The following is a 72,089-nucleotide window of genomic DNA, read 5'->3' as shown; positions in this document are numbered from 1 at the left end:
TTAGTTTCCGCCAGTGGAACAAATCATATAGCGCGTTTCCTCCAAGGTAGGAAAAAACAAATGCCACTTTGGCTGCATCATTAGGGAAAGCTGCGGGACAACATGGGAAAATGCAACCAATACTGATTCATTATTTCACTGTATTTACTACTGTCTCCAAAAAAGGCTTAGGTACTGCCAATGGCACCGGAACAGGAGTAATAACTGTGAGATTCATATTCTGAGGGGCTATAGCAGCTGGTGATGAAAGGACTGATTTGTTAAAAGCATTAGCAAATTTGGTGGGCTGAAACAACAGAGTTTTTACCTTCTTAATCACAGGTGTGGGTGCCTCTCCATTGTCCGAAGGGTTGGTTCTAGGTTTTAAACCATTGTAACTTAGAGTGTAACTCTCCATTCTCTTGCCTCAAAGTCCGCACCTCTTGTTGCATATGGGCCAGAGCCCTAGACAAATCTAGGACAGAGGTATTGTTGTCAGAGAGTGACTGTGCTGAGTGGTCTGAAGAATCTATGTCACCCAGGCGTATGTTAAATGTTATGTCTTAGTTTCTGTTAACAATGCCACTCACTTAAAAACTAGGGTGGAGTGAAGACGCCACACTGTCTGAAGTTTGAGATGTAGGTTTAATCTTAAAGTACATCCACCCATGAAAGGGCACTGTAGCAAATGACTACAAGCAGAATTCAGAGCTCCAGTGACTTCATAACATTCCAAACCTCAGGCTTGCACAATACCTCACATCTCTCTTTTTATAAAACAAAGAATTATGCAAAGTAAATAACAAAGATGCTGTCAAAGTACAACAAAGAAGATTTCTTTTAAAACTATTTCACCAAATATAACACACTGTACCCACATCCCCTCAGATAGGATAAAGAAAAGAAAAAAATACATCAATGCAGATAACGCAAAACAAAATCATGCCACTTCTTTGGCCGCACAGGAGTGCAAAAACTTCTTCTGATAGTTTGTGTCAACATATTATTCTTTGAACATTTCTTGGTTTTATTTAGCAAAGCAAGGTTCTGATGAAAACATTTCTTGGTATAACCAGACATGGCAAAACTATGAGGGACCAAAGCCACACGAGAAATGCCCCACCAATTCCTGTCAGAAAGTTTCACAGAATGTTTCCCTACTTCACATACCTGAACAGGATCTTTGAATTTAGATAAACCTTTTTTAACAAGTACAGGATTTTTCACACATATCCAGTCACCTATTTTTAGTCTACACTCTTTCCTTAAACCTGGGTTAACTTTAACAGCTCTTTTTAAATTCGCAAGGTTTGAATTCATTTCCGCAGATTTCCACCAACCATCATCACTCCCAAACTTCGGTGAAATTTTTGTAATCCAAAAAGACAGAGTTCCGTGACAGGTGTCCTACCCCTCATCAATTCAAATGGGGACTTTCTGGTTACTGAATGCGCTGTAGTGTGGTGGGACCAAACAAAGTCTTGAATGGACTTTGCAACACATACATTGCTATTAATAGAAGATTGAACGCATTCTACTAGTACTTTGTTAAAGCGTTCAACTTTCCCGTTACTTTGAGGATGATAAAGGGGTGTCCTCAAATGTTTTATGACACACTTTTCCAAAAATTAAGACATTTCAGTTGAAGTAAACTGAACTCCATTGTCAGTGAGAATCTCTCCAGGGAGACCTTCTCTCGAAAATACTCTCTGGAGACATTCAATTACTTTTTTGATGGTGGGTTCAGAGACTGGTTCAACTTCAACCCACCTAGAGAGGTGATCTACCATGACAATGAAATATCTCATGCAATTAGGTAAGATTTGATAAGGACCTAAAAAGTCTACACCAATGTGCTGCCAAGCTCTCTTGGGACAAAGACTGACCAACTCTACTTGGGGTTCCGTAATGAATACTTTATCACTAAATTTGCATTTGGCACAGTTGGCCACAAACTCCTCAACCTCACTGTCCATGCAAGACCATCAGAATCTTTCTCTGATCTTCCTCTTTGTCAAAGTTGAGCCTAGATGACCACCATGTGCTAAACCAATCAACCGTTCTCAAAAACAGGAAGATGCAACAAATTTGTCTCCACATACTACAATATATTACCCTCTAAAGACAACTCATCTAATACTCTCCAAAACACCCGTAGTTCATGTTGCAATTGAGTCTCTGTAGGCCAACTATATTTCACACAGGCAACAACCTTACTAAGGACACAGTCAGATTCAATGGCAGAGATCCAATCTTTCTCGCAAATGGTGGCAACCCTTTTATAAGCAATGAAATACTCCTCAATTTCTGTTTCCCATAAAAGATTCTCAGTTTCTTCAATGGGGAACCTGGACAAGCAGTCCGCACAAGAGTTTTTCCCACGAGTAATATACTCAATAGAGAAAGGGAATTCCAAGAGTTTTGCTGCTTAGCTTGAAATTCTGCAGTGGTGTATTTGATCTTTTTGCCAGAGAGTATGTTCACCAAGGGAGAGTGATCAGTTTTAAGTATAAAGGGACTGCCCCACACATATGCTTTCAATTTTTCTACACTCCAATCACAAGGTAAGAGCTACTTTTCGATTACAGAATACTTCATTCAGCAGGTATGTGTCCTAGTTGCAAAGCCTACGGTAAACTCACACCCATTATCAACTTGAGTGAGAACAGCCCTAAGACCATATTCACAAGCATCAACAGTTACTACAGTGGTTCTGCCCTCAAGAAATGGCTGTAGAGCAGAACCATTCACAATTTTCTCTTTTATGGTTCACAGGAATTTGACCAGACAAACTCTGCATTTTTTTTTTTAAATAGGCCTGAAGCATTTTATCAGGTTGGCAAAATTCTTTAAAAACTCACACATGCCTAAAAAAATTAAGTAATTGTTCATTATTTTGGGAGCAGGAAAATCTAAGATGCTTTTCACGAGGCATGGCTTGAATTTTACTCCTTGAGCAGAAAAGACATGACCTAAATACTCAATCTTCTTGGTTTTGAATATACACTTGTCTTTACTCAAAGCATCACCTTTAGATTCAAGTATGTTCAAGACTTTCGTTATTAAGACATCTTGTTCAAAAACAGTAAGGTATCGTCTTGAAAAAGAGCCACTTGTGAAATGTCATGAAACATCTCAATCATCAGTCTGTCATGAGTTCACATACAATCATCACTTAAACAAGTTTTCCTGCACCTTTTCCTTATTATCACTTACTTGCACTGTATTGTATTACATATTATTTTTTTCCTTGTATGTACTATCATTCAAGTGCATTGTTTATCATTGGTATGGATCTTGAGTTTAGCAATGCTTGTTTGCAATATGGTCTTGCTAGCAATGTTTGTTTACCTTCGTGTTCTTGGTAACCCATGTTGCACGTTGAATTCAATCATGTTCTAATTTAAGAATAACGTTCAGTTTTGGACACGTGCAACGACAGCCAACGCCCTGTCAGGAAAGGTATTTAAGCCCCGTGAACCCAGATAGAGGAGCTTAGCTTCCAGTCATTTGGCGTCTCTGCGAGCGCTCCTTAGCAGCCGAACCAGCCCCTTCCGGACCTCCTTCTCCCTCCTTCGTCTCCCGTACCCTCTTGTTTCTTGCCCCGGATTCCGAATTAGAAGAAGCCCAGCTTACCTGATTCTGCCTCCGATTGCGATCTGCATCTTCCCGAGGCATCCTGAGTTCTTGGACGGAAGCACAGGACTTCAACTCCATCTGCCTGGCTTCCGGTGCCCATCCATAGCCGGACATCAGCTTCCTGAATAAACAGTAAGGAGAGATTTCTTGTTAGCGCTAACAAACAACAAACCTTGGTAAAAACAACTTCGTTTTTTTAAATAATTCAGCAAAACTTGTAAATAACAATTCTGCATTTGAAACAAGCATTGATACCTACAATTCCATTTTGAGAACAACTTTTTGACCAATTTAAAAGTGGTGATAATCAGAACAAAAGGCAGTGACAGAAAACTGCTATCTATGAACTTTAATGGCTTAAATACCGAATCGGTATGATTCGGTATTTAAGAAATGGTAAAATGAAATTACCTACATCGGGCCCAATATGTATTGCCATATGTATTTCTAACATAGGAGTACATTATCATATGTACTAAGTTGTATAGCTCACACATTGTCACTGTATTGGATATAACATTCTGGAAAAGTGCAGTGTGTGTTTTGGAACTCCTTGAGTTAGGAGTTGGTATGTTCTTTTCTTTTTCTCTTTTATTTTACCAGACCCCATTTTAAAGATCTCATCTTGCATTGACAAGGTAAGATAAGTATCAAGTTTCTAACTAATCACTAATAATTACCAAAGTTCTTGCAATCTTTATATTTCTCCAGGCTGATGATATCTTGTGTTTGTTTCAAAGGTTAAAAGCACTTAAAACCTCCTGTTAATTGTAGGAAGTGTCTGAAAGGGCTTATTCTTGCATGGTATGTACAAGAAATCACTGATATTTGATGCATCTTTTGTTGGAAATGAGGTATGTAATGTTAATGTGACTATGTGTGATTCAGTGATATATAAGAAGTCAGAAGGAAGAAACCCTGAACACTTCAAGAGAGAACGTTGCTGAAATCTCTAGAAGAGATTCAGTCTGTGCATTGTTTTCTCTGTCCACTTCCCCTTTCCCTTGGGGATCAGTCAGTTGGTTAAGAGTTTCATTCTTGCTAAATGATTAGTCCACGAGGGAGTTGGGAGTTTGCGTCGCCAAGAAGGAAACAACAGGAACCTTGTGAGCATCGCCTTGACACAGTCTTTGAAAAACTGCTGCTGCTGAAGTTATGCCAAACGGCATCCTGCAGAATTGGAAGGTGCCTTCTGGTCTGACAAAAGCAGTAAGATGATGGGAGGCTTTGTCTAATTCAAACTGTTGGTAAGCTGATCTAAGATCCAGTTTGTTTAACCAGCTAGACTGACCAATGTTAGTAATAAGATCCTCTTTCCTAGGTAAGGGAAAGTTGCTTACCCAAATGGCCTCGTTGACACTTCTTAAGTCCACACACATCCTAAGTTCACCTGTTTTCTTCTTGGCTAAAGCTTTGGCAGATAGCCACAAGATGCCCTTCAACTTTCTCAATGATACATTGTACACAAATGTCAGACAGCACATCAGATAATTCTTTCCTGACACTTAAGGGAATGTTATGTAACTTGTGTTTGACAGGTACTACATTACGCTTGACTTTTACAGAATGTACAAAATGAGTGATTCTCCCTAACTTATGTTGAAAAACTTTTGGAAACGTCCTTTCCCAGTCGTTGTCTACATTAGTAACACACTTAATGTTATGCACACTACAGATAGTGAATGTAAATGTAAATGTAAATGTAAATGTATAGGCATTTATATAGCGCACTACTTACCCGTAGGGTCCCAAGGCGCCGCTGCGAAACCCTTCCTGGCTTCCCTGAGAGATGGTCCCTTAATGGGTATCTCCAGGGTGCGACCAGGCATCCCCGGCGGTCTGGTGGGGCCGTTAGTGAAGATGAGGCAAGCTAATGCCCAGAGTTGCTGAGTGTGATCGCTGATCAGAGTGGGCACCGAGGCTAGAGAATTATCGAGTCCGCTGACCCTGGTCCAGAAACCTGCCGCGCCGGGAATCGAACCCTGGTCCCGGGCCGTCCTCTGCTCTCGGGTCTGCCGCCTCTAACCAGTGAGCCACACTACTTCACTCAGATAGTGGTGTCGGCACACATCAAGTCATGCTTTTCAATGGTAATGGGGTTACTAGAACCAGGTCTAATGGTTAAATTGAGCTTGGTGAACAACACCTAAAACATGAATGCCTTTGCGTGCAATATATACTTTCCTATTGATAGAAGAATGTAGATGTTTGATGGAGGACCAAAAATACCCAATGAGATCCACTTTACTTCCTTCAAAAGCCATTGTCTGAGGATCTGGAGGTAGTAAAGGTTGTGCACTCCAAAACTGTGTGTACTTAGTATGATCTATAATGGTGATGCGAGCTCTAGTGTCTACTAAAAGTCTAATTGGAGCTCCATTTCTGGATCAGCAACCGAAGAAGATTTGTCTTGTTTCACACATCTCACACCTAACAATAACTGTTTGAGTGAGTCATAATAGTTGTTGTCATCAACTTCATGATCTTCGCTGACTACACAGCGAACAGGGTTGTTATACCTACCCCACTACATACTTTTTAAAAATGTCCCATTTTCCCAAATTTTTTGCATTGTTGTCCATGTGCAGGACAATGTTTGAAAGTAGAAATGTGATTGGGTGACCCACATCTAAAGTAACTAACTTTCCGTGTTTGGCAGGTTTAGGGGTTGGGTTTAAAAGAGTTTTTGTTCTTTTTGTTATCTACATTGGAAATGGGTTTGTTAATGATTGTACCTGAAATGGCTGTTTTGTTGAGTGATTCCTCTAAAAATTTCATTTCTTGGCATGAGCACTCAATCTTCTTAACTATATCAATAGCTTTATCTAAGGATGGATTTTTACAGGTAAGGAGGCGTTCTTGAATTTTTTTTAACTACATCTAACGACAAGTTGATCTCCGATTAACTGTGAGGTGAACTCTTTCAATTCACAAGATGCTGATACTACCTTCAGAGCAGTGACATATGTGTCAATACTCTCTGAAGGTTTTTGTAATCTTGTAAAAAATGTAAACCTACGAACAACGAGATTTTTTTACTTAGTAAAATATTTATCAAGTTGAGCAATAGCAATGTAAAATTCATCAAGTTCAGACTCATCTGAGTCTTCATAATCAGGTAAATGGTCAAATATATATTTTGCCCTTCAACTCCTAGATGGTAATACATTAAACCTTTTTTCCTATCTGCTTTAAATTTTGTGGTGTCAATTGCTACCACACATGCCTTGAAGTAACAAATTCACAGCTTCCATTCTAAAGGAGGTTTGCCAGGTTCTTGCTGGAACGGTGCAGGTGGTTAAATGCTTTACATGGCTTTTGATACTGACCGCTGAGTGTTGATGAAATGGTGTAAAGTATGCAAATCACTGAAGAATGGATCTGCTCAAAGCGTGCAGATCGCTGACAAAGTCATACTCTGTGAAAAGTGTGCAGATCACTGAAAAGTAGATCTGCAAGTTGCACTTTTTGTGAAGTGTGTAAACCCTGCAGTGTGAATCTGCTCAAAGCGTGCAGATCACTGAGAAAAGTGAATATTTGTGGATCTGCAGTGAGCATGCACAATGCTGAAATAATTGCACAAAGTAGACCACAGGAGGCCGTATAGTTTAATTCAACTCTATGATTGAAACCGGAAAAGCAGGAAAAACAGAGCTGGGTAAAAAGTGACACTCTGTGGATCGTGGGGTAGAAACAGCTGGCCAGAAGGAGAAGATAAGCTCCAGTTATTTTTGATAAAAGGTAAAAGGTAGAAGCACTCTTGCTCAGAGTAGCTTGGCTATCGCTGGTTTACCGGTTGCCTCTCAAGCTTAGAGACCATCATGCTGGGAGGCGCTTGTGATAGAAAGCTGAGTTGCCCTCTGTTAAACAACTTCAGCGCATGCAGGACCTTGAAACAAGAGGTCGCTAGGCTACAACGCGGCGCTCAAGCTCAATAGCAAAAGTCAATTAATGAAGAAAATCTTCATTTTATTTTTTAATCCTCGACGCGTGGCAGAGAAAAAAAAACAAAAAGTCTCACCTTCGGTATCCACTTACGAGTGAATACACTTTTGAAGAAGTCAAAACGGTGGAATCAGTGGATTGCTCCCTGGCCCCTTCTTCCAAATGGTTAACAGCACAAGGATAGGTCCAAGCAAATCCCGAATGGTTGCCAGTTTTGTAGTGAAGATGCCATGCAGTCTGAAGTTTGAGATGTAGGTTTAATCTTAAAGTACATCCATCCATGAAGGGGCACTGGAGCAACTGGCTACAAGCAGAATGCAGAGCTCCTGTGACTTCATGACATTCCAAGCCTCATGACATTCTAAGCCTCAAACTTGCACAATACCACACAGGGCTTCCACAGGGACTACAAAAGTCCGCCCTCACCCCATTGAAACTGCTCTCGCAAGTGTTGATGTATGCACTAATGCTGACAGAAGTCTCAAAGGGAAAGGGGGGTTTGAATGGAGAGGAACAGAGAGATAAGAAACTGCCTTCTGCTCTTGACTGGCCTCGTCTCTTGTTTCAGAGGATGCATGAAGGGCGTTACCAATTCCACTCTAGTCTTGTCAGCAGACGTGGTGGAAGGTACAGGATTATTCCTCTGTCACAAAAAAATGAAGACTTCTTAATTATTTCAGCACTAAACAGAAGTCATCTTGCTCTATTCGTATAAATCAATGTGTCCTTATTTTAAAACCACCACAAGTTTAAATTATGCATCACCTACAGTTTCTGGTAGATGCTATGGGTACTGTTGTTAGCACAATCACTGCTACTCCCAACTTGTGTTGATCTTAAGGCTTTCTTGTAGTTCGCTTTCCATAAAGTTTAAGAATTCGTTATTTTGTTAATGGTATCCCAATTGAACTATCCGCTATTCTATATGGTGAACTAGTCTGGGTCTCAAAATAAGTTGCATGCAGAGGAAGACACAGGGTGCAAGTTTGAAATTGATTTACACTGCGGGAGTGTTGAGCACAATACGTTACCCTTTGGACGTGGTGAGTGCAATTATAAAAATAAAGTTACACTTTGGGCATGGCCACGCCTGGAATTTTAAGAAAGTATCTCACCTCTTTGTTCTTGGTTGTTCAAGAAAGCTGTTGAGGCTTACCAGTGAAGACCAGTGTTGTTGAGGGATTAGCTGAAGCCACAGGAAAACTCTGTGCTAGAAAGGTAGTTCCAATGCCCCGATGCTGCTCCTTGTGCGATAACAAAGGAAAGCCTAACAGCTTCCATCAGTTTGGTCATGGTTTTTATACTTGCCAAGTCTCAAAATGTGTTGTAAGCAGGGGAAACCCAATTGACCCTTGTAGGCTTGGGCACTATATGGTTAAGGTCAAGGTGTGCTACAAGGGACTTAATTCAAACAACAATTAAACTTAGTTGTGAGTTGTACTAATGTAACACAATCAAAGGAATCCACAGGATATCTAGCTTAATATATACTTGAAATGAATCAATGGAAGGGTAAAAATAGAACACACAGAGATGGAAAATTCGAAGAGATTTGTGTTTACTCAAAAAACATATGGTTGGGGAGACAAATACAAAAAGTGAATTAAAGCAATAGTTATGAACAGAGGTAAACAATAATCACTTTACAGTTCACAACTAAACACATCAACTCCTGGTGGATTAAACAAACAACCAAAATTAATTAATAGAAGAGTGGTCGAATGTTAGTGCCAAAGCAACGTGACTGGAGATGATGGAAGTGTCGACGTTTCGGTCTAGAGGGCAGTCGTCATGTAGACCATCATCAGGACAGAATATTTCACTGCGGAAAATACTCGCTTGAATTGTGAAGAAAAGGCCACATCAGTTGGCTTTATGCTGTGTTTTAAACTTGAAGCACGAAATCAGAACGTAATCTTAAGTTCGAGGGAAAAAGACCACATCAGTTGGCCAAATCTTGAAAATCACTTGATTGAAACAGCGTATTCGTTTTGGAAACAATCTCGTGGGTAGCATTCTATGTTGGCATGCAGGTTCGTCAAAAACCTGAATTAAGTCTCAAAATGGCCACAGAGTCACATGGTTCTTTTAGTCTCATGAGAACTAAATAAGACAGTACATGGTTTAAAATGGGCCTGCTTCCTAAGACCAACTGTTGTTGTTTATTACCGCAGCTTTGGGGCACACTCAGGGCAAGCACTGATGAAGGATGTGAAGGAGGTCTCAAGCATAACTAGAAAGAGTGGTACCAGTGGGGTTACATGGCTAACAACAAGCCCTTGGGGAAGTTGACAAGGGGTGCAACATACGATCTGGGCATGAGTCCTGACAGTTGCATAGCGTCGCCTAGCGTGACGCAAGGGCAACGCAAACCCTTAATAAATGTGGTACTTGGTCTTTCAGAGAGATGTCCTATTATATGAATCAGCTGGAACTGAAAGTTACACGATAGGCTCCTTGGGCCATTCCACCTTGGCTTTGACACAAACTCCTTTCTTATTTAGATGGACATTATGAGAACTATGATTTTAAGTCCAGTTGGTCGCACACTGCTTGTCCTATCAGCGTGTTGCCCCAAAGCATCGTGGTCTATGTAGTTAGCATCAGCGGGTACGCCTCTGCCTGGGTCTTGAGCAAAAAATCCAAATCGCGTTGGCCATCCCTGGACACGTGTTTCGAGGTTGTTGCCTCTCGTCAGCAGGGAGTAGGACTGTGTGAAGGGGTGCTGCATAGGCTGCCAAAAAATATCTTCAGGTTCGGTACCACTCATGGCACGCAGGTGCGTAACCCGGCTCGTCAGCCCCACCAGCTCCAAGGAGCTTGAATATAAGTTTAAGTCCAGTTGGTCGCACACTGCTTGTCCTATCAGCGTGTTGCCCCAAAGCATCGTGGTCTATGTAGTTAGCATCAGCGGGTACGCCTCTGCCTGGGTCTTGAGCAAAAAATCCAAATCGCGTTGGCCATCCCTGGACACGTGTTTCGAGGTTGTTGCCTCTCGTCAGCAGGGAGTAGGACTGTGTGAAGGGGTGCTGCATAGGCTGCCAAAAAATATCTTCAGGTTCGGTACCACTCATGGCACGCAGGTGCGTAACCCGGCTCGTCAGCCCCACCAGCTCCAAGGAGCTTGAATATAAGTTTAAGTCCAGTTGGTCGCACACTGCTTGTCCTATCAGCGTGTTGCCCCAAAGCATCGTGGTCTATGTAGTTAGCATCAGCGGGTACGCCTCTGCCTGGGTCTTGAGCAAAAAATCCAAATCGCGTTGGCCATCCCTGGACACGTGTTTCGAGGTTGTTGCCTCTCGTCAGCAGGGAGTAGGACTGTGTGAAGGGGTGCTGCATAGGCTGCCAAAAAATATCTTCAGGTTCGGTACCACTCATGGCACGCAGGTGCGTAACCCGGCTCGTCAGCCCCACCAGCTCCAAGGAGCTTGAATATAAGTTTAAGTCCAGTTGGTCGCACACTGCTTGTCCTATCAGCGTGTTGCCCCAAAGCATCGTGGTCTATGTAGTTAGCATCAGCGGGTACGCCTCTGCCTGGGTCTTGAGCAAAAAATCCAAATCGCGTTGGCCATCCCTGGACACGTGTTTCGAGGTTGTTGCCTCTCGTCAGCAGGGAGTAGGACTGTGTGAAGGGGTGCTGCATAGGCTGCCAAAAAATATCTTCAGGTTCGGTACCACTCATGGCACGCAGGTGCGTAACCCGGCTCGTCAGCCCCACCAGCTCCAAGGAGCTTGAATATAAGTTTAAGTCCAGTTGGTCGCACACTGCTTGTCCTATCAGCGTGTTGCCCCAAAGCATCGTGGTCTATGTAGTTAGCATCAGCGGGTACGCCTCTGCCTGGGTCTTGAGCAAAAAATCCAAATCGCGTTGGCCATCCCTGGACACGTGTTTCGAGGTTGTTGCCTCTCGTCAGCAGGGAGTAGGACTGTGTGAAGGGGTGCTGCATAGGCTGCCAAAAAATATCTTCAGGTTCGGTACCACTCATGGCACGCAGGTGCGTAACCCGGCTCGTCAGCCCCACCAGCTCCAAGGAGCTTGAATATAAGTTTAAGTCCAGTTGGTCGCACACTGCTTGTCCTATCAGCGTGTTGCCCCAAAGCATCGTGGTCTATGTAGTTAGCATCAGCGGGTACGCCTCTGCCTGGGTCTTGAGCAAAAAATCCAAATCGCGTTGGCCATCCCTGGACACGTGTTTCGAGGTTGTTGCCTCTCGTCAGCAGGGAGTAGGACTGTGTGAAGGGGTGCTGCATAGGCTGCCAAAAAATATCTTCAGGTTCGGTACCACTCATGGCACGCAGGTGCGTAACCCGGCTCGTCAGCCCCACCAGCTCCAAGGAGCTTGAATATAAGTTTAAGTCCAGTTGGTCGCACACTGCTTGTCCTATCAGCGTGTTGCCCCAAAGCATCGTGGTCTATGTAGTTAGCATCAGCGGGTACGCCTCTGCCTGGGTCTTGAGCAAAAAATCCAAATCGCGTTGGCCATCCCTGGACACGTGTTTCGAGGTTGTTGCCTCTCGTCAGCAGGGAGTAGGACTGTGTGAAGGGGTGCTGCATAGGCTGCCAAAAAATATCTTCAGGTTCGGTACCACTCATGGCACGCAGGTGCGTAACCCGGCTCGTCAGCCCCACCAGCTCCAAGGAGCTTGAATATAAGTTTAAGTCCAGTTGGTCGCACACTGCTTGTCCTATCAGCGTGTTGCCCCAAAGCATCGTGGTCTATGTAGTTAGCATCAGCGGGTACGCCTCTGCCTGGGTCTTGAGCAAAAAATCCAAATCGCGTTGGCCATCCCTGGACACGTGTTTCGAGGTTGTTGCCTCTCGTCAGCAGGGAGTAGGACTGTGTGAAGGGGTGCTGCATAGGCTGCCAAAAAATATCTTCAGGTTCGGTACCACTCATGGCACGCAGGTGCGTAACCCGGCTCGTCAGCCCCACCAGCTCCAAGGAGCTTGAATATAAGTTTAAGTCCAGTTGGTCGCACACTGCTTGTCCTATCAGCGTGTTGCCCCAAAGCATCGTGGTCTATGTAGTTAGCATCAGCGGGTACGCCTCTGCCTGGGTCTTGAGCAAAAAATCCAAATCGCGTTGGCCATCCCTGGACACGTGTTTCGAGGTTGTTGCCTCTCGTCAGCAGGGAGTAGGACTGTGTGAAGGGGTGCTGCATAGGCTGCCAAAAAATATCTTCAGGTTCGGTACCACTCATGGCACGCAGGTGCGTAACCCGGCTCGTCAGCCCCACCAGCTCCAAGGAGCTTGAATATAAGTTTAAGTCCAGTTGGTCGCACACTGCTTGTCCTATCAGCGTGTTGCCCCAAAGCATCGTGGTCTATGTAGTTAGCATCAGCGGGTACGCCTCTGCCTGGGTCTTGAGCAAAAAATCCAAATCGCGTTGGCCATCCCTGGACACGTGTTTCGAGGTTGTTGCCTCTCGTCAGCAGGGAGTAGGACTGTGTGAAGGGGTGCTGCATAGGCTGCCAAAAAATATCTTCAGGTTCGGTACCACTCATGGCACGCAGGTGCGTAACCCGGCTCGTCAGCCCCACCAGCTCCAAGGAGCTTGAATATAAGTTTAAGTCCAGTTGGTCGCACACTGCTTGTCCTATCAGCGTGTTGCCCCAAAGCATCGTGGTCTATGTAGTTAGCATCAGCGGGTACGCCTCTGCCTGGGTCTTGAGCAAAAAATCCAAATCGCGTTGGCCATCCCTGGACACGTGTTTCGAGGTTGTTGCCTCTCGTCAGCAGGGAGTAGGACTGTGTGAAGGGGTGCTGCATAGGCTGCCAAAAAATATCTTCAGGTTCGGTACCACTCATGGCACGCAGGTGCGTAACCCGGCTCGTCAGCCCCACCAGCTCCAAGGAGCTTGAATATAAGTTTAAGTCCAGTTGGTCGCACACTGCTTGTCCTATCAGCGTGTTGCCCCAAAGCATCGTGGTCTATGTAGTTAGCATCAGCGGGTACGCCTCTGCCTGGGTCTTGAGCAAAAAATCCAAATCGCGTTGGCCATCCCTGGACACGTGTTTCGAGGTTGTTGCCTCTCGTCAGCAGGGAGTAGGACTGTGTGAAGGGGTGCTGCATAGGCTGCCAAAAAATATCTTCAGGTTCGGTACCACTCATGGCACGCAGGTGCGTAACCCGGCTCGTCAGCCCCACCAGCTCCAAGGAGCTTGAATATAAGTTTAAGTCCAGTTGGTCGCACACTGCTTGTCCTATCAGCGTGTTGCCCCAAAGCATCGTGGTCTATGTAGTTAGCATCAGCGGGTACGCCTCTGCCTGGGTCTTGAGCAAAAAATCCAAATCGCGTTGGCCATCCCTGGACACGTGTTTCGAGGTTGTTGCCTCTCGTCAGCAGGGAGTAGGACTGTGTGAAGGGGTGCTGCATAGGCTGCCAAAAAATATCTTCAGGTTCGGTACCACTCATGGCACGCAGGTGCGTAACCCGGCTCGTCAGCCCCACCAGCTCCAAGGAGCTTGAATATAAGTTTAAGTCCAGTTGGTCGCACACTGCTTGTCCTATCAGCGTGTTGCCCCAAAGCATCGTGGTCTATGTAGTTAGCATCAGCGGGTACGCCTCTGCCTGGGTCTTGAGCAAAAAATCCAAATCGCGTTGGCCATCCCTGGACACGTGTTTCGAGGTTGTTGCCTCTCGTCAGCAGGGAGTAGGACTGTGTGAAGGGGTGCTGCATAGGCTGCCAAAAAATATCTTCAGGTTCGGTACCACTCATGGCACGCAGGTGCGTAACCCGGCTCGTCAGCCCCACCAGCTCCAAGGAGCTTGAATATAAGTTTAAGTCCAGTTGGTCGCACACTGCTTGTCCTATCAGCGTGTTGCCCCAAAGCATCGTGGTCTATGTAGTTAGCATCAGCGGGTACGCCTCTGCCTGGGTCTTGAGCAAAAAATCCAAATCGCGTTGGCCATCCCTGGACACGTGTTTCGAGGTTGTTGCCTCTCGTCAGCAGGGAGTAGGACTGTGTGAAGGGGTGCTGCATAGGCTGCCAAAAAATATCTTCAGGTTCGGTACCACTCATGGCACGCAGGTGCGTAACCCGGCTCGTCAGCCCCACCAGCTCCAAGGAGCTTGAATATAAGTTTAAGTCCAGTTGGTCGCACACTGCTTGTCCTATCAGCGTGTTGCCCCAAAGCATCGTGGTCTATGTAGTTAGCATCAGCGGGTACGCCTCTGCCTGGGTCTTGAGCAAAAAATCCAAATCGCGTTGGCCATCCCTGGACACGTGTTTCGAGGTTGTTGCCTCTCGTCAGCAGGGAGTAGGACTGTGTGAAGGGGTGCTGCATAGGCTGCCAAAAAATATCTTCAGGTTCGGTACCACTCATGGCACGCAGGTGCGTAACCCGGCTCGTCAGCCCCACCAGCTCCAAGGAGCTTGAATATAAGTTTAAGTCCAGTTGGTCGCACACTGCTTGTCCTATCAGCGTGTTGCCCCAAAGCATCGTGGTCTATGTAGTTAGCATCAGCGGGTACGCCTCTGCCTGGGTCTTGAGCAAAAAATCCAAATCGCGTTGGCCATCCCTGGACACGTGTTTCGAGGTTGTTGCCTCTCGTCAGCAGGGAGTAGGACTGTGTGAAGGGGTGCTGCATAGGATGCCAAAAAATATCTTCAGGTTCGGTACCACTCATGGCACGCAGGTGCGTAACCCGGCTCGTCAGCCCCACCAGCTCCAAGGAGCTTGAATATAAGTTTAAGTCCAGTTGGTCGCACACTGCTTGTCCTATCAGCGTGTTGCCCCAAAGCATCGTGGTCTATGTAGTTAGCATCAGCGGGTACGCCTCTGCCTGGGTCTTGAGCAAAAAATCCAAATCGCGTTGGCCATCCCTGGACACGTGTTTCGAGGTTGTTGCCTCTCGTCAGCAGGGAGTAGGACTGTGTGAAGGGGTGCTGCATAGGCTGCCAAAAAATATCTTCAGGTTCGGTACCACTCATGGCACGCAGGTGCGTAACCCGGCTCGTCAGCCCCACCAGCTCCAAGGAGCTTGAATATAAGTTTAAGTCCAGTTGGTCGCACACTGCTTGTCCTATCAGCGTGTTGCCCCAAAGCATCGTGGTCTATGTAGTTAGCATCAGCGGGTACGCCTCTGCCTGGGTCTTGAGCAAAAAATCCAAATCGCGTTGGCCATCCCTGGACACGTGTTTCGAGGTTGTTGCCTCTCGTCAGCAGGGAGTAGGACTGTGTGAAGGGGTGCTGCATAGGCTGCCAAAAAATATCTTCAGGTTCGGTACCACTCATGGCACGCAGGTGCGTAACCCGGCTCGTCAGCCCCACCAGCTCCAAGGAGCTTGAATATAAGTTTAAGTCCAGTTGGTCGCACACTGCTTGTCCTATCAGCGTGTTGCCCCAAAGCATCGTGGTCTATGTAGTTAGCATCTACAAATTGGCTCCCTTGAGCTTTGAGCCGACGGGCTCGTTGGACTACGCACCTGCGTGCCGGTTCTGGCATCGAGGCCTTTGACGTTTGTTTGGCGGCCTTCTCTTCCACCCCTACACCATTTCTCTACTGATGAGGGAAGTCATCCCGAAACCCGAGCCATGTCTCGGGCGACATCCAAAAACCCGGGACATGGATCGGGTCTAGAGATCATCAGTCCTACAAGTACTTACTTGCACCCAACTGGGTGAACCACTCTTGAACACCAAGTACCAGAATCCCAAGGGGCGACCCGGAGGAGGGGCTAGCGGAGTGCGGTCCATTGCTGTTTCTACAAATTGGCTCCCTTGAGCTTTGAGCCGACGGGCTCGTTGGACTACGCACCTGCGTGCCGGTTCTGGCATCGAGGCCTTTGACGTTTGTTTGGCGGCCTTCTCTTCCACCCCTACACCATTTCTCTACTGATGAGGGAAGTCATCCCGAAACCCGAGCCATGTCTCGGGCGACATCCAAAAACCCGGGACATGGATCGGGTCTAGAGATCATCAGTCCTACAAGTACTTACTTGCACCCAACTGGGTGAACCACTCTTGAACACCAAGTACCAGAATCCCAAGGGGCGACCCGGAGGAGGGGCTAGCGGAGTGCGGTCCATTGCTGTTTCTACAAATTGGCTCCCTTGAGCTTTGAGCCGACGGGCTCGTTGGACTACGCACCTGCGTGCCGGTTCTGGCATCGAGGCCTTTGACGTTTGTTTGGCGGCCTTCTCTTCCACCCCTACACCATTTCTCTACTGATGAGGGAAGTCATCCCGAAACCCGAGCCATGTCTCGGGCGACATCCAAAAACCCGGGACATGGATCGGGTCTAGAGATCATCAGTCCTACAAGTACTTACTTGCACCCAACTGGGTGAACCACTCTTGAACACCAAGTACCAGAATCCCAAGGGGCGACCCGGAGGAGGGGCTAGCGGAGTGCGGTCCATTGCTGTTTCTACAAATTGGCTCCCTTGAGCTTTGAGCCGACGGGCTCGTTGGACTACGCACCTGCGTGCCGGTTCTGGCATCGAGGCCTTTGACGTTTGTTTGGCGGCCTTCTCTTCCACCCCTACACCATTTCTCTACTGATGAGGGAAGTCATCCCGAAACCCGAGCCATGTCTCGGGCGACATCCAAAAACCCGGGACATGGATCGGGTCTAGAGATCATCAGTCCTACAAGTACTTACTTGCACCCAACTGGGTGAACCACTCTTGAACACCAAGTACCAGAATCCCAAGGGGCGACCCGGAGGAGGGGCTAGCGGAGTGCGGTCCATTGCTGTTTCTACAAATTGGCTCCCTTGAGCTTTGAGCCGACGGGCTCGTTGGACTACGCACCTGCGTGCCGGTTCTGGCATCGAGGCCTTTGACGTTTGTTTGGCGGCCTTCTCTTCCACCCCTACACCATTTCTCTACTGATGAGGGAAGTCATCCCGAAACCCGAGCCATGTCTCGGGCGACATCCAAAAACCCGGGACATGGATCGGGTCTAGAGATCATCAGTCCTACAAGTACTTACTTGCACCCAACTGGGTGAACCACTCTTGAACACCAAGTACCAGAATCCCAAGGGGCGACCCGGAGGAGGGGCTAGCGGAGTGCGGTCCATTGCTGTTTCTACAAATTGGCTCCCTTGAGCTTTGAGCCGACGGGCTCGTTGGACTACGCACCTGCGTGCCGGTTCTGGCATCGAGGCCTTTGACGTTTGTTTGGCGGCCTTCTCTTCCACCCCTACACCATTTCTCTACTGATGAGGGAAGTCATCCCGAAACCCGAGCCATGTCTCGGGCGACATCCAAAAACCCGGGACATGGATCGGGTCTAGAGATCATCAGTCCTACAAGTACTTACTTGCACCCAACTGGGTGAACCACTCTTGAACACCAAGTACCAGAATCCCAAGGGGCGACCCGGAGGAGGGGCTAGCGGAGTGCGGTCCATTGCTGTTTCTACAAATTGGCTCCCTTGAGCTTTGAGCCGACGGGCTCGTTGGACTACGCACCTGCGTGCCGGTTCTGGCATCGAGGCCTTTGACGTTTGTTTGGCGGCCTTCTCTTCCACCCCTACACCATTTCTCTACTGATGAGGGAAGTCATCCCGAAACCCGAGCCATGTCTCGGGCGACATCCAAAAACCCGGGACATGGATCGGGTCTAGAGATCATCAGTCCTACAAGTACTTACTTGCACCCAACTGGGTGAACCACTCTTGAACACCAAGTACCAGAATCCCAAGGGGCGACCCGGAGGAGGGGCTAGCGGAGTGCGGTCCATTGCTGTTTCTACAAATTGGCTCCCTTGAGCTTTGAGCCGACGGGCTCGTTGGACTACGCACCTGCGTGCCGGTTCTGGCATCGAGGCCTTTGACGTTTGTTTGGCGGCCTTCTCTTCCACCCCTACACCATTTCTCTACTGATGAGGGAAGTCATCCCGAAACCCGAGCCATGTCTCGGGCGACATCCAAAAACCCGGGACATGGATCGGGTCTAGAGATCATCAGTCCTACAAGTACTTACTTGCACCCAACTGGGTGAACCACTCTTGAACACCAAGTACCAGAATCCCAAGGGGCGACCCGGAGGAGGGGCTAGCGGAGTGCGGTCCATTGCTGTTTCTACAAATTGGCTCCCTTGAGCTTTGAGCCGACGGGCTCGTTGGACTACGCACCTGCGTGCCGGTTCTGGCATCGAGGCCTTTGACGTTTGTTTGGCGGCCTTCTCTTCCACCCCTACACCATTTCTCTACTGATGAGGGAAGTCATCCCGAAACCCGAGCCATGTCTCGGGCGACATCCAAAAACCCGGGACATGGATCGGGTCTAGAGATCATCAGTCCTACAAGTACTTACTTGCACCCAACTGGGTGAACCACTCTTGAACACCAAGTACCAGAATCCCAAGGGGCGACCCGGAGGAGGGGCTAGCGGAGTGCGGTCCATTGCTGTTTCTATTATGAGAACTATGCACCATCTGAAGAAGCAATGGGAGAACAATCAAAAGTACTATTGAAGGAAGTACAGTCGATCTGATAGTGGTTCATAGGCAGGCACCAGCATATAGCTAAGTTTCATCTCCCAGTTTCAGAAGCATGCTCAAACAGCAGGATCTTCCAAGGAAATCACAAGTGGGTTCTACCACTGCTTATCTCCTCAACATCTGTGTGACTGGGGCTGTTTCCAGTTAGACCTCTTCACAGATGCACACAGCACAACATACCTACTTCACTTCCGAATAGGATACGTTACAAGTGTCATTACAATACATTTTTTACAACGCGAGGTCTATTACAACGCATATTGTTACAACGCATGTCGTTACTACGCATAATCCATTACAACGGAATTACAATTCTAACTCCTCTGAGGCATTACTTTGGGGAATGCGTTGTAATGGATTATGCAATGTAATGACATGCGTTGTACTGGATTTCACATTGTAAATAATGTGTTTTAATGACACACGTTGTAAAACGTACATTGTAAACAATGTTTCCCTTCACTTCCAGGTGCTACCAACTAAGGAGAAAGGGGAATGGGCCATGGATCAAGTAGTCAGAGGGGTTACGCTAATCTTTTCCTCTGATCCTCCCAATACCATCATCATCATCAACAAACTGTCCTACTTAATTGCCAGGATGATCCTGATAGCAACTGAATGTCCTGGCAATAGTGGGAATGGTGACTCACTGCCCTTCATCACTCAAGAGGCTGGCATTCAGACAGGATCTCCTTCACAAAGTTAGGGGCTAGATCCTACACCATCTAACCCACCATTGTTGAATTTGGAAGCTTAGCTCCTGAACACATTCAATATGGCCACTTAAACTGGCCTTAAAACTGTGTGGAAATTCTAAGAGCAGCCAAACATCTGTTCTGATGCATTTGGTGTGTTCATTTCCCAGTAGCTCACAAGAAGAATCTGTACTACCTTACATTCTTTAGTTGGTCAGGTCATCGCTGCAACCATCCATAAAGTTATTACTTCTTATAGAAAATTTCCTTCACCAACCTCTTTATTTATTTGAAAAGTTTTATAAAGCGCAAACATGACCATAGCGGGTATCAGAGCACTGTACACAGAGGAAGAAGCATGCATGATCTCAGAACAGTTGAGGTCAACATTGTAAAACAACAAGGAGTAAACAACCAAAGTCAGATACAGGGTTTCTCATATAGTGCAAAATATTTCCCGTAACATTCAGTAAAACAATCATATAGTGGCTTGTCTCGGTATAGTAGAGTAAATGACAAATCTGTAATCAGCCCAAGAAGTATTTTTCTATTATATGGTCATTGAGGACTTTTTAGAAGATATTAAAAATGTCTTTCCACCAATTAGGAGCCCGTCCCCTCCTTGGGAAATGAGAACTGTCCTGACAAGGCACAAGAGCTCTCTGAATGAGCCAATTCACAAAGCTACCCCACATCGTCTACCATGGAAAGTGTAGATAATACATTTATTTAATAGTTAATTAAAGCCATTTAAACATTAACATACACTCCTCACTACTTATAGTACCATTTAAACAATAAAATCTTTCTCAAAATAGACTTTCTCTCTGGTGACAATTAAGACTTTGGGGATAAAATCAGTTTGTTTCCTCTGCCTTGCAGGGGTACATAGTTCAGTTTACCAAAGCTTGCCAGGCTGAACCAATGTTTAAAAGACATGAGCTGAAATAACTAATACATGTTTTGTCGACTAAAATAGTAACATCTATTTAGAAAAGAAAATCACTATGCAAAAATAACTCAATTTACACAATAGGAGCTCATCTCCAAAGGTACTGAGCTACCGAGGACAAAATATAAAGTACATAGCATGCAATTGTAAAGTGTATGAACCATGTTTTATCAACTAAAATAGAAAACAGACAGCTGCAATCATCACTATATAAAAAGAGACATACTAAAATGAATCAATTCATATTACAACTCTTCATCTCTAAAGATGTTGAGCTAGAGTGGACAGAATGTAAAGTGCACAGTGGCAGTCCTGGATGATTTTATAATAGCCCAGATATTTTGGTCCTACTACATACCACAGAAGATGTAGATGTGGATACGGTCCCGCCTGTTGTGGCTAGACAACAACAACTGCCAGCACTCAACCCCGAACAACACTCACGGCACTCCATCTTGTCTGCACTACCACCACACATTCACCCATCTCCTTACCCGAGCAGCATCTCTCAAGCTACCGGACATCACCGCTCACAAACCACTCAACTGCCTCCTCCTCAACATACGTTCCCTACACAAGCATGCAATAGAAATCTGGGGCCTCCTCAACACCTATTTCTACACCTTTGTCACTGAAACCTGGACCAACGCCAACTCTGCAACCAACATCAGCACCGCCATTCAAGATGGATACAAGATCTTGCACAAGGTCTGCACCATCCATCCAGAAGGGGGCACCCTTTGCATGACCACCCTCCCAGACTACACAACCACCCTCATGAAGCACCTCCTCTTCCAAACTCAGACCAGCCCAAAAACAACTCTCTGTGGAACCCTTATTTACAGGCCGCCTGGCCCCTGTACTCCCTTTACCAACACCATCACTGACCTCATCATACTCCACACCCTCGCATCCACAGACTAAAATGCCGCCTCCTTCCTAGAGAACCTCGCCAACATAGGACTGAATCAACTAGTCACTGCCCCCACACACACAGCAGGACACACACTCGACCCCGTCTTCCCTAGGAGAAACAGCGTATCCTACAGCCACACCACGGAACTCCTCTGGACAGATCACCACTACATCCACTTCTTCCAAAAAGAAAAGATAGCAAGCTGGTTCACCCCTGCACTCAAAGAATCCAGACGCTCCTTTAGGCGACTTGAAAAGACATGGAGGAACAACAAAACCCTGGAAACACGCACTGCCTACAAAGCAGCCACCACCACACACCACCAAATCGTCAAATCCACAAGGAAGAAATCCCTCCAAGACAGAATCCTCACCAACGCACATAACACCAAAGAACTCTTCTCCATCATCAAGGAATATGCCAAACCCTGCAGTGAAACAACAGACATCTCACCCCCCCAAGACCTATGCAACAGACTCAGCACCTTCTATCACCGCAAGATAAAGATGATCTACGACAACTTCAACAACAAAGACCACCTTGCTGTTTCAGCTCCCCCCTCATGCAATGCCACCCAACAGACCCTTCTCAAATAGATCCCACTCACAAAACAAAATACCTTAAAGACCATGAAAAGCATTCAAGCTGGATCACCCTCATACCCCTACCCACACCACATCTTCCACAGGTTTGCCTCAACAATCGCACCCGAACTACGTCAGACAATCAACTGCTCCTTCGAGACAACCACCTTCCCTTACAACTGGAAACCCACCAAAGTCAACCCCTCCTGAAGAAACCCTCTCAGGACCTGACAGACATCAAGAACTTCAGGCCCATCTCTGTGCTTCCCTTCACAGCCACGTTCATCAAAAAGGCTGTCAATATCCAGCGAGCAAACTTCATTGAAGCAAACAACATCCTGGACATCTCCCAATCTATATTCTGAAGCAATCACAGCATCAAAACTGTCCTAATCACTGCCATCAATGACATCCGCTCCCTACTCGACCAGGGCGAAATGGCAGCCCTCATCCTCTTGGGCCTCTCGGCTTCATTCAACACCATCTCCCACCTCACTCTAACCATCAGACTCTATGACGCTGGCATTCGCGGTAAGGCCCTTGACTGGATCCGCTCCTTACTCACCAGCAGAACTCAGTGGGTCAGACTTACTCCCTACCTCTCGGAACAACAGAGATTGTGGAGTGCCCCAGGGTTCCTCTCTCAGCCACACCCTCTTCAACATCTACATGGCCCCCCCTTGCAACCATCATCAGGAACCATGGGCTCAAAACGTCTCATATGACTATGACACCGAGCTGATCCTCTCCCTCAACAATGAACCCAACATCACCAGACACAACTTCCAAGAAGGGATGCAGCCGTCACCACCTGAATGAAGAACAGTTGCATGAAACACAACTCAGAAAAGACAGAAGTCCTCAACCTTGGCTCCACCCCTGCTGCATGGATTGACTACTGGTGGCCCTCCACCCTCTGAAATCCCCCCACACCAACGGACCGCGTACAAAACCTCGGCATCATACCAGACTCATTGCTCACAGTGAACTGCCAGATCAACCCAGCCTCCTCGACCTTCTTCAATGCTCTCTGCATGCTTCAAAAGACCTTCAGATGGATCCCAACCGAATACAGAAAAACTGTCACACAAGCACTCATCAGCCGCAGACTGGACTATGGTAACACTCTCTATGCCGGAATACACAAGAAACTCCTTTGCAGACTCCAGACTGTCCAGAACGCTGCAACCAGACTGATCCTTGACATCCCACATCAGCCAACACCTCCGCAATCACCACTAGCTTCCAGGCAAAAGAAGAATAACCTTCAAGCTCTCACCTATGCATACAAGGCCCTTCTGAACAATGGACCCGCATACCTAAACAACTGCATCTCCTTCCACACACCCAAAAGACACCTCAGATCAGCAAAGCACCCACTGGCTTCTGACCCATGTATCAGCAAGACTAAAAAGGTAGGAAGGTCATTTTACTACCTCGCAGCCAAAGCCTGGAAAACCCTCCCCCTCCATCTCCGGCAATCTCCCACATTGCCTCAGCTCAGGAAGGTCCTCAAGATCTGGCTTTTCGGGTGACACCAGCACTCAACAGACAATGCCTTGAGACTCTCACGGGTGAGTGGTTGCGCTTTACCAGTCGTGATTGATCTGGGGTGGCCATATCACAATCGTACAGGGGTTTATAGCACCTGGATAGGATGATCACCTGGGCATGATGTTGCCACAGAAAGTCCCGAAGCAGGAAGTCTAGTTTCCTAAAAACCTAGGCGGGAGTGGGAAGGGTAATTCTGCAACAGAGGTGAGGCAGAACAACCATGCTGTAAATAGCCACCTGCCCAATGACAGCGCTAGAGTCAACCAAACACCTACTTTGCAGGTCACCCATTCATCATGGCACATAACATTGTGTTCCCATGCCCAAGCGGGGTCATCAGTTACACAAAAATACTCCCAGGTACAAAAATCCCTCCTGGAAGACCCAAATAAATTGGTGGCCCATCCAATTGCCTACAAGGGTTGTGCTAGGGGATATATTGAGTATTTGGATTTATTAATACGAAGCCCAGAGAAGGCTGCAAAAATCTTTACGATTCTGTGAATTTGAGGCCTTGAATTAGGTGGATCATCTGGGAAGATCAGGACGTCATCAGCATATTGCAAGATCCTGTGCGAGATACCTGGTGCCCACTCCAGACCCCTCACCAGAGTGTCCACCTTGAGCCATCCCGCCAGGGGATCAACTGCGAGAGCAAAAAGCAGAGGCGATACAGGGCAACCCTGCCTCTTCCTTCTATGCTATGGGAATGGCTTGAAAATGCACCTCCTACCCGCACTCTTGCCTGAAGGTTTATGTCACGTTCAGGAAAGGATTTTGGTCCAAAATTAAGTTTCTGCAGCCGGCAAAATAGATAGTACCATCGGACGGAATTGAATGTCTTATGAAAATCCACCAGCAGTAGTGTGTGCGCTGCTAGAAGTCTATATTTCAGGGCCAGTGTATTGATACTGACCAAATGTTATGGCGCATGACCCTCTTAGGCTTTAAGTCAAATTGATCAACATGAACCAAAGTTGTAATCACGGAGCACAACCAGTTGGCTAGAGCCTTGGCCCAGATCTTAACCTACACGTTAAGGAGGGAGATAGGACAGTATGATCAAAAGTCACCAGGTGGGTGTCCCTGTTTGGGTATAACAACTATTTCTGCTAGTCGGAGATCAGAGAGGAGAATGACAGTTTCTTGGTCCCTTTGGACATATTCCCTAGGGGTCCTTAAGCAGACTAAGGCTTTAAAGAATTCCACCGGGAGGCCATTTGGCCCTGAGGTTTTACACGGGTGGGGCTGAGACAGAGCATTTACCACCTCTTTGCACGTAACGTCTATCTTCAGTGACTCCTGTTCCGAATCCATCAAGGGGTGCGCGGACACATTTTTCACAAATGCAAAAAAAACTATTGATGGACAGAATGCTGCATATTGTCAAACATTCACCCCAGTATATAGATCTGGGCCTAAATCCATCATGCCCTGAAACCGGTCCAGGATGCTTGTTTCCAGCCCATGGAGGACCTGGCTTGGCAGTTCAGGCTGGGCAGTTCCCATGAGGAACAGGGTCAAGACTGATTTACAGATAGATGATATATGAATATCCTGAGCCCCCACCTCATACGACTCTTCCTTGACTCCCACAATCTCTTGATTGGGGTTGAATGTTTGATTTGCTCTACATTCCGGTCATCATATGTGTGTCTTTTGCTTGCTTGCCCTAAGTGCGCTGGGTATGCCTAGACATGGGTTTTGGGTTCTCTGTGTCACTGGATTCAAGCTAGCCTGTCTGATGAGGGGCGATGCTCTGAACCCGGCCCCAGGATGCTTGTTAAGGTCTAGGGAGAACCTGGCTTGGCAGTTTGGGCTAGACTGTTCCCATGAGGAACAGGGTCAAGACTGATTTGCATATAGACGATATACGAATATCCTGAGCCCCAACCTCCTCTGACTGTTTCTTGACTCCCACGAGGAGGGCTCTCTCCCACTGGATCTGCGGATGGCCACCATTGTGGTCATTCCCAAGGATTGCAAGCCCAGAGACCAATGTGGGTCTTACAGACCCATTTCCCTGCTAAATTGTGAAGTTAAAATCCTGGCCACCATATTGGCAACACGTCTCTTGAGGATGATCAAGGGCCTGGTCCACGAGGCTCAATCAGGGTTTATGCAGGACAGATACACTCGCTTAAACCTTAGAAGCACCCACAATTGGCTCATGAAGGTATAAACCGGATCAGCCCACAGGTGTTCTTGTTATTAGACTCCGAGAGAGCGTTTGACGCGGTGGACTGGCTGTTCCTTGACGCCACCCTAGCCAAATTTGGGTTTGTGCCGAAGTTTCGTAGCTAGGTCACGCTTCTCTATACCAGGCCGATGGCTACGGTGTGAGTCAATGGACGGTGCTCGTCCCCCTTTCCTATTGAGAGCAGAATGTATCAGGGATGCCCCCTTTCTACCGTTCTGTTCATGCTTACCCTCAAAACCCTGGCATGCGCCATACGGGTACAATCCTCCATCCATGGTTTTCATATTGCGCCCACAGACACTGTAGAAGAAAATATTTCTCTCTACGCCGATGACATCCTGATGTATATCTCACGCCCGGCAATGACCATCCCGGCACTATTTGAATTGATTATTAGCTACGCCAGCTACTCGGGTTATAGAATAAATTAGAACAAATCCACACTCTTCTGCCTGACCACCTCTCAAATAGACTGTCCTCTGCCGGAAGATCTTCGAGTGTTGCAGAGCGGCTTTAAGTATCTCGGTATCTTTACTACTCTCAATCCCGAGACCTGCAGAAAGGAAATTCTAGGATCAGTCCTTACCAATTTTAAATCAGATGCGGAATGGTGGAGAGACCTTCCCCTTACCATACTTGGTCATGTGGCCATCTTTAAAATGATCACCCTGCCCCAACTTCTCTACGCCTTACAAAATTCGTATCACCCCCTTCCTCATGCCCTCTTTGCAGAGATCAACAGTGTACTCCGAACTTTATTATGGCAAGGGGGCCACCTGAGAATTTCGCTGAAAAAGCTGCAACCTAATCCCTACAACGGAGGTATCGCCCTCCTGGATGTTGAGGCCTATTATTGGGCTTCTCATTTTATACCCATAAACAAATGGATCCATAAACATAGCCAACACCCCACATATCAGCTTGAGAGGGAGGTTATACTGCCCCATACATGCCTGCACTACCTGTATGGAGGAAAAGGTGGTTCGTGTCTGCTACCCATGACCCTGGTGACTCTAGCAGCATGGACAAGCGCGACTGGGATCATGGGATGGACAGGATGGGTAACAAAAGCCACCCCTCTTTCAATAAGCTCACTGGATTTGGGCCTGGGATCTCCTGGGGATCTCCACGGTAGGCGACATAGTTGTGAAGGGAGATTTTATAACTTGGGCCAAACTTCTACAAGACTACGAACAGGAGCCCCACACAATGCTCTAAATACGCACAGCTGCATCATGCATGGCTGGCAGAATATGTCCCGAGTGACAAAATCCCGGAATATGCGCCCTTGGAGGGTAGACTCCTGCAAGAGAAGCTTGCCCACAAGGCGGTCTCATTCACATATAAAACCATTAACAACAATATTCCTGATGGGCTGATGCAACTTCGATCACAATAGGAGAACGAGGTGGGGGTCATAGAAGATATCGACTGGGAGGCGGCGTTGATGCACCCCAGGGAGGTGGGCAGAAAGGCAAGACTCTGACTTATTGAGTTGAAGATACTTCATCGGTCTTACTAAGATAGGGACAGCCTACATAGAATGGGGAGTGCGGAGTCTCCGCTTTGCCTTACCTGCGCAGCGACCAATGGCAGTCTCTTTCACACGCTCTGGACATGTCCTGAAATTCAACCATTCCACGCATTCTGCTGGGGCTACTAGGTACGGTCCTGGGGGTGGCGTTACCAGTAGAACCCAGGTTCGCGCTACTAGGGATACCGAGTGAGGTGGATATTAACAGGACGCAACTGACCTTTGTTTCCCTGGGATTGGTGGTTGCGAAGAGGGACATTGCTAGGCAATGGGGGGTGGCAGATAAGCCGACTATTCAGGAATGGACACGGGCATGTATATTTATATGATAGCCAAGCAAACCACATATCGCAGCAGAGGGTGCCCTAAAATATTTCACAGAATCTGGGACCCCTGGAGACGACACTTTGGATTTGATATGGGGAGGGATACGCAACAGTCCGCGGCACATACTACACAAGAGTCCCTGACCCGGGGCCTGATGACGTGGTACCCTCAAGATCACTGGAAAGACCCAGATACTATTATCTCCGTCCTCAACGTATAGAAATAAGACCGCTGTGTGCTGGCAGATACAGGAAGTATTGGTATATATGACCCCTGGGGAAGGGGAAAAGGCAACCTGGTGTGGGTAAGAAAATGTATGCATTGATTTGTGACCTTGTTTTATGGAGATTTTATGCACTGACTTGTGGAGATCTTATGTAAATTTGTACTGCGCTGTTTGTTTCAGTTTTAAAAATTTTAAATATATATATTTTTTAAAAGTCTGCATATTGCTGGGTCTGAACTGGAGTGGCATGGTGAGCAAAAGAACAATGGATTTAACCCAGATCTCTTGACTGGGGGTGAATGTTTGATTTGATTTGCTTTGCATTCTGTCCATCATCTGTGTGTCTTTTAACTTCTTCACAAAGTCTTGGAGTGCCTCAAGGTCCCCCCTTGTGGTTGAGCAAACAGCGTTATGTAGTAGGTGGCAAAGTACTATACAATAGCTGCTTCCCCTACATGCCTGACTCCCTTTTTGTGCATTATGTAAGCAATAGGTGTATGATATGAAGTGTTAGGGCAGAGCCAATGCAGGGTCTTACTAGTCTTGTTACCCCATGATGTGATTCTGTGTAGTGAACATTATATCACTTCATATGCAGACGACACCTAACTCATCCTCTCACTCTCCAACAAACCCAACATCGCCAGATGCAACTTTCAAGACGGAATGGAATTTGTCGCCAGATGAATGAAGAACAGCTGCCAACAACTCAACACGAACTCTGCTCCCTAAGTTCCTAAGGGACCTCAAGACCTGGCTCTTCGCTGGAACTTAGTGACCCTCTAGTTTACACTGGCCCCCCCACCCCCTTTCCGTCAGCACCTTGAGATCCGTCTCCAGATGAGTAGTCTGCCCTTTACAAGTCCATGATTGATCGATGGATTGGTGAGCCGGGCCGTTCTGGCCTCATCCATCAACAGTTGTCGTAATACCTCTTGTTGATGCAGGGAGTCTCTCAGTAGAATAAAGGAACCGGATACAGTGTGAAGTGCCTCCAGCTCTACGACACAAGTCTCTAAATCAGTCATTTCCTGCCTGTTTTTCTTACACTTTCCTAAGACATAGCCAATAATGTCACATCAAACAGCTGACTTTAAAGCCTCACAGATTTTTGCTGGGGGTTCAACCATGCCTGAATTCAGGCGCCAGCCCAGCCGCGAATATCATGGGCCGATTTGCCAGCATAGTTCCAGGGGAGAGTTGTCTGAGAGACCTCAGGCATGTATGTGACTGTCTTACATCCTATGTGATTCCAAGACAGGTATAAGGAAATAGTCCAGCCAAGGGAAGACCCCAGGAGCTCCAGAGTAGCACCACTCCCCTGTATGCATGAGGCTCCACATGTCTACTAAACCCATGGCTTCAATAAAACCAGTGATGAAAGATTACTGCTAGCTGGCACTCCTCAATCTGGTGGTTTGGTCTATTTTCCAGACCACCACCCCACTGAAGCCTCCCCTATGGACCCAACACCCAGTCAGAAATTGTGTCACCAAAGCCCCCAGGGTTTGCACAATTCCTGTGTAAGTTGTGGTGGGGTGTAGATGCGGGCCAGTGCCATGGGATGCTCATGGAGAAGACTGAATATTGCTATGTACTGACCAAGTTTGTCATACCAAAAACTGTCTGCTACCACAGGACAGCAGTTACGTATCAAAATGACTGTGCCCCATGATCCCCTTGCTTATCTGACGTGAAACACCTGTGAGTATCCCAGGCTGGCGCGAAGGGACATCAAGAGCCAACCAAGTGAATCTCCTGCAGATGGAGCATGTCAGCAGAGTAACGCTTGGCTTGCTGGAGCACTACAGCTCTGTTAACAGGGTCTAGGCACCCATTATGATTCCAGGACAGGAGATGAACAATGTCGCACCAGTAGGCGTCAATCTGTTTGATCATTGGGTGCATCATAATGGCAAGCAAGTGGGAGTGGTGTAATGGGCTCAAAGTCAGTTATGCCTATGTGTGACCCTGTCTGGTGTAGATGTGTAGACAACAAGAAAACAGAACAATACCCAAAACCTACCACCCTCCTCCCTATACCTCGTAAACATGAAGAACCTGTCATGGAATAAACTAGGAACTGCCGCCAATTGGACAACCAAACCTCACCTTGTTCCCATGTACGATTTCCGCAGTAACTCCATAAACCACACACAAGAAAAACAAGAAACAAAGGAGAAAAAGAGGGTCCACGTGGTCAGCCGCTCAGCACTCTGCTTCAGTAATGAAGTAGTAGTTCATTGGTAGGTCCAAGAATGGAGAGTATCGGGGCTGGGGTTCAAAGCGCAGGGAGGCCCTGTCATGTGTAATATCTGGGCTCAGTGGCAAAGAACAACAAGGTCCCAGAGTGTCCTCCACACCAGTCACAGAATGGTGCATTGTCCTCTTGCGCCGGGACCAGCGAGGCAGCTGCCCCCATTCCTGTTTCAGCCCCACTGAATCTGAATGCGTAGCTGAGGAAGGCCCAGCACATCAGATGGGGAGTTTCTCCTCCAGCCATGTACAAGCTGTTTCAGGCGTGTTGGAGAGAAGAGACTTATTTTGGTATATTACTTTGAGCCATACAGGAGAAGCACCATGAATTTAATCTGCTGGGCTTGTAACTTCTTTCTGACAGACAGAAAGGTGCGCCTCTCTTGTTGAACTTTGAGCGTGTGGTCAGGAAAGACCATCACATGGGCCAAATCCCAAAGCAAATTCTTTTGCAGTGTGGAGGCCCTATGATCTTGTCATGGTTGGCAAAGTGAAAGATGTAAGCAATTATAGGACTTGTACAACACTACCCCAGCACACAAAAGTTCAAAAAAGATCTTTTCAGAAATTATTAGCACACAAAACAAACATGTCAATTGGTCGATTTTTCTTCTTTTTAATCAGTCTTCATGTTGCCAGTAGCTCAAATGTTCCCAAGCCAACACGTGTTTTGTCGCCTCTGTAAGTTAGTACATGGACTTGTTCCCGGCCGAACGTTTTCGCAGTATTATAGTTTTTGATGTGGCGATAATTCCAGGCCACATGTGCTCCAGTGGCGTGAGGCAAAATTCAAAAGTCAATAACCAAGTTATCGGGTAAGTGTACACGTGGTTCCTCCGCTTACCAGTCTCCCGAGTTTGTGATAATGTAAACCGCTGCCGTTCTGTGTCCTCGTGCCCCACGCCGGTCGCACTCGAGTGGACTTGTTGGTTTTACCATAGAAACTTAGGGAGCCAGGTGGTTCTCCTTAACCCTACAGCACCGTCACCAATACCAAACTCACTCTAAAAATACCAAGTGGAATTACCCTAAGGCGCCTATACCCTATCACTTACAACACCAATCGCGCTTCAACCTACAATTATAGGACTTGGCCGGGCCCCCGGCAGCGGTGTCCGTGCCAGAGACCTGTGTGGTCTCTCCAGCACGAAGCATGGAGACAGCGCCCCTCTCTGCACCAATGAGGTCAGCCAAGTATTTACTAATTGAGTGAGGGATGCTCCTTCAGCACCCTCCGGAACCCTACAATGCGTACATTTTGCACCTTGAGGGGTCCCCTGCGTCCTCTACTCATAACTCAAGTTAGTGCACTGTTTTTTGAAGGCTGAAAATGTTAGTTTGTAATGTGTGGACCATATTTTCTGTTGTCGAGATATGACTCTCGGCCTCTGCCACTCTCGCAGTCATATTGCGACGGTCCTGCCTGAACAGAGAAACATCTACTTTTAGTTTCAGTTCACCCTTTTCCTCCACTAGAGAGGATCTCAGAATAGGGGCTGAATGATCAATAAAAGCAGGCGCAATCACCACCGGGGACTCTTTGTGAGCGGTCTCACCGATGCCTTGTGTGCCTATTGATGTGGCCCTGGGAAGTCCAGGCCTGCGGTTGCTTGTCTTTTCCTATGTTGCTTCCAGTGTGCACCTAAGGGCCCGAGATAGGCAGCGAAGGTCGTGGGCCACAACAGGTCTCTCCAACAGTGCCAGCGAGAGGAGGAGGAGAAGGAAGAAATCGGCAGGGAATCCACTGCTGTAGCCTTGTACTGCATCTTGGGGGGGGGGGGAACTGTGGTTTAGCACATGAACTCCCTCATTGCCTTGGGGACACTGGAGCCAGATCACTACCCAGCCCAATCTATTTGCAGTCTCCCGATCAGAATAAGAGCTAGCATCCGCTACAACCTCAGGAACACTCCTCAGTCTCTACAGCAGTCTGGGGTGGACCCCAAGCCTTACTCAGCAGCAAACCTCTTATCTGGGGCCACATGAGCACCCATGCACAGCCACCTGACTGGTATCAATGACCAACATCTGCTGTGCCTCACGTCAATGGGCCACTTAGGCATCATAGTGCCCAGCGTGCAGCCCATGGCAGGATCAGTTGGCTGTAGGGGAGAGGACAATGCTCTCTTCCTTCCCTGCCTTCTGGCTTGGAGAAGACTGACATAGATGATCCAGGTACCACAACAACAGGGGCTGAGGTCCACCCCGCAGCCTTCACCTCATCCATGTGGGGGCTGCTGGTCAGTCAGACTGCGCCATTGAGGGTATGGAGTCTCCCAAGCGATGCCTCCTGATCCGAGCCCTGAGGCCAATGCTCACTAGATCTGCTTAACAGTGGGAGGTCCCTCTCCCCAACTCCAATCACTGTGAAGGTCTCCAGGCTGCAACAGGGCTGACCCAGACCTCAGGCCCCAACCAGCTCCTCAGTTCGGCCAAGGCAGTCCACCAGAGTCTCCCGGTCGCCCGAGGAGGAACCAACACAGGCTCCCGCTCTGGCCCTCACTGCCCTCAATTGGGTTATGACAAATCTCTTTCCTCATGCCACGAAATCCCCAGTGGTGTGGCCATGGACCTTCTCTTCTTGCCTTTCCCCCCTGCGCCGGTGGTTGAGAAGTCGCTGGGGCCTACCAACTCATTGGAAATGACGGATGGTTGCGGAGCGGTGTGCAGCTCAAGGAAAGCATGTTTGGCATGCTGACTATGACCCCAACTGACCCGAATATGAAGGTCATTGAATACTGGTTTTAACCAGTAGCACCTTTTCCATTCAGAACTAGGGCAGGTACATAGAACGTGAGCCAAAGATTGCTTTTAGAAAGGGTAAAACAAACATCAAGTATTCACCCAAGGATACTTTCAGCTCCAGGCCACTCCTGCATCGAAGAAGACCATCCATAGTCGTAAAAACTTTATTTTATAGTTCTATGATATTGGAAGTGACATCTACTGTGATTTTTTAAATACTTATAAATTGCCAGCATGTGTTGATTGTGTGGGGCATTCAATAGAAGGATTCTAAGATCTTTATTTGCTGATTGTTTTTTAACGCTTTACCTAAAAAAAGCTTGAAGGCCCTATATGATAAGTTTGAATCCAGAGTAAGGATCAGTTCAAGCTCTTCAGTGATCTTCCGGACCATCCTCTGCCAGGGGATGCCATGTGTTTAAACAGCTCTTTGCCCAAGTGGAATTTAAGTCTATCTATTTCAGCCTTCTATGATTGAATCCAATAGTGCAGCCCTCTGTGACAATATCATTTCTGTGAGGCCAAATTCTAATCTTACCTGAGGGCCTCTCATAGAATTTGGGAGTCTAAAAAGTTGGCAAACGAGTCTTAACTGGCTTTCATTTAGCGAGTCTCCAAATGTATATGGAAATACTATCAGTGGAAGTAGAGAAGGGCCTGTGATGTTATTTGCTATTTTGCAAAGTCCAACTGCTATCCCTGCGGCAGAACTGTCATATGGTTGTTTGGTGTACTGGAAGTTTGAAATTCAGCTCCCAAGTATTTATTGGAGTTGGTTGTACTAAATCTATGCTGTCCTAATTTCCATAGCCATTGCTGCCACATACAGGACCCAGTGAAAGTAACAATTTAGTTTTTTCCGGTATACTTCCAATTTGTTTTCCTTACAGTAAGTACATAGGTTATTAACACCTTCGCTGCTAGGTGTTTTCCCCTCCTGTGCTGGAAAGAGTGATTTTGCACCTTTCATGACGAGCTCAGCTCGTCATCAGCACAGCTCAACCGTGCATCATGACGAGCTGAGCTCGTCATCAGCATCGAAAGGGTTAAGCATGAACTGGAGACCAATTGCAGAGACATCCAAAAGAACGGTATCAGCCACATATTGCATCATGAACAGGGTTTGGCTGTTGAGTCTCTGCGGACAAGACTTTGCATTGTTTAGAGCAGATTTAATATCAGAAGTGTATAATTTAGAGAGAGTTGAGACTAGAATGCATCTATTGTAGCCCTTTATCAATGCAAATTATCTTAGACAATGTTCCTTCATTACTGGGTTTGGCTTGGACCCAGTTGATGAAGTATAGATCAATTATGGGGTTTAATATTTTTGCAGGAGGCCCCCAGCTACTCAGTTTTTGCCATAGTGCAGTGTAACAAACCTGGGACAGAGGACAAGGTGATTTATCTCTCTGGAGCCGACTGCGCCTTTCTTCTGTTACAGGACCGAGACGGTGAGACTGGAAGTCAGGCAACCCTGAGGAAACCGGAAGTCCCTTGGGACTACTGCGTAACTGGAAGAGGAGGTGGAGCGGACTCTAAAAAAGAGGAGATCGGAGGCTGGAGAAGAAATCTGAGCCAGAGGAGTGGGAATAGGAAGAACAGGAGGCCTGTGCGAATATGGAGAAGACCTCCAGTGCAGTCGGTGAACTGAAGACGAGTTCAGGTGGCCGGTCGAGTGTGAATACTAGCCTTGTTCCAGGAGGGATGTGGCTCAGTCAGGTGTGTGGAAAGATCCTGAATAGAGGTGGCAAATGGGAGGGAAAGTCGTAAACAGGAGGGGATGGGAATGAAAAGAGATAGTTATTTTTGTTTGAGAAGACAGGCAGGGCCGGCCTTAGGCATGTGCAAGCTGTGCACCTGCACAGAGCCGCAAATCCCCAGGGGTCGCCACGCCAATATATATCCTTAATATAATAATCCTCTGAGGATGGATACATATTTGCGTGGCGGCCCCTGGCAGGGATTTGGCGGCCTCCGGCTCTGTTCCACTTCCAAACACCCTGACCCCCCCTCTTCTGGGGCCCCCTACCTACGCTCCCTGCCCAGGGCCGTCTTGAGTCTAGACCCGCCACTGAGACAGGACGGTACTATCCTGTCATTCCGAACATTTCTGGGAATAGAGCTTGAAGCACCTTTCCTATTAACTACACTTCCTGAGAAAAATGATATAAAGGATCACTGAACTAACCTTCGCAATAAAAATATAAAAAAACATTATAACAGTGACTTACCTGACTCTCCTTTCTGTCGAGGGTACCAGCGGACAGGAACTTCCTGAGGACCTAAAGAAAGGAAGAGAAAAAGACGTTTAGTAATTTAGGATTCCAGACTGTTTTTTTTCTAAAGACTTCAGAATAAAAGACATTGGGCCTTATTTATGAAGGCCTTGCGTCAGTTTTGCGCCGCCGGTGCGTCACTTTTTGTGACGCACCAGCGGTGTAAAAAATGCGCCCTGTTGCGCCATATTTAAAAAGTGACGCATCTAGGTAGATCCATCACTTTTTAAACCCCTGCGCCACATTATACCTGCGTCAGGTATAATGTATGCAGAGGGGGCGTTCCCCCGCAAATAGCCTCATAATAGTGATGCAGTGAAATCTATGAGATTTCACTGCATCACTTTTAGGACGCTGTTGCGTCAAAATCTTGCGCCTGCCTCACAGCAGGCGTAAGACTGAAGCAAGCCCTTTCACATGGGGCTTTCCTCATGTGAAAGGACGCATTGCTGGAGTTGCGTCACTTTTGTGACACACTCCAGCAATGCGTCACTTTTGCGCTTACAGATACGCCAGAAATACTGACGTATCTGTAACTCCTTGCGACATGATGTGTCATACATTAAATATGACGCATCAGGAATGTCGCAAGGAGTGCGCAGTGAAAAGTGACGCATCGCTGTTTTCACGCAGCGATGCGTCACTTTTCATAAATGAGGCCCATTGAATTAAACCCCCTCAGTGATTGGTTTTTGTATTAAACTCACTAAGAAGTTGGCACACAGCCCTGTTGATACTGTCAAATGCCTTTTTTTAATCAATAAAACATGAGTGTAAAGAGCGTTTACTACTTATATTCCAATGGATTAGGAAAGCAAGCGCTATTATGTTGCCTATAGTTCCGGTGTTTTTGCGGAAACCTGTCTGAAACCAGGGAATTATATTAATTTTGCAGTCCATTCCTCTAGATCTTTTAAAACCAATTTGGCGAAAAATGTAGCATCCACTTCCATCAAGGTTATCAGCTTGCAATTCTCTGGGTCATCCCTGCTCCCTTTTTCTGTGAATGAGAACTATATACACCCCCGGCCATGATGGTGGAATCATACTAGTTAACAGTACATTATTAAAAACATTTCTCATTGCACTGCTCCAAAAATACAGATCAGTTTTAAAGATTGCAGTGGGCAGGCCATTGGGTCCCGGCGCAACATTGGTTCTCCCTTTGAAAATGGCTTTCTCAACTATTAAGGATGTAATCTGGCTGCTGATGGAGGACTAAGCGCTCATTGCAAGTGCCATTACAGAATTTCTGGGGGAAGTCAGTATTCAATATGGTCGTTTTATATAGACTGGCTACATAATTCCCCCAAACACCTCTGTCCAGTTAGTTATGCCTTGGAGGATTGAACGAGGCAGTGAGGGAATTCACCCATCTCCAAAATATTTTGTGTTTTATTCAGCCTAGCGGCTGCTGCCAGGAAAACCCATGTCCGCGTGATCTTTAATGTCTAAGTTTAACACACTGTGATTGGTCCACCAAGAATGAGGATAACCGCTGGACACTGGAGGACTGTCCCATTTCAATTAATTTCCTTCAGATGTTTTAGGAAGATGACATGGTCTGCCATTAAAGAGGTGACATAGAGGTCCAAAACACTATTCCTACTCTGTACACCTCGCCATCAATGCAAGTAAACTCCTCTGTCACCAGAATCAAAACTGTTTTACTCTATCTTTTGGGAATTAATCCAAGTTTAATTGATCAAGAGGTGGTCGGTGGTTTAGCTATAATCTTCTCTAAGGCTTTGCATAAGGCAGGGAGCAGTATAATGGGTGAATAGGTGCTGATACCCTTGGGGTCAGTACTATTTTCGAAATTGCTGGGCTAGCAGCTTCCTGATGGACGTACAGCAAAATACTTCTTGGGATCCTGGTTTCCAATATTTTGCTTAAAATGCTTGCCACCTGCATATGGGGCCTGATTCACAAAGGTAAACTTAGACATTTGATTCATACTTAGACTTAACGTCTATGTTTATGACTTTGTCAATTTACAAGGGGCATTTACAAGTACTATCTTTATGTCTGCACATTGGGTGGATCTCCGCCCCGGTGTGGACATAAACAAACATCTAAGTTTACCTTTGGCAAGCGGGTCCAGTACTCGTAAATACCCTTTGTGAATTCCCAAAGCCGTGAGTCTAGATGTTTGGTCTAAGTTTAGATCAAACATCTAAGTTTACCTGTGTGAATCGGGCCCATAGTTTCTTGGTACATCAAATTTCTGCCTCATAAAGTGGGATTCCACCAATCTTTGACTTGATAGCCAAGTCAAATAAAATATGGAGGAATATATCATGAAGCCTGGAAATGTTGCCACTCTTTTAGTTGCCCTTTAGTATTACTCTAACATTTGATCAGCAATGGACTTTTACAATTACGTTGTGATTCTAAATGTGCAAAAAATATCCAAGCACTCTAATTCTTTGCTACTCGGCATGAACTTCTAGTGCTTGTTTGCCCATAGGTAGAGGGCCACACTCTTCGATTTTTTAAAACCTAACCGTAGCGTAATGCCCAGCGATCAGATGGGCAGAAATTTGTTTTCCTGAAAAAAAGCATATTGATAGTATACTGAATTATAAACACAATGCATTGCAGAGAAGTCTTTTCTCAAACTGCCTCTCATTTCACTGTCTTCTACAAATTTATGAATTGCATTTATTATGTATTCGAACAATTATTTAAGATTGATAACCAACAAACCTATTGATCAGTGCAATTTTAGATTATTTTTGTAGCCCACTTTTTAGATGGGCACAAACATTGTTACATTTCCATGAACTGTGAGACTGCTGCTTACTACTGAATACTTTGATGATGGGGCTCAACACAGGAGGCTCAATTTTTTCTAGCTTTTTAAACTACCATGGGTGTTGCATTTATCTGAAAGACAAAAAAGTTCTCTCTGAGGGAAAGATTGCTGAACAGACTTAGTGAATGTCTGTCTGCTTACTCCCTGCAAGATTTATGTTCTAAGTCCCATCACAAATGTTAATGATGCTAAAGGGAAAATATAATGATGTAGTACATATAAATGTGAGTACACATCAATATTTGCTGTGATAAATTGGGTTGTTGGTTGAATGGGGAGTGAGCCCTGGTCAAGCAACAGTTACAATCCCTTGCAGGGAAAGCCACAAAAAGTCACAAAAATTGACCTGTGCTTCACCCTGGGTAGCTTGCCACAAAATCAGCTAGGGTTAACTTAGATACAATGTTTAAAATATTATGCAGCACACAAACAGTAATAAAGTGAAAACGCAACACAAGAAAAATCCCACACCAATTTAGAAAAATAGAGTACATTTTAATAAATCAATTGACCCTAAAAATGACGAAAATCAAATCAGTAGAACTGGAGTTATGTATATTTAAAGTTTCTAGTAAAAAATAGTGCCTAAAAGTTCAAAGCGCCAACCTCGGACATCTAGCTGTGCAAGAGTGGGTCAAAGTTGAAAAATATGGCCAACCACGATAGAGCACAGGTCATATACAAGAACTGGATTATGCCTGGTCAGAGCTTACTGTTGTTTTAGAAGAATTTTCAAGAGAAAAGTTCTGCAAAGGCAAAGTTCAGCATTGCAAGGCTGTAGGAGGCAGAGGAGGGAGCATCGTTGTCGGGGCTGTTGGAGGAAGTTGTGGTGAGGATTTTTATGCTCAGACTTAGTCACTTTTAGCTAAGTCAAAAATCTCCAGTGGGACAAGGCAGGAAGCTGTAACCAAAGATAGTTCCAGGAGATCGGACACCCTTCAGGCAAAGGATTTGTTGCCGTGGATAAGAACATGGCTGGACCAGCTGCAAAGTCAGGCCAACCGGTGGTGCACCGTGGGTGAATTGACGAGCAGGTTGGTCCTGGTCTTCCCTCATCCCTCAGAGCAGTTTTAGCCAAACGTTTTCCAAGTCCCAATCTTAGGATTTGGGCTATCTGGGCTCCTTTAATACCACAACCAAGGCTCCAGAACTGGTGGAACACCGCTTAGGGGTTCAGAACTCACTCGGGCTGGGTCCAGGTGAAGGTTCAAGATGGTGAGACCCTTTTAAGACCCTGTGGCTCTGAACAGGAGGCCACCAGACTAGCCCTTGGAGTCACTCTAGTAGTTCTGGGTTCAGGTGAAGATGCAGTGCTCAAACAGCAGGGCTGCTCTCTGGGAGTTCAAAGCAGGTTCCTGATAGCAGAGAGGTCTTGTGGAGTACACAGCAGGTAGTCCTCAGAGAGTCCCTACGCAGGTCCTGAAATTGAACTAAAGAATGGGTCTGAGGACCCGGGTCCAATACCTGGTGCTTTCTTTGGAGTTGGGAGAAGTTTCTAGAGGTTTCTCTTTGAAGTGATTGGAATGTCCAGACTCCCCTTGCCTGGCTCCAAGCTACCTGCAGAGACAAGCCCTTGTGTGAAGGCAGAACACAGCCTGTTCAGTTGCAAATGAGGCTGTGCCCAGGTCTGCCACCCATCCTGCCGGCAAATGACCCATTCAGGCACACCTAATCCCGCTATTGTGTGACTTTTGTGGGAAGAATTTACAAAGCATAACTGTCAGTTACACCCAGGCGTGTAAACCAGAGGAGGCTGCAGGTACCAAACGGCTAAGGGCAGTAAAAATTTAATTTTCAAAAGTGTAATTTAAAATTCGACTACACCATTAGGGTTTTTCATTACAATTTCATAGATACCAAACATTAACTGCATACCTGCTCCCAATCAAAAGTTAGCACTTATTAAACATAATAAGGCAATCCAATGTTATCCTATGGAACAGAGAGGCCTCACCATAGTTAACTTTGAATTTAGGAGTTTTTCACTACCAGGACATGTAAAACTTAAAACTACATGTCCAACCTTTTAATTACAATGCGCTCATACCTGTGGGCATACCTTAAGGGTGACATATAAAATTAAAGGGAAGTTTAAGGCTTGCCATGGGGGTTGTATTGCCAAGTGGAATTGTCAGTTTAAAACTGCATTCAGGCTGCAATTGCAGGCCTGGGACATGTTATAGGGGCTACAGAAGGGTGTGGCACAATACGTGCTGCAGGCTCGCTGGAAGAATTTAATTTACAGGCCTTGGGTATATGGTATATCAATTTACAAGGAACGTATAAGTAAATTAAATATACCAATCAGGTGTAAGCTACTTTAACCATGTTTAAAGGAGAGAACACAAGCTCTTTAACACTGGTTAGGAGTAGTAAAGTGCATAGAGTCCTAAGGCCAACAAAAACAAATTCAGCAACAAATTGGAGGGTAAAGGCAAAACTGCCCAACAATTGAGTCTCATGAACTATTACTAATTCCACAATTCAATATTGATTCCACAGTTGACATCTTTCAGAGGCAATATCCTGATAAATAATTGGAAGTAGACAATGAGCACTACTCTTGAAAACTGATTACAGCAGGCAATTTTACTAGGAGTGCTTTAAAGACTTTTTTTAGCCTCTACTTCGTTTCCTATCTTAAAGTGACAAGCATGTTCTCCACTATCAAAGTGCAAGGGTTTTGTGTTGTACATGAATCACAGCAATAATCTTAATGTGTAGTATGGACTCACTATGTAATTTTGTCATAAAAACTTACTATGACAACAGTAATGGAGTTATGTCATAAATACTTACCATTTCTTACACCTAACATGCAAATTCTCTTCCTTTCCCACCCACTTCTCCCCAATCCTTTGATCCCTTTCAAGCATATCTAGCACCAATATCTTCAAGAAAACAGCCAAGGAGCTTTTTCCAATATGGAATAGAGGTAATTACCACATGCAAGTAAGTGACTTGTAATACATATAGAGTTATATTATGTTATGTTATGTTAAGGTGTGTTATATAGAGTGACAGCTGCCCCAGCAAAAAGGTGTTACAGCACTAGAAGAAAGACTGACAACTCGAAGAGCAACACCAGCTAGTTAGTGGGGAAAAGAAGAGTCTTAATGGCCTTCCTGAATTCCAGGTAGTTATTAAGGCCCCGAATCTGCAAAGGAAGTGTGCTCCATGACATGGCAGCTCTATAACGAAAAGAGCCGCCACCAGCCCGAACTCTTCAAATCCGAGGGACCACCACCAAATGCTGGCCCTCTGACCGAAGGGGGCGTGATGGAATATACGGTGAGAGAAGATTGGCCAAAATAAGCAGGGTGGCAGATGTAAAAACCTTAAAAGAGGTGCATAGGGCCTTGAATTCAATGCGTCTGGCCACCGGAAGCCAATGGAGGCGACGGATGGCACTGGACACAGAGCATGACTTGCGCAAGCCTAGAAGTGTTCTGGCTGCAGCATTTTGTATCCTTTGCAGCCTCTGAACCTCTGCTTTATTGGACCCTAAATAGAGGGAACAGGTATAGTCAAGTCTAGACAAGACCATCCTTGAATAATGACCTGACGTATAGAGGCATCAAAGAATCCCATCAATGGCCAGAGCGCCCGTAGAAGTCCAAAGCAGATCCCTCCTGTTTTTTTGGTTTGGACTCGATAGTTTAAAGATGAGTCCAACCAAACCCCTAAGTTCTTTACCAATTGCTTAGGGGAGGGGGGCGTGCCTAGACTTGCTGGCCACCAAAGGTCACTCCACAGACCATGGTCTCTGCCTACCACCAATACCTCGACTTGTTGGAATTAAGTTGGAGACAGTTAGGGTGACATATGCTGCACCATCCAGGAGAGGCACCCTCATAATCCTGCATTGGTATATTTATTTAGATCATATAATGAAAGAAAAAATCCTTACAATTGTGAAAGTGATTCTGGAGTCCTATTATGTATACGGTGCACTCTCCCTGTTTGTGCCTGGTGCACCTTAAACAGGGCGCACGGTGCAAACAGGGAAAGTGCGCCCTATTACATGGAATGTGCTGCCCCCAGGGCAGTTGTAAACTCACACTCTCTTGGGGACAGCGCATTCAGGTGAAAAACAGAGCTGCTTTTAAGCAGCCGCTCCGTGTTTCACTGTGAAGGCAGTAACCTGCCTGCTCTTTTAAAGGAGATTAGAGATCCCCTTGCAGGAGGGTGCAGTGAGTGACTTCACCCGTATGCAAGGGGATGTCTGGGCCCTCCTTTGCAGGGCTGCTATCAGGGGGCCCACTGACAATGCACCACTTTCACTGCGCCCCTGACAGCTACTTTAACTTTGCGCACACGTCTATTATATGGCGCGGGGACTGAGACAAAGGGATTTCCTCATTTGCATGTGCCCACGCTCCCATGCAAATGACAGAACAGTCTTTTGAGAAAGCGCTGGGGCTGTATGTGCACCAGTGCTTTCAGTATTACAGAAGGGGCCACACAAGCATCTGCAGCCCCTCTGTAAGTCCTGGGGTGCACAAAGCAGGCGCAAACGCCCTGGCACTTTGTGTAACACTACCTCTGATCTGTTGTGCACAGTTATATTGTTTCCATTGCGTATTTTCATTACTTTGAAAAATAAAAAGAGTAATTCCAGGAAACCTGGTCTGTTCATACTTCTCTTGAATCGTGAGATGGAGAGGGCAGTAGTGGACGCCGGTGGGAACTCTATTATTGGCCAAAGGTACATCAATCTGCTTACAGCAAAGACCTCTAGTAGTAGCCTAAGGTACTGCACTCTGCTATAGCAAGGAATTGTATCTCACTCAAGAGACAACTACTGTGGGCTTGAGAGCTGCAGTCTTACTTGGGAAAGTGCCAATTGTAGTTTCCAATGAGCTAGTATCACCTTGGCTACAACTTTTATTTTCTGCTTATTTAAACTTGTCTCTTTGGCAGCTGCAGAGCACGAAACCAGTAATTAATGCGACTGAACATGTAATATGGAGATGCATTGCCAAGGGCGGTAGGTTTGGCTTACAGGTTTTATATAGGTACTGGAGAGTATCTAATGCTCACAACACACCACTGTCACTTCAAAATGCTTACAGGCAAAGGGTAGGACTCTGTTCAGAAACCGGGCAAATGGAAGTTGTTCTTCAGAGCTTAAGCATCCAAATAGGGCGAGCAACTTTCCATTAATAATTCGAAGGAAACTTGTGTATGCTGAGACATCAAAGGTCACATGTGTAGGGGTTGTGCTATGCATTGCAGATCACTTTTCTGGGTTTTTAATCCAAAACACCCTCCTCTAAAGTAGACCCCAATTTTGTTAAAACCTATAGCTCTGACCGAAATTCGGGCTGAATTAAGCCTTGTTCTTTGTCATGAGAAATGTTCCTTTCTGCTCCTTGGCAATTTGCAACAAAGTGTAAACAGAGCAGAAAAAAAGCATTGGCAAAACCAACAGATCTGGCTTTCATGTGCCAACGCAAACAAACAGCATTTGTTCATTCCTGTGTTCGCATGCCCTAGCAGAGACATATTGCCATTGGCAATGATTGTGTTTATTTCTTAGTATGTGCTTGAGTTCAGATGTTGTTTCGGTGCCAAGAATCCACTCATGCATATGTCACACTTCAAAAATAAAATAACCAAATCAAGACCGATCTGAATGAACTCTCGAAAGAAGACGTTGGATTTGTCTTGCTAGGAAAGAAAATTCTGTCATTGAAACAAGCAATGAAAAGATCCGCTGGCAAGAGGAATAATATCATCCATAAATTCAGTTTGGGATTCACAGCTGCAAAACAAGCATTCTCTTGGAAGAAAGTAATGAACAAAGCAGCAGAGAAAATAAATATGTAACAAGATCTAACAGAAGTTCCTCAACATATGACCAAGCATGCCACAATATGTAAATTAAAAGAGAAATGGAAACAAAACATCTAGTAATGGCAACTGAGGCTATAAAGAAGAAACTCACTTCAATACCACTCAAAGAATGTTTTTGATTTGACGAGAAACAGAACCGTACATATAAACCTTTTCATTAACCTTATTATATGTAAACGGATTTTGTTTTACTGTGATAAAATGTATGTATTTGTACTTTGCCGCTCTTGTGATCCAAAGTGGTTAATACAAATCTGAACTTGCCATGAAAATATGCTACAAAAAGTGCCGTGCAAAGGTGCTTAAAAGCACTTGCTTCAACAGATTATTTTTCTGGAGTTAGCCAGGACTTTTTGATGTTACTATGCATGTATAATATGCTTACTTACAGGGTTTTCAGCCAGCCGTCTTCATTCATTAGTTAGATGCTGTGTCATTCATGTTTTTCTTCCGCACACTCAGCACTCAGCATGGAGCAACGGGGTCAGCCCACTTCAGATATAGGGTAATTTCACTGTGAGTGTTGGCATTCTGCCCTTTACCAGGGAGCACATCCACACTCCAATTAGTTCCATTAGGTGTCAGGGACTACAATGGAAATCCGTGCATTTTGAGAGCAAAATAACATGTTTTTTTGGTAATTGGTTTTCAGGTTGATGAGATCTTGGCAGCTTCCCCAACAATAAAGATACAAGAAATTAAACATTGACAAAGTCAAAAGGCCTGCAGAAAAGCCAGACCAATTGGCATTGCCAGTGCTAGTTGACTTTTTCCAAGAATATGTCTCTTCTGCACAAGATAAGTTACAGATGAATGTTTTTGTATATTACCATTTGTGTCTTTGTTTTTCTTGACTCACAGTTTTTATTTGTTTGATAAAGTATCAATCAGAGTTGTTTACAATCTCATACTAAAAAAATTAATGTGTGTTATGAAGAAAATGTTTGCCTTGAGTTCCACTTGCGAAGACCACAAGTTCAACCTTATACTCACAGCAAGCTCATGGTTCAGGTAGGGATGGAGAAAATACTCACAAACTAGCTTGGCATGCCTGGTTCTTCGTCCATGAGGCCGATTTTACTTAGGATTTTTCTAAAGTACAGAGTTCCTCTATAAGATATACTATTCATAATCTTCCCAACCCAAACATTATATCAATTATAACCACTAGTATTGAGGTATTGTTTTCATTCATCAGTTCTCAAAACATGAGATTTCAAACAAGTATTCTGCAAGGAACCAGTGTAATAACACAGTATCATTGAGAATAGTTCAGTTATTCCACCTGGAAACTCTTTTCCCTCATGGCTGGACAATCCCCATGTTTTGTAAGGACCACAATGACCACAGTAAAGACTTTTCCTCTTATACACACTGCATGGAAATAAATTCATTAAAGAAATATAAAGCTGGAGAGCTGGTGTATGCAGTCCTGTGGTATAATCTCACCAGTCCATATGGAAAAATGTGTTCAACTGCAATGTTGATCAAAATTACTCAACTCATCCTTAGAAAATCAATTCTTTGACATCTTCTATCCTCTAGTTTGATTTCTAGAGGCGGTTCTCAAGATTAACTGTGGGCTTACATGCTTGTGACTGTTACCTTTTTGGTTCTGGCTATTTGGAGTTATTTTCTGACTGGCAAGTGTTGTGTGGGAGGACAGGCTTGCACTCTTCATATTAGTTACATGTTTCAGTTTTACATTGTTTTTTAAAGGTGAGTTTTTACATGAGTTGCATTTACACAATACTTTATATTCTACATACGCTCATTTCTTAGCAAGCATTATTATCATGTTATTCGTACACTCTGTTCAAGGCTAGGGGCATAGAATGCAATGCCCTTGCATTTACATTGTCTGGTTGGACACTGTATTAAGACTCCAGATACACCATCACACCAGCTCTGCACCTGTGACACAGTGCAATTGGAATCATGCTTTTATTATATAAATAGCCTGTGTATTACATTTGGCCAAGGAGAACTTCTGCTGCGATCCTCCTGGTACGCAACACACTGTGACTGAGATGCAGTCCTGCTAACTCTGACCTCTATGCTGCAAAGGACAATAGTCTGTTCTACAGAGGCCGGCTTCCTGAATCACCAGAGTCAGGTCTGGGTGTTAGGCTATCCCAAGAAATCTGGCAGAGGGTACTCCCACTATGCTCATGGTAGTATAGAAAGTGTTAGGTAAGAGTATATTCATATAATAACATAATAATGTTATCATGGTTGAATTGCTTATATTTTTCACATTCTTGTAATGCTGGATAAAATGCTTTGTTTTTCTGCCTAATTATTGCAGCACATTCTTTTTATGCAAGAATATGATTGTTTCAATCAATGTTTGACAAGCAAATTTATATATTTCTTATGTTTACTTTGGGCATGCAAAAGTAACAACAAAAGCGGTGCAGAGAAAGAATATCAGGGAAAAATATCGAATTGAACAAATATCCTGGAAAAAATATTGTGGGTCAAGAATATCAAAAGAAAAATCATCGTGGTCAAGAATATCGATTTTAGGTAAATAATATTGATTTAAAAAATATCGAAGTGTTTAATATCGTTTGTAAAAATGTAGGTGTTAAAAACATCGATTTTTTATTAATGTTATGTACTTTAGTATATATTTCATGTGCGTGATGTTTGTTCTTTGTATAAGAAGTGTTTGTATTTTTATTATCTGTGTTAACATTTCAGTCGTTATAAAAATTGTTTTTTAATTATTTTCGCGTTTTTAGTTCCGTAGCGGGTTGTGGGTTTATAGTTGAATAGGGTGGGAACTAATTTAACTACTTAAAATGTATTGGTTATTTATAGTAGTTAATAAAAAAAATAACGTGAAATTTGCGTTTTTAGTTCTGTAGAGGGTTGTGGGTATATAGGGGAAGAGGGTGAGAGGTAATTTAATTATATAACATTTATTGAGAATTTTTATTTAATAATATTTTTTAATTGTGATGTTAAAGTGTTAAATGTGTAAATTAATGTATTAATAATTGTTTAATAATCAGTTGTTAATTAATTTAAATTATGCTGTGTGTTGCAATGTTTATAGGTGTATATGCTGGAAAGGGTGGGAAGTAATTTTTTTTATTGATTAATTATTAATTAGTTGTTAATTAATTAGTAATTAATTATGGCTATTGTGTAATTATTTTAGGTATGTGCTGTGGATATTAAAGTGTTAAAGAATGTGTACTCAATGAATGTTTAATATTTTTTTATTAATAATATATTTTAAATTAATTATTAATTATGTTAATTATTTACATACATTTAAATAAAAAATGTTGATGTCTTTTTATTGTATTGGTGTGGTGTTATAGGATAGGAAATAAAATAAATAAATGTAAGTTTTAAATATTTTGTTTGTTAATATTTGCTCCTTTTAAATAAATATTTATAAATGCATTTATTAATTTATTTTATATATTATTTGTACCTTTTTGTTATATGTAATTAACATTATAATGTGTGTTCTTTTTATATGTTTAACATATTTAATTGCATATTTTTCAATTATTGTTTATTTTTCATATATATTTTTTTAATTGTTTAAATGTTATTTGTAAATTTTGTTTCTCTGCTATACAACACTTTCTCTACTATTGCACTCACTGGCGTGGGAATAGTAATTTTTACCCCTCTGCTATCCAATATTTTGCCTACTGTTGCACTCACTGGAGTGGGAATAGTTATTTTTACCCCTCTGCTGTCTGAAACTTTCCCTACTGTTGTAATCACTGGAGTGGGAATAGTAATTTTTACCTCTCCGCTATCTAATACTCTCCCTACTGTTGCACTCACTGGATTGGGAATAGTAATTTTTACCCACCCGCTAGCTAGCACTTTCCCTACTGTTGCACTCACAGAAGTGGGAATAGTCATTTTTACCCCTCCTCTATCCAATACTTACCTTACTGTTGCACTCACTGGAGTGGGAATTTTAATTTTTTCCCCTCTGCTATCCAACACTTGCCCTACTGTTGCACTCTTTGAAGTGGGAATAGTAATTTTTACCACTTTGCTATCCAGCAACTGTTGCAATCACTGGCATGGGAATAGTAATTTTTACCCCTCCACTATAGAATACATTCGCTACTGTTGCACTGATAGGCGTGAGAATAGTAATTTTTACCACTCCGCTATCCAACACTTCCCTAGTGTTGCACTCTTTGGAGTGGGAATAGTAATTTTTACCCCTTCGCTATCCAGCACTTTCCCTACGGTTGCAATCCCTGGAGTGGGAATAGTAATTTTTACCACTCTGCTATCAGACTTTCCCAAATGTTGCACTCACTGGAGTGGGAATAGTATTTTTTCCCCTCCGCTATCCAACAGTATCCCTACTGTTGCACTCACTGGAGTGGGAATAGTAATGTTTACCCTCCGCTATCCAACACTTTCCCTACTGTTGCACTTACTGGATTGGGAGTAGTCATTTTCACCCCTCCGCTATCCAACATTTTCCCTACTGTTGCACTCACTGGAGTTGTAATAGTACATTTAGTTCTTCTACTATCCAACATCTACCCTACTTTTGCACTTAATGGACTGGGAATAGTAAATTTTACCACTATGCTATGGAACACTATCCCTGCTGTTGGACTCTTTGGAGTGGGAATAGTCATTTTTACCCCTTCGCTATCCAACACTTTCCCTACTGTTGCACTCATTGCAGTTGGAATAGCAAATGTAAGTATTTTGCTTTCCAACATTTTCCCCACTGTTGTATTTATTATATTGCGAAATGTACATTTTCATTTTGATTTAATAGTTTAATGTTTTAATCAATTATAGAATATTTTTTTAATTTTAAATTATTTATATATGCATATATTTTATTTTTATATAATTTAAAATTTAAACATTAAATAAAGATAATAGATAATACATTATTTTAAGGTAAATATATGTATATGTATAAATTATTATGCTTGCATGCTTATATTTTTAAATTAAGTTTAATTTTTATATTTAGTTAGGGAATGGCTGCAACACCGGTGAGGCTCTGTCTTCCCTGGGTTTCTGCCCGTAATTAATCCATTAAAGCATCCGCAACTCATGCCAGAGGACTTCAAATAAACATTGGAAGCGGAGGTGGAGTTTGCCCGGGTTTGGAGCTGCGGCCTAGGGAGGTGATAAAGCCCCGGACTAGATTTGTGGTCATGCCCAGTGGGACCAGCTGGAACAACTACTGAAGGTCGTAGAGGACATGAAAACATGATAGCAACGGCCGCCACACAGCGCAATAGCAGGGAAGTGCTTTCAATGACCGGGGACTGAGAAATAGACCCAGAGTATCAGGAGCCAGGAAGTGACACAGTTGAGTGGAATCAGGCCCATAAATAGAGGGATGCAGAGAAAGAACTGTCGTTTAAGGGGGACGTACCAAGGGAGAAGTAGAACTGGCGGAAACACCCCCCCGGTAGGCAAACTTGAGAGTCCCAGGCTCAAAAAAAGCGGTCTCTGCCAGGACATAGAGACACAAAAGAGAAAGACACCGACGAAGGCGCAAATAGGGTGGATGGCCCTAATTAACTAAGATGGCGCTGGAGCATAGAGATGCCTGAGGCCACAAACAGGGAGCAATAACTTGGCACTAGTGCGTCCTGAAATACAGCACAGTAGAAAAGACACCAAAAGAGACCACATTCCCAAAGGCCGTAACACTAGATTTTAATAGCAGTGGAAGAACCTATCGCCACACGAACAGTGGCCAATGAAAACAGGGGGCCGGAAGACAACCATAGAAGAGAACAAGGTTGCATAACCAGCAAATGAAAAGGAAGAAGAGATAATCTTAAATGCCACAGTGACAATAGAAACCGGTTGATTTGTTTCCAGGATTAACTGTGGGGCACTGACCCACAAGGAAGAGGACATTCTCGGAGCGCCACATGAAGCCCGAGGAACATAGTGGAGTACGCAGGACCACTGATTGGGGCCCAGGAACAAGTGTACAATGCCCTGCAGGATGCCAGTGAACTGGCCAAAATATTGGGAGGCAATGGAGCAAAGGGAGATCTCCAGACCAAATTAGACACCACGCAGAAATTGTCCAAACTAGACACTGTCGCCAAAGGAGGAGACGTGACAGAGCTGGGAATGAACAACCGTGACCCGTCACTAAAAGACATCATGGATGCCAATGTGCACGTGCATACATCCCTGGCAAATGGAATTGACTCGATAACCCCTGGGGTGACACTTATAAGAGACTTCTCTTATAAGAGAAGTCAAAAACATGGTAGTGGTCACCTCAGAGTTAAGTGGAGAGTCAAACCAGATGAGACAAGAAATCAAGGAGCTCCGACACCGGTAAGAAGATGGAAAGACTATTGTTTTGTCGATCACGACGGAACAATATCAGGATAATTTGAATTCTCAAGAAGGCGCAAGGGCCGGAAGCAGACCTTTTTGTCGAAAACTTAATTTGCAATCATCTGAAACCAAAGACCTTGTCAGAATTTTTCAGGGTTGAGAGAGCGCACAGGATTCCAAGAGGTAGACCAAAACCGGGTGTACCCCCATGGCCCCTGCTGGCAAGACTTTTACATTTCAGGGACCAAGACATTAAATTACAAACTTCCCGCATGGCCCCATTGATCAAATATGAAAATAGCAAAATCACCATCTACCCACTCTTCACGATCACCATGCAGAGACAAAGGCAAACCTTTCTGGAGATCAAGAAGCATGTAAGAGACAAAGGTATCAGATATTCGATGCTGTTTCCGGGTTGAAGTGGAGGGAAGGTCCTGGTTCTTTGACACCCCGGATTCAGCGGCAGACTGGCTGGAGGGATGAAGGCTGGCAAGAGAGCATAACCCCCGAAAAGGAAAAGAACACTCCCTAACTAGCAAACCATCACAACAAGGGAGGATGGCAAGATCCCTCAATGAAGGTGAACAAGGGGAAGAGCGAACACAGCTGAAGGACTGTCGGGCACAGTGTCGCCACTAGACTGTGTCAAGCAGGGAATGAAAAGGAACTCCATTAACAAAGTTATTGATAGAGATAAGAGGGTACATTAAGCAAAGATGGCGGGTACGGGGGAATCCGGCCTGGGCCCCCCTCACATTACTTTTGGTAAGTTTACTTATAGGGCGACAGGCACTCTGCATTGTTGGGGATATGGGCAGTTTGGAGCCCAGAGGGCAGGGGTGCAGGGAGGGTAGTAAGGGGCTTTTGATATTCTTGTCATTTTAGTTAGCTACTGAATCACATATTATATGAAGAGACATTGGGAGGGGGATAGGTCCAGTTGTTCTCACTGGTCACAGACCGGCCCCTTGGTTGGACCTTGACAACGGGTGGACGATGGGACGACTGATATGGGGGTGATCTATGAGCAGAAACATGGGCATATCGGATGATAAAAGATTCAGGCTTCTGTCATGGAATGTGAATGGATTAAGGGACAAAATCAAAGGAGGAATCATATTGCAATTTATTAAACGACAAGCCCCTGAAGTAGTTCTACTCCAAGAGACATATTTAATAGGTAACACGTGCAAGGCCCTAGCTAAATGGGGCTACCAACTTGTGGTGCACTCAGGGTTCACAATGGGGTCACGAGGAGTGGGTATTATGAAGAAAAGATCTTTTCCAATGGCAATAGACCAAAACGAGCACTGACAGATTGGGTAGATATGGTGCTGTATGTGGAAACTTGGAGGGCGAAGCACTGAACATTATGTTGATGTACGTACCACCAGGCCTGCAGGAGGCGGCATTTAGAGATTTAGGAAATGTTATGCTAACATTTCCCACAGGAAAATTAGTAATAGGGGGAGACTTTAATTCCATGGTGCGGGGGAGGTTAGATCAACATCCCCCCGAGATAGAACACCGTTGCAACTGATACTCCCATACTTCCTGGACTCAATTGGACTAGTAGATGCATGGCGAGTCCACCATCCCACAGAGACACATTTCACATTTCACTCAGGGGCCCACAACAGTCTCTCTCGAATTGACTATATCGGCGGACCAGGCGAGGTACATTAAGGAGATCTGACACCTAGTGAGGGTTATTTCCGATCATTCCCCTGTATGGGCACACGTAGAGATTGGAAACTGAAAAGGGAGTAGAATAGCGCCAATAAACCTCTGGCACCTCTGAAATCCAAAAATTAAAATGAAGATCACTCAAAAAATAGAACACTACTTTAGAGAAAATGAGAGATCAGTGGACTCAGCCTAGATCCTCTGGGAAGCCTTTAAAACAGTGATACAGGGGCACGCTGTATTCCTGATTGCTAGAGTGAAGAAGGAAATAAGTGCAGAACTAGTCAGACTGGAAGAGGAGCTATTGGAATTAGAGGGAGAACTTGCTACACAGAGGAACAGGGCAAGCACATATTCTCAACCTAAAGAAAGAGGAATATATGAACGTGGCAGCGAAGAAACTCTGCTCTATGGGGGCCCGGCGATTCACAACAAAGCCTCATTAACAAATAAATGGTCTTTTAAAGACCTGTGAAGTACTTGGGTGCGGCTGTGTGTGTGCCGGGAAGCTGGGGGGAGGTGACAGAGGGTGACAGACAGAGGGAGATCGAGGGAGGAAGACAGAGGGAGGGAGACAGAGGGAGACAGAGGGAGGGAAACAGACAGAGGGAGGGAGACAGGGAGGGAGACAGAGGGAGGGAGACAGAGACAAACAGAGGGAGACAGAGAGAGAGGGAGACAGACAGAGGGAGACAGAGGGAGGGAGCCAGAGGGAGGGAAACAGAGACAGAGGGAGAGAGAGGGAGAGAGAGAGGGAGGGAGACAGAGGGAAAGAGAGGGACGGAGACATAGGGAGACAGAGGGTGACAAACAGAGGGAGACAGACAGAGGGAGGGGGCGACAGAGGGAGGGAGACAGACAGAGGGAGGGAAACAGATAGAGGGAGACAGAGGGAGGGAGAGGTACAGAGGGAGAAAGGCAGAGGGAGGGAGAAGGAGGGAGACAGAGAGAGAGGGGAACAGAGGGACACAGAGAGAGGGAGACAGCGAGAGAGGGAGACAGAGAGAGGGAGATAGAGAGATGGAGACAGAGGGAAGGAGACAGAGGGACGGAGATTGAGGGAGGGAGACAGAGGAGGGTGACAGAGAGAGAGGGAGAGGGAGACAGGGGGAGGGAGACAGACAGAGGAAGACAGACAGAGTGAGTGAGAATGAGGGACACAGAGAAAGAGGGAAACAGAGGGAGACAGAGAGAGGGAGACAGAGACAGAGAGCCAGAGAGAGAGGGAGACAGAGAGAGAGGGAGACAGAGAGAGGGAGATAGAGAGAGGGAGACAGAGGGAGGGAGACAGAGGGAGGGAGATAGAGGGAGGGAGACAGAGAGAGAGGGAGACAGAGAGAGAGGGAGATAGAGGGAGGGAGACAGAGAGAGGAAGATAGAGCGAGGGAGACTGAGGAAGGGAGACAGAGGGAGGGAGACAGAGGGAGGGAGACGGAGAGAGGGAGACGGTTAGAGGGAGATGGAGAGAGGGAGACAGATGGCGACAGAGGGAGGGAGACAGAGGGAGACAGACAGAGGGAGACAGAGGGCGGCAGTGGGAGACAGAGGGAGGGAGACAGACAGAGGGAGGGAGACAGACAGAGGGAGAGAGACAGACAGAGGGCGGGAGACAGAGGGAGACAGAGGGAGTAAGGAGACAGAGGGAGGGAGACTGAGAGAGGGAGACGGAGAGAGGGAGATGGAGAGAGGGAGACAGAGGGCGCAGAGGGAGGGAGACAGAGGGAGACAGACAGAGACATAGGTAGACAGAGGGCGACAGAGAGAGAGAGAGAGAGAGAGAGAGAGAGAGAGAGAGAGAGATAGAGAGAGGGAGGGAGACAGAGAGAGAGGGAGGGAGACAGAGAGAGGGATGGAGAGATAGAGAGAGAGAGAGAGAGAGAGAGAGAGAGAGAGAGAGAGAGAGAGAGAGAGAGAGAGAGAGAGAGAGAGAGAAAGGTGTGTGTATGCAAGGTCTGATGGCTCAGTGGACGAAGGCGTCCGCTGCGGGGACCTGTGTTCAACCTCATGGTCAGTTTTTATTTGCTCTAGCCCCACCCCCTCCCCACTGACCCTGCCCTCACTGGTGCGCCCCTCAGCCACAAACCACACTGTAAATTTGGCCCCGAGAATAAGTTTGTGAGTACCCATGGCACAGAGTATATTCAACAGGGCCAGCCTTAGTCAAGATGGGATATAGAGAAGACCCTAGTTGCAGAAGACAGTGCGACCCGGAGGGCACGTTTTTACATATCATATGGGAGTGCTCCCACATTAGTAGGTTTTGGAGTGATGTGGTCCGGTATATGGAGGAGGTACTGGGAGAGAGACTGGTAATGGAGGCCAAAAGATGTTTGCTAAATGTATGGGAACTGACAATTTTGGGAAGTAAAAAGAAAACATGGGTGTTGCTCGGTCAGATAGTCTCTAAGCGAAATATTGTGAAGAATTGGGGGGCTCCGGAGGCTCCCACTGTGCTGGAATGGAAACAAGACATGGAATGGTGCATGTTAAGGGAGAAAACATTATATGTATTTAGGGGGTGACTGAGGAAGTGGACGCAAATATGGGGTAACTGGAATGAATACAGGGAAGCATATGTGTACAGCCCAGTTTAATGCCGCTACTATCCCCTGATGAGCCAGAGTCTTAGATTATAGAAACAGTCTAACAAAAGGATGTACTAATTATTGAGAGTAAGCCATATGTCCCAAAACAATGATAAATGTGAATCATGGAATGTACTAAGTGATGTCTGTACTGTTTTTTTGTTGTTATCAAGAAAAAGATATTTAACAAAAATATATTTAGTTAAAATGTATATTACATCTAATTTATTTTGTTAAAGAGAACATTAATAGTTTATATATTTAATATATATTTTTTATTTTATTTATATTTTTAAATCGATATTTTTTACATCTATATTTTTTACTTCTATATTTTTGATTCAATATTTGTGTACTTACCTGTTTAAGAATAGGGAGTCGATATTTTTACAATCTATGTTTGTTTTCGATATTTTTACCATCAATATTTTTAGCATTGATATTCTATCAGTGAACCAACAAAAGGCTATGATTTCTTTGGGGGAATAAAGAGTGGTCATGTTTGAGGTTGCTCATACCATCTGGTACCCTGGCAAGGTTAGGGACTCAGATGGGGCACTGTGAGCTAGCTAGGAACCAGGCCAGCATTTTCTGATGATGTGTGTGTCTCAGTCCCCATATTCTGAAGCTTATGTTGTCCAGAAACACAGCCCTACTTAATTCATAGGATCCGTATAACATGGCTTCACCAATGTTCATGGTCAGACACTAATTTCATGGGTCTCCTGAGTAGTTCTTGTGTGTGCCCAAGGTCTCCTTTTCACCTTATACTCAGACATCTGTGGCGTTAGGAATTTAATCCTCCTCAGCTTAATAGGAAGTCCTATTTTAGTCTGATGGTTGTTCAAGCTTGAACCTTTAAAAGGGTTACCCCACTATAGTTTTTTTTCCCCTTCTTTGAACTTCCATTTATTAAATATGGTGCTAGCAGCTAACATCCCTTTTAGCTGCAGGCATGCTGTTACATCATTATTAGAACAACAAGGCTTGTCTGTTGGAGGGAAAGATGTTACCTTTGTGGTTGAGGCCCATGAAACATATAAAACAGAGGTATTTTATTCATGGGTCCACTTTCCTGCTTTCGATGGCACTTCACTAACATATCACAACTAAGGGTGAGTGGAGTTTGCGGAGTTGCACTATGTGGAATTTCGCGGAGTTTCTTAAAAACTCAGTGGAATTCCACAGAGTTCAGTTCAGCACTACTTTTGAACAAAAGCAGTTAAGCCTACAGTCTCTGGTGTGGGAAGCCTGACAGCCCTCCCCTCCTCCCTTCACATCAACGGGCTTGTTAAGGGAAAAGGAGTGAAGAACGCATGGGTGGAGACAGCTTGAAATTGAGTCAAAGGAATGAGTGTGGCTCCACATGGAACTTACTCACACCCTTCCCAGTTTGCAGGGAAGTAAGACTCCCCCATTTCTAGTAAGACTTCCCTACTTAATGGCTTTTAAGTGTGTTTTCATCTCTAATAGCTGCAACAACAACTGACAAATAATTACCAAAAGTCAATAATAGTTGTAATTTATTTTTTAAGATTCTTGGAGATCTTATAAAGTAAAATATTCTGCTTTCCCATTGTGCAGACCAGTCTCTTCAGGCATGCCATTCACTCACTCTGCAGACTTTGAAACTCCTAAGAAACCAATATGACCAACCTATCACGCTCGGGAATGAGTCTGGGCAGCGCCTTGAGGTGGCTTCCTACAGCCAGCCTTTGGATTACCTCGGCCTGCCTGCAGCTCCATGTCTGATCAGCGTCTAGTAGATTTAGCAGGTCCAGGGTCCAGGAGCCAGTCAGTCAGTCAAAAAACTTTATTTGGTTAATTAAAACCATAAAAGCAGTACATGATACATAGAATCAAAGTTAAAAAATACTATTAAACAAGTATAAAGAATTGATTGCAACTCCTTCATAAAACGCAATAAAAAAGGATCGATAGATGTGGGGAACACCTGTATCCACATGTTAGAAACATTCTCACCAAGGTTTATGCAGAAGTCAGATTTGGTGATTTGGTGGTCCAGGAGCCATCTGCCCTGCACCCCTAGGAGCCTGAAGACAGGGGATAGCCCCTAAGGGGAAAAATCAGAATCCAAGCCCCTTCCAGCTTATTACCATCCAGTGAGGGACTTCTGGGAGAAAAGGAGGGAGGAGACTTGTCGGGGTCCATACAATGCAGGCAAGTTTTCAGAATCTGGGGCAGGATCAAAGGGGGTTGGTGCTACACGGCGCGTTCTGCCGCATGTAAACAGGCAGAGGGGCCATAAAATTCAGAGTGCACAAAATGGGGTGAGCAGTAAGCGCGTCAAGAAACTCCGCTCCATCAGCGGAGGGTGGAGTTTTGCAAATGCCACGCTCCAAGCAGAGCGCAGATTGAGCAAAGATCCGCTAACTCCGCCGACAGAGTGGAGTTTTCCTCCCACCCTTAATCACAACTACACTCCAGCTGCATTACCACAGCAATACAGACATTATGAAGAATTAGAAATAGGATTACATTTTCAAGAACATCACAATTGGCTCCACGGCGCCCTCTCATGGAAGAGGTGTGGCGCAGCGGCCAGGGTGCCTGACTCTGGACTATGGTGTTCACGGTTTGACCCCGGTGCCAGCAGCAGGTTAGCCCAGCACCATGTAACTCTGGGCAATAGCTTGCTTTATCTTCCCGAGGGCCCACAGTGCCGGGACACCACTTCGGAGGTAGCTGTGAGCTTTACAAAAACTAGTATTTCATTTCCCACATCCACTAAATAATGTGAAACTGGGTGCCATCAGCAATTATTATTTTTTTATTTTTATTTTTATTTTTAAAAAGACCTTTATTGTACAGCTTTGATATGACACAGCAAATAGCCTACAACCCTTTGGGGGCGGCTGCATGGAATACAGTGACTGTTCAGCATTGGCAGAGGAACACAGCCTTTCAGCCGACAACCCTGGGGTCCGGCGGCGTGATAGAGTAAAGTGTGTACAGATCATAGAATCCACTTATCGGACAATTTATAGGTCTATGGTTTTTTATTGCTTTTTTATTCGGGTTGCTTTTGGTTTTGGATATATGCTACTGGCACCGTGCAATCATAGGCAGTCATTTTCAGTACACATGTCAACATTAAACAGCGGTAGTGAAAATATAAAGATTAGGTGTGTCTTGCAGTTCTTACAGTCCCATAACAACTACATAAATCAACAGTGATATGCTCTGTGATAGTAGATTGGCCATGTACAGTGGCAGTGTTATGAATAGACCTTTGAGGTCGCAGTGAGTGTGTCTTGTGTTTCAAGATGTGTGCTGCTGTCCAATATTGGCAAAGTTTCGAGGGGTGTCAAGGTGCGCGGTTTCAGTGTGAGACTGTCTTTGCGCCTCAGGACAGCATGCACCTCGGCCTTGCTCTGCAGTCCATGTGCAACGTGTCGTGTGTCATGTGAGCTCAAAGGAACCGGGGAGTGCCAGGTGAAGTACAAGTACCAATATCATATACGCTAATTTTATAGAATTTTATTAACGGTGAGGATACCCTGGTTTTGTAACATAACTACCGTGTAAACTGGGATGCGAAAGAAAATAGAGGGGAAAAGGAAAGGAGAAAGGCGAACAAGGGTCTAAGGCCTCTGTGAGCGCATAGATAGGGAGGGGGAAATGCAACAAAGGATATGGTCCGATATATTGAGAGTGAGACGAGAGTGTGGAGGGGTCGCTATGGGGGTCAGCGTTTAAACGCTAGGGCAGTTCCATCTGGTTGCGGCAGAGATGCCGACCATAGTCAAAGCGTGTGATGGGGTTCTCGTCTGGCGGGAAATGGGGGAGGGAAGAGACAGTATAACCGCGTCTAGTATTCAGTGAAGTGGTAGTATCCGTGGGTGTGAGGGATGTTAGGTGCGGCGCGGAAGGCGTCTGCGTATCGGTGCTGCATTATGCCTGCGTGTGCCGTGGCAAGTGCCCCATTACTGATGGGGGAGGAGACGGTGGGCATGTGTGGTCGCTACTGTGTCCCTCGTCCACTGGCTGGTCCAGAAGAGGGCTATAGCTTAAGTGATGCCTTGCTCCAGGCTCACCTGCTGGAAGAACTTTAGGATATCATCCCAAAGCTGCGCAAGGGGGAATTTCCTGAGTCCCGCTGTTTCTTCTTGGTGTAGGATTGTGCCTTCTGCCCGCGCCCAGTGTCTAGTTTGTGGGGGTTCGTTGCTCTTCCAGCGTTTGGTGAGCAGGCGTTTGGCTGTAATAAGTCCCAGGTCCCAGAACCTAGCCATCAGCAATGATGGGGCAACCTGGTCAGTTTTAGCAAGCTACACACCATACCCAACTTTAGCACCACCAACTGTTGCAGAAATATGTACTCTTTACAGGGGTCTAGTTAGACTATACTGATGCTTAATGCAGTATGTCATGCATACATTAAGCGCAACCACAGCATGGGCTATTCAAGCTGTGCAGACACATATAGTTGTGCCTGCAATTAGTCCAGTCATCATTAACCCAATAATGGATAAGGTTCCTGCCAGATGGGAGGAAATTCCATTCTCGATTGCGCAAAAAAACGAATTAGCTTGAAGCAGTGTTTCCCCATTAGGGACCACAAGAAAAAAATAATTCTTACATTGTACCTACCACTTGAAATGGTTCCCCTGATCAAGGATTGCGCAGCTTTAGGTCCAGTCTTTGCTGCCATATAAACCATAACGCATGGTACACCATCCATAGCTGTTTTGCCTGAAGTACTAAAACAAATTCAAAATGAATACTGGGCTGCCCCAGCCCTCGAATTTGGGATAAATGTAGTTGTTAACTTTGCCACCGTTTCCTTAATTATTTTAAGTGATATTAAATGGAAGGCAGCAGCATTGGCAGTGCGCCAACGTCTTTGCTCAAACTGTGATTGCAGACTAAGAGCTCGAACTACGAAAAATGATTGCTGAAACCTATACATACATAGGTTGAGATAGTTTGTGAGCCAGAACTAATTAGCTACAGCTTAAGGTCAATTCTGAAAAAGAAACAGCCAACAGAGTTTTTAAAAAAAAATACCAGGACAAACAGAAAAATAAAGATTAAAACAAAATCACAGAGTGGATCTCCGCAACAGGAGCCCATTGACAAATTTTACAATTTATGTAACCGTGATACACTTAAAGAGACTGATAGGTATTAGTATACTAATACACGTTCTACTCCTTCCTTTCAGGACTCATCCAACAAGCGCTCAGAGAGAGGGGGGCGTCCGGAGCACAGGCAAAAGAGTATGTGAAATGTAGAAAGGACTCACAATGCTCATATGACATCATCATAAAAAAGGTATAGATACTTACACAAAAAAAAACAATTCCAAAAGAAGAAAGTGGCAGGTATTTACTCTAAACATGCCACACATACTGATAATCATACTTCAAACCAAGATATGGGCATTAACACTGCTAGACAAAGCAGCAGGGGTCACAATATTTCATCGAGTCTTCAAGGGTTTATGGTTCCGAGAGCAACTAATGATTTTATTCAGGTTGAAGCACCAGATCAGCCAGTTAGTTCTCCCAACAGATTTTATGATTTGGACATCCAAATTGAGGGGGATATACAGCATACTATTAAAGTAATATTCTGGGGAAATTGTACAAATACTTATGACGTTTTCTTGACTGAAACAGTTTGGCTGATAAGTTTGATAGAAAGGTCACATAAGAGAAAGATGTCTTCCTTCTCTGTTCTTTTTCCTGACATTGTCAAACAAGCGCATGTCTCAGAATGGGCAATTGCAAGAGCCCCGGCATTATATTGCAATCATGTAGGCTGGGATTAGGACTTGCCTTTTCATGTTATACCCCTAAGGTCTAGCTCACAAGCCAACCACAATTCCCAATTAAACATGGAGTAAAACACCCGTTAAGGGAAATTCTTTTACAATTAGAGCATCAAGACGCAATAGAGCCTTGCATTTCAGCAATGAATAATCCATTGTTTCCAGTAGCTAAACCAGATACCTACAGTTTAGTCCTAGACTAAAGACATTTAAACAGTCACACACAACTTTGTGATGCAAAATACGCACTACTGACCAACATAGTTTTAAAAAATATCAAACCCTTTTGGACATTTTCAATGGGTTTTCCAGCCAAAATTTAGCACCTGAGAGCAGAGACTTAATGGCATTTTCTGCACTAGCCAGTCAGAGAAAGTTCTGTTGACTTGCTCAGGGGTATAAGTACAGCCCTGGGTTGTTTTCTACTCGAGTAATGTTAACCACTTCCCTGCTAATGACAAGGTCAACTCGTCATGGGTTTTACCTGCCCTGTGCTTATGACGAGTTGACCTTGTCATGAACAATGGGAAACAGTGGCCTGCAGCACCCAGCGGGAAAACCCCTTAGCAGCCAAGGTGTTAATTCTACATGACAGTGACCAAGTATTGCCCTATGTTGATGATATATATCTTATGGATGATGACTTAAACACACACTTAGGCAGAATAGATTGCATCATCTTGGGATTTGCTACAACTGGCTACAAATTCAATTTTCTAAGTGATAAAATTGCTTATCTCTGTGTTCTATTCTAGGGATACGAGTTGTCAAATGAAGGCAAAGTACTTGCCCAACATTTCTTAGAGAAATGGGCCCTCATACAACCATCACGCACAATTAAAAAGCTACTATCACTTCCAGGTTTCACAGCTTTGGGAGAGCATACATACCAGACTATGCAAAACAGATTAAGCCATTGTATGAAATAATTTATCCTGAGTTTTCAGATAAATATTGGACTTCGGAACACAATGATATTATGAGAAAACTGCACACTGACACACTTTTATTCAGACACTTACATACTCGTGCCAACACAACTAATTTGGTAATACGCATATTACTTATTATACATATGTCATCTTTAATGAGGGTGATACTGTACCGATTTCATAATAATCACATTTATTTTCAAATGCTTAAATGCGTTTTGCATCGGCAGAAAACACACTAACTGCAGTTCAGAAAGCTGTTATAAAGGAAAGATCATTGACTCAGGAGAAACACATACTTGTGGTTACTCCGGCCCCAGCTGTAAAGGCTGTTACAAATGCAAGCCTACCTGACGCAAAAGCCTTACATACTACATGGATACAATGGGCCACCTCCTTAACAGCTACTGATGTTGACTATGTTTTTGATCCTACCTTGCAAACACAAGCATTTCTTCAATATGAACAAGAATACTGTGTACCCAGTGATATTTTGTCTTTTGATCAGTATCATTACATATTATGTACTGACTGTTCAGCTCAGCCTACTATTGGCAAGTAAGCAACGATATTCTGTGGCTTGCGCAGCAGTTCACAGGGTCATGAAAAATGGAGAATTCCATCAACAAAATACATTTACAAAATTCTTAGGGGATTATACTGCTAAGCTGGCCGAACTAAAATCTTTAATTCTGGCACCAGAAAATACTGATCCTAAATTCCCCACACTCATTGGGCATGATTTGTATTACTGTTTCTAGTCTTTTAATGAACATTTACATTATTGGTGCTTGAGTGGAATCATATACTCCAGAGGGAATACTATCAAGCGTAGATTGCTTTAGGGAAAGGTGGCACATCTTAAAGAATGTTTGCTAAGGGATCATTTAATCCATACATTAAGTCATCAATGTAATGGAATACACATTGTAGGAAATTCAATGACTGATGAAGCTGCCAAATCCACAGTTCAGACTGCTGTTGGCCGCTCGCTCAGAGGTCTTCAGTGTGTGGACTTTGCCGCAATAACTAAATACTTTTCTACTCTCTCAGAGAATAATCATTCATCACCTCGATCTACGGTAGAAGAAACTAATCATATTTCTATTCCCATTAACAGTGAACACCAGCCAGACCTATCGGCTATACAAGGGACTAATAATCAAGAATCATCCAACCCAGAGTTAAAACAGGAAAAAAATCTGCCCTCGGAAGAGTACTCCCACATGAATCTAGAAATGTCGCAAATAACACCGGTCAGAAGCCAGGAGAACAAATCAGCAAATGAGGTCTTCGAAGAGCAGAAATTAATGTCTCCGCTAGGAAAAAATCAACCATTCACTAGTTCCCCAGATAAATCACCTAATCTGTTCTCAAATCAAACCAATCTTACAAATCTTTATTTCCCTAACGCAACCCTTCCAGCTGCCTTTCCACCCCTGTCCAAAGTACTCTTCTCCCTCCAAGATATTCTGGAATCAGTTCTCACACATCTTGGCCAAATTTTAGCCAACTCAGATGACACATTGGACGTCCAAATAGGCATTCTCAAACATCTGGTGGAAGAAAAAAAGAAAAAAGAGTCACCCACAGCCTCTTCGGTGGAAAAAGAAAAAGAAACAGTCAGTCGGGTACCATCTGAAGCTGGTCTCAAAAAAAGCTCAAGTCCTCATAAAATGCAAAGTGTAAGTACTCAAACATCAGAAGCGAAAATCAAGGAGAGTGAATTTAGGAATTTGCAGCCTAAGGAAAACCCACCCATAACCTGCTCCCTAAAAAAGCTTTTCAGTGAAGAAAAGGAAAACACTTCGGAAAATAGTCTCAAAAATTATCCCATCTTCTCTAATAAAGAAACTGAGACTGGTTATGGTAAGATATCCATCGAAAACAATATACATCTGCCGAATGATAACAAAGTCAATGAAAACAAACAGACTGGAAAAACAGAAAAAAACACTGAAGTGAAAGAAAATATGGGCAAGAAAAAGCGAGGACACCCAATGAGAAGAATCCATAAGAAAAAAGGGAATAAACTTAAATTTCAAAAACATTCTTATGCTAACATGGAGATCACTTCACCGATTAAAACAACTTCGCCGACCAAGCCTTTGAATCCTAACGCAGAGGAATATTGCCAGTCAATAGTAAGAAAACCATTAGAGCAAAATATTACCAATCCAAAAAATCTACAAAACCATATAATAAGGCAGTGGGACAGAACAACTTCTAAACACTTAACTATCGAGGAACTCTTTCCAACAGATAATACCCCGCTCAATCGAGTAAGAATAGTCCAGCTATTGCAAGAAATCCCCTCCTTGATTTCTCTGACTAGTAGAGAAATAGACTTAGTAAGTTTTCCAAAAATAGACAATACTCAATTCGCACAAGTGTCATTCTTCTCTTCAGTTCTCCCGGGTTTAATTATGAGAGAAAAAGAAATTTTACAAAAACACGGATATGACGTAATCTCAATCTCAGACATCAAAACCAACTTGCAAAATACCGTAATAACTAAACAACATCCTACTAAGATATCTAACATAGAAAGGGATGATCGTTTACCAAACTACATGAGGAATGACAAATTAAAAATACAAGTAAGGCAAGGCGCAAGGTCGGTGTGGTCTAGGAATATTAATCCAAAAGAAGATGATGATTACCAAAAATCCTGGTCGTGGTTACCTGAAGCACTAAATGGCAAAAAAATTGACTATCTACAGCAACGCCAGGTTTAACAAAGGTTTGAAAATATCCCTATGGAATATGGCAGGGAAAACTCACAATAAAATGAAAGAAGTAACAAATGATAAACCAGACATATTAGCGCTGCAGGAAACTTGGTCAATCACTTCCTTTTCGCAAAAAGGTTATTACGTCTACGACAACCCAGCAAAAAAATCTAATAGGGGTCACGCGAAAGGAGGTATGGCAATCCTGCTGAAAGAAGACTATAGCTGGTCACAAGAAAGTATTGAAACTTATTCGCACAATTTACAATGTATCAAAATTCAATTTAGATTACAGTCTATTGACACTTATAAGAAAATTTTACTCTTCAACATTTATGCACCGCCAAGTAAAAAACATGACTCCTTATTCGATCATCTCCTAGAAACCATATCTAACATCCTCGAAGATCAACATCATTTACCATACATTCTGATGGGTGACCTTAATGCCAAAATATCAAATAACGAAATAAAGAAATGGTCATCGTTACTTAAGGAGGAATCACTGGAAGTAGCACTTCCGCAACTTCCGAAAGGAGTGAAGTCGGACAAAAGAGGAAGAATGTTATTGTCGTTTCTCCCAAGTATCAACGGGATAATCCTAAATGGAAATATAAATGGAGACAAGCCAGCTTCATTTACAAGACAAGGAAATGGAGTCTCCTCCATCTTAGACTACTTTATATGCGAGAATGAGTTAAGAGAACAAATTTCTGACTTGTCTGTCAAGTTTAATGATGAAAGTGACCATGCCACTCTCTGTTTAACTACACTTTGGACCCCTATAACCAATTATCAGACCGATCCAATATTCAGTAAGCCCATAATGGAAGTAAATCCAGTTCAGCGCCGGATTTATTGGGAGGCAGAAAACTTGGACTATGTGAAAGTACTAATCGCACAATCCCAATTGTTAACCAAAATTTATTCTGAAGATCCTATCAAAAACTATGAAATAGTTTTACACGAACTCAAAAATGCATTACAACGCAAACAAAAACAAGATAGACCAGCAATAAGAAAGTGCGTCAGCAAGCACAAAAACTGTAATCTGCCTACGGTTAAATTGTTAAATAGGATGATTCGGGCTCAGTACCTGTGTAAAACTCCAGTATATAAAGCAGAAATAAACAAATTAAAGAATCAAATCCGTAGGCAACGTGCTAGACAGGAAAGGTTGATACAGGACCAGAACTGGATGGATATCCAAATAGCTGCAAGGCAATGTAACCAACGAAAATACTGGTCCCTGATTGCAAAGATGACGGGAACTAAAAAGAAACTCGAAGCAATTCCCGTCCCAGAAGAAGACTGGGTCACGTTTTTAAAGGATCTGTATAAATTCAACAAGCAGGATAAGGTGAGAAACGCATCTGAACAGAAAAAGGAATACAATGACATAAAACTCTCCAGGGCCTCGGCAGTGTCAATTGCCTCGAACATCAAAAAGGCAAGAAGTACGGGTGCATCCGGTCCCGACCAGATCCCGATAAAGGTCTATCAAATCGACAAAATAGCTTGGGGCCAGATGCTAGCACCATTATTTAATTACATATTCGACTCAGGCAACATTCCAAACTCGTGGAAAGGAAGCACAATAATTCCTATCTACAAAAAAGGGAAAAGGACTATTGCTGGCAATTACAGACAAATTGCTCTAATGGATTCTGGTGGAAAGATCTTTGCGGCTGAAATTCTTGACCGGCTAAAGCTTTGGGCTTTTTCTAACGGACTAATCCCCATGTTCCAAGCCGGGTTCCGACCGCACCACTCGGTTACGGACAATATAGCTATCTTCCAACTCCTATTAGACAAATACGTAACCGGGAAATCGCAAACAATATACGCAGCCTTCATTGACTACTCAACAGCATTCGACAGGGTCGACAGACAGACACTATGGTCGAAACTGAGAAAAATGGGTATCCCAGAGCATCTACTGCAACTAATTGTGAACCTACACAGCAATACCTGGTGCCGTGTTCAAATGGGGGGCGAGAGAGGTATGTCAAAAATAATACATACGTCTAATGGCCTAAAGCAAGGGTGTCTGTTGGCCCCGATTCTATTCTCTCTCTACCTGAGCGACCTGCCTTCGCACCTACAACAAGGGCAAAGTACCCCCCCGAAAATCGCATCTCATCCGATACATTGCTTACTTTATGCGGACGATATTGTTTTGTTTGATCTGACACCCTTTGGTCTCCAAAACCTTTTGGACATTTTATACATATATTCGAAAGACCATTTTTTAACACCAAACATCAATAAAACTAAAGTAGTTGCATTTACAAAAAAGAAGAAAGGTGTAAGATTCCAGTGGAAACTGGGAAATGAGATCTTGGAACAGACTAAGGAATATACTTATTTAGGAAGAATTTTCTCGCATAACCTGAGTAACGGGAAGCAAATCATCCATCTAAAAAGGAAATGTGACCTACACGCAGGCGCAATATCGCGCCTGTATAGGAAGACTGGAAGTAGGCACTTCTCAACATTACTAAAAATATACAGAGCTAAAATATCTCCGGTCCTATCTTACGCCTCAGAACATATTCCCCTAAAACAATGGAGTTATATGGACACTAATGAAGGGAAAACATTAAAAAAATTATTGAAAGTTTCCAATTCAACACCTGTACAGGCCCTAAGACTCGAATGTACGATCACCAGCGCATTCTCGATATCAATAGCAAGCCTCATAAGGTGGGCCTATAACCTTCTGCATGCTAAAACGGGTACCCTACGACATCTGCTAAAAATCGAGATCTTCAGAGAGGACGCCATCAACTCTACTTTTGCGGAAAACCTGGGAGAGGCGTTCAGTTTAGCAAAAATTAATGCAGAGATGTTATCCTCCTGGACTCCCGCACAACTCAAACTATTCCTAAAAACATTTTCACCAAAATTAAGTTACGAGCTAGATTACTTACATTGTTCTAAACTCTCCTTGTATAAACCTTATGCTGACTCCCAAGAATATAAGTTAATATTACCATATCTGGAATACACTCTTTCCCACGGCGTAAGGCGTATGATCATGATGTTACGCTTGGGTATTCTCCCTCTATTATCTTTTACCTCCATCTGGAAACCAAACAGTTCTTCTCAATGCAACCTGTGTTTGGGGGGTAAACAGACCTTAGAACACATGCTCTTTGTATGTCCAAATAAAGTCGTTGTTACTGCTAGGGTAACATGCCTAGAACCAATATATCGGTCCTGTAGGATCACGAAAGCAAGGGAACTCATCTCCATGTGTGCTTTTCCGCCTAACGAATATGTCTGTAATAAGATCTATAAATTTTTTAAAATAACTTTGAAAATGTTTTAAAGTATATGTAAATTATATGTAAATGTACTATGTATTTTTCTCTTAATGATTTTGTGGTCCTCGAAAGAGTACCGAAACAAAATAAACTTTTGACTTTGACTTTTGCTCGTGGCTACAGGAGTAGCATTTTAGTGTTCCAGCCCTTCCTGTTCTTGGTGTGAGGAGGAGAACACCAGCGAGGCCGCAGAGGAGGTGAGAGGCGCAGTCCCGGGACTGCGAGGAGCAGCATTCATCACCATCAGCTGTCTCCTCTTCCCGCATGAGCCGCGCCCCCTCCCAGTGCCACGCCCCCAACCAAAGCGCTCTTTACCTCTTGCGGCCCCCGCTTCGCGGGAGCCGCTCGCTCAGAGGTCTTCAGTGTGTGGACTTTGCTCGTGGCTACAGGAGTAGCATTTTAGTGTTCCAGCCCTTCCTGTTCTTGGTGTGAGGAGGAGCACACCAGCGAGGCCGCAGAGGAGATGAGAGGCGCGGCCCCGGGACTGCGAGGAGCAGCATTCATCACCATCAGCTGTCTCCTCTTCCCGCGTGAGCCGCACCCCCTCCCAGTGCCACGCCCCCTCTGACCCAACAGGAATCTAAGCAAAGCTGTTAACGCGCATCGCGAGACGCGCGCGGGTCGCAGCCCGGGGCTAAGCCCGGGCCAAGGGCGGGCCCGTTGTTGCCCGTTAGTGCCCGGTAGAGACCGGACCGGGCCCCCTCTCTTGGTTTTTTCTGTTAATACATTCACTACTTATTGTATAAGACTCCATATATGTCCATCATGCCTGGTAGAACCAGAAGTAAAATTAAAACAGCGATGGCCGTAGCCCAAATCACTGGGCCTATAGATCAATTTATTTCCCGGGTTAACGAGACAATTGATCATAGTATTTCTTTACTGGAACATAGAGTATCCTTGGATCTTATGAACGCCAAACGCTCGTCCTTGGGCCCTTTAGCAACTGTAAGCTCACCTGCCCAGCAACCGTTAACTAATCGTTCCCTTCCTTTACCTCAGACTATCGCTGGTACACTCACAGTACCAAGCTCAGTCGACTTATCAGTATCTCAATTAGAGTCCGATTCATCATTTGTTGATCTAGAGGCCACTCCAGACCTTGAAGTTTGCCAAACACTCGAAAGATCAGAGTCTACCATAGATAAACATTCTCGAGGACCAGGGGAAGGAGGCATTCCTGTTTTGCCAGAACCAGGGAATACACTTAAGACCAAGAAAAAACCTAAAACTAACACCAGGAATCACAACCTTGTGTCGCCAGCCCCAAATTCAGCATCAGGCATACCTTGTTGGGTTGAAAATATGGTAGTAGATCTAAAATCGGACCTTGAAGCTACGATAACGGCTCAAATCAAGCCCTTAATGTCCAAAATTGATAGACTAACATCATTAATCAACACTAAATGGACTAATAAGGCAAGTGGAAATGTGTCCACACAGATGCATGGGAAAACAAAAGACGCGCCCCTGGAAAACAACACCAATAGCAACCTATTAAAAGATCTTCCCGCAAAGGCTAAAACTTTACCTGATAAACCAGGAGCAGTAATACAACATCTGTCTCAAAGGGGGGAAAAAGCTGCTGTGCCTCCCCCAACTCCCAGTGGTGCAGACCCTATTATAAAGCCTCAAACACCTTCCGGTTCTAAAAAAGTGCCTAACCAATCTGCAAAGGGTTCTAAAAGTTTGGCCACCAACTTGACAGCAACTACCTCTCCAAATAAGACTCAAGATCCAAAAACAAGGCCGGCTCGTTTTAAGACAATTAACTTGCCGCCGGAAGTCTCACCCTTTGTGGTTGTACTGACGGGTGTGCCACCACTGAAGGAGGGTAGAAGAGAAACCCTTGTTGAACTGAAAAATAAATGCACCTCTCAAATGCTTACACAAGGTCACTGTCTCCTCTTGTGGAAGACGCCTAAAGTGGAACAAAGTTGCCAGTAACGCTGACAAACTTTCTAGTATAGATGAGGTACTTATGGCCTCACAAGCAGAGATCAACACCATTGATTTAGCCACGGTAGCGGACAGGGCAACACCCATTTTTGAAGCTGCTGTTAAGACTATAGGGGAAGTTTTTTGGGTAAAGGGTACTGCAGGGAAGATTATGTCCCAGAACAAAACCAAGGGGATGCACGACTGGTATACAGTAGCATGTAGGAAAGCTAAGACTCGGCTAATTGAGGCCGTTAAGGGCAAATCCCAACCCCTAATACAGATAGCCAGGAAAGAACACAAGAGAATACTGGGGCTATCAAAAAAGGAGTGGGAAGAGGCCTACTGGTCTACCCTTAAAGAAGCTAGCTCTAAGAAAGATTCAAAATGTTTTTGGGATACCATTAGAGCTCGTAATAGGCCTGATAGTGACTTGATAACTTGTAATATCCCAAGCCAGGCGTGGGTTAAACACTTCTCAAAGCTTTACACCCGTCAAGTTGATCATCCCACTCCTACTGATTCCAGTGATTCTCAAGGGGGGGGTTGTGGCTCCATTATTGCTCCCTCCAATCTGGGACACCCAGCCTAGTGACTTCGACTTTACTTTTAAGGAAGTGGAATATGCAATAGGCACTATCATTCCCCAAAAAGCGGCTGGCCCGGACGGTATTCCTGGCGACCTCTTGAGATCAGATACTTTAAAGTGGGGAAAACTGATCCATTCCCTACTCGTCGCCATCTGTAGGGGCGCCCCTATCCCCTCTTCGTGGAAAGGGGCGGAGGTGGTCCCTATCTATAAAAAAGGCCCCAGAGAAGATCCGTCAAACTATAGGCCCATTAGTTTGTTAGACATCAGCCAAAAAGTAGTCGGCAAGGTTCTACTGGTAAGAATACTAAATTGGGTAGAAGAAAACAAAATCCTTTCTGACTACCAGGCGGGCTTTAGAGTGGGAACTGGGACAATCGAGCAAGCTTTTAGACTAATGATGGTCTATTGGAAAGTCGTGGTCATAGGCAAGGGCAGTCTTTATCTCGCGTTCATCGATCTAAAGACTGCCTTTGACCTTGTACCTAGGGAGACCTTATGGAGCGTATTGGCCGATATGGGGTTGCCTCACTACTTGCTTGTAATACTTGTTAGGTTGCACGAAAATAGTTTTGCCCAGATTAGGTGGGGCCCAAGGGGGGAAAAAACAAATAGTATCCCGGTTGAGAGAGGTGTCCGCCAGGGATGTGTGTTAGCTCCCACCCTTTTTTCCCTTTACATCAATGGGGTGGTTGAGCATCTTCGGAAACATCCTTCAGATGAACCATCCCTGGCTGGTGACGCATACCAACCCTCCTCTTCGCGGACGACACGCTTTTAATATCCAAAACCCCAATAGGCCTCCAAAGGCTCCTAAATAACTTTCAATCCTTCTGCACCAAACGAGGCCTGGTAATCAACACAAGTAAAACAAAATATCTTGTACTGAATCCTCCCAAAAAACCAGTCCGCTCTCCTACCCTGAACGCTGAACTCTTGGAGAGGGTAGAAGTCTTCGACTATCTTGGGATACGCCTCTCACACAAAATGGAATGGACCCCACATTTGGACAAAATGCTCCTAACTCATAAGAGGATAACAGGAGCTCTCTTGAAAGAACAACGCTCCTGTATAATAAGACCAATAGCTACAGTCCTTGAGATCTACTCGGCCAAAGGTGTTAGTTCTGCTCTCTATGGGGCCGAACTTTGGGGGTCATCCATTACCGATGCTCTACCAAGATCTGAGAAGAAATTTTGTAGAGCGATTATGTCTCTCCCGCAGGGCACTCCCACGGTCCCGCTAATGGTGGACTTAGGCTATCGCCCAATTGATGACCTCGCAAAATTCCGTCCACTTTTGCTATGGGCACGTCTGTGGCGTGTGGAGGAACTCAGTAAATATGCGCAAGGCCTTGCAGAAATCATGTCATTACCAGGGTGGCACAAAATCAAATGGTTGAGAGATATGAAGTCGTTGCTAGTAAATCTGGGCCTAAACGAAGCGTGGATAAATAGAACCTCACCCCCGAAGCTAACCCTCAAGAAACTTTATTGGGACTGGATCTTTATACAAAGAAACACTAGTACTACTATGGGCAGACTTACGGAGGACTTCTTGAAGTTTAAAGATCAACCTAAACGGGAAGTGTACCTTGACATTATTGAAAAACCTTTTGATAGGGCTTTATACTTCAAATTTAGAGCAGGAACCCTTCCCCTCTATTCCTTTACTTCATGCTGGAAATCCCGTGCACAAACCACAGAGCTTTGCCCAGCATGCTTAGTTAAACCAGAGACATTGGCACATCTTATGTTCGAGTGCAGAGAGTATGCAATCCCAAGGAGGGTTTGGCTCAAACATTTATGCCGGCAGCTGGGTACCAAGAGCCACGTGGCCGCAATCAGGATATTAATGTCTGATCACCGTGCCACCTATGCTTGTGCCTTAGCCAAATTTTTATCATGGGCTTGGTCTATCCGAACTAAAAGGCTAAAATTGACTGTTGAATTCTCTTGTAAACTGATTGCTCAATGAACTGCTTTGTAAATTTGAAAAAATGTTTACATATGCTTTTCTGATTTTATGATTGATGTATTGTGATTTATGTGTTGCTTTTATGATAATTTTTTTATCGAAATAAAGCCTTTTTTGACTTTTTGACTTTGACTGCTGTTGTTGCTGCATTTACTCATTCACACAAGAGGGCTGAAGACATCACGGTTGCTGACAATGTTCACACAGTGGTACTCTATAACCAAAA

Source organism: Lissotriton vulgaris, chromosome 6, assembly GCF_964263255.1.
Source record: "Lissotriton vulgaris chromosome 6, aLisVul1.2, whole genome shotgun sequence".
Lineage (NCBI taxonomy): Eukaryota > Metazoa > Chordata > Amphibia > Caudata > Salamandridae > Lissotriton > Lissotriton vulgaris.
The sequence above is the reverse complement of the archived record's forward strand: the minus strand, read 5'-3'. Positions refer to the sequence as shown.